Source organism: Oncorhynchus mykiss, chromosome 2, assembly GCF_057628025.1.
Source record: "Oncorhynchus mykiss isolate SJ-2025 chromosome 2, ASM5762802v1, whole genome shotgun sequence".
NCBI classification, from domain to species: Eukaryota; Metazoa; Chordata; class Actinopteri; order Salmoniformes; family Salmonidae; genus Oncorhynchus; species Oncorhynchus mykiss.
Genome location: NC_143023.1, coordinates 56,449,205 through 56,521,293, shown reverse-complemented (window position 1 = coordinate 56,521,293; position 72,089 = coordinate 56,449,205). Strand labels below are relative to the sequence as shown.

Genomic DNA, 72,089 nt, shown 5'->3' with positions numbered 1-72,089 from the left:
CAGGAGCGGTAAAGATACTCTGAATGACAGGCTATGTTAAGCCAACTGACATTTACTCCTGAGGTGCTGACCTGTTGCACCCTCAACAACCACTGTGATTATTATTATTTGACCCTGCTGGTTATCTATGAACATTTGAACATCTTGGCCATGTTCTGTTATAATCTCCACCCGGCACAGCCAGAAGAGGACTGTCCACCCCTCATAGCCTGGTTCCTCTCTAGGTTTCTTCCTAGGTTCTGGCCTTTCTAGGGAGTTTTTCCTAGCCCCCGTGCTTCTACACCTGCATTGCTTGCTGTTTGGGGTTTTAGGCTGGGTTTCTGTACAAGCACTTTGTGACATCGGCTGATGTAAGAAGGGCTTTCGTGTCGTCCGAGATTCCTAAGGATTGGAAGGCTGCTGCGGTCATCAAAGGTGGTGACACTCTAGACCCAAACTGTTACAGACCTATATCCATCCTGCCCTGCCTTTCTAATGTCTTCAAAAGCCATGTTAACAAACAGATCACTGACCATTTAGAATCCCGCTGTACCTTCTCCGCTGTGCAGTCCGGTTACCGAGCTGGTCACGGGTGCACCTCAGCCACGCTCAAGGTACTAAACGATATCATAACCGCCATCGATAAAAGACAGTACTGTGCAGCCGTCTTCATCGACCTGGCCAAGGCTTTCGACTCTGTCAATCACCGTATTCTTATCGGCAGACTCAACAGCCTTGGTTTCTCAAATGAATGCCTCACCAGGTTCACCAACTACTTCTCAGATAGAGTTCAGTGTGTCAAATCGGAGGGCTTGTTGTCCGGGCCTCTGGCAGTCTCTATGGAGGCACCACAGGGTTCAATTCTCGGGCCGACTCTTCTCTGTATATATCAATGATGATTCATCAATCAAGAAAATGTGTTTCTTGCTGCGGGTGAATCCTTGATCCACATCTACGCAGACAACACTCCTTCCGTGGCCTCCAACTGCTCTTAAATGCTAGTAAAACTAAATGCATGCTCTTCAACCGATGGCTGCCCGAACCTGCCCGCCCGCCTAGCATCACCACTCTGAACGGTTCTGAATTAGAATATGTGGACAACTACAAATACCTAGGTGTCTGGCTAGACTGTAAACTCTCTTTCCAGACTCATATTAAGCATCTCCAATCCAAAATGAATTCTAGAACCGGCTTCCTATTTCGCAACAAAGCCTCCTTCACTCACGGGGCCAAACATACCCTCGTAAAACTGACTATCCTACCAATCCTAGACTTCGGCGTTGTCATTTACAAAATAGCCTCCAACACTCTAATCAGTAATTTGGATGTAGTCTATCACAATGCAATCCGTTTTGTCACCAAAGCCCCATATACTGTACCAGCCACCACTGTGACCTGTATGCTCTCGTCGGCTGGCCCTCGCTACATATTCTTCGCCAGACCCACTGGCTCCAGGTCATCTGTAAGTCTTTGCTAGGTACAGCTCCGCCTTATCTCAGCTCACTGGTCACCATAACAACACCCACCCATAGCACGCGCTCCAGCAGGTATATCTCACTGGTCATCCCCAAAGAGAACTCCTCCTTTGGTCGCCTTTCCTTCCAGTTATCTGCTGCCAATGACTGGAACGAATTGCAAAAATCACTGAAGTTGGAAACATATATCTCCCTCACTAACTTTAAGCATCAGCTATCTGAGCAGTTTACCGATCACTGCAGCTGTACACAGCCCATCTGTAAATAGCCCATCCAACTACCTACCTCGTCCCCATATTGTTTTTATTTACTTTTTTTCTGTTTTGCACCCCAGTATTTCTACTTACACATCATCATCTGCACATCTATCACTCCAGTGTTCATTTGCTAAATTGTAATTACTTCGCCACTATGGCATATTTACTGCCTTGCCTCCTTACTCCATTTGCACACATTGTGTATAGATTTTTCTATTTTGTTATTGACTGTACTTTTGTTTATCCCACGTGTAACTCTGTGTTGTTGTTTATTGTCGCACTGCTTTGCTTTATCTTGGCCAGGTGGCAGTTGTAAATGAGAACTTGTTCTCAACTGGCCTACCTGGTTAAATAAAGGTGAAATTAAAAAAGTCCATTCTACTGCCAATGTTTGTCTATGGAGACTGCATGGCTGTGTGCTCGATTTTATACACCTGTCACCCACAGGTGTGGCTGGAATAGACAAATTCTCTACTGTGAAGGGGTGTCCACTTACTTCTGTGTATATGTAGTGTATTACTGTGACCCCTATCTAAAGGTGGGAACAAACATTGTGCTTTGATTGCTGATAATTCTGAAGACCTTCGCCTCACAAGCAACCATTAATCCTTATCTTCAGCACCTTGGACACTGGCGAGGAGAGAACGGACACTCGCGGAGGGCGAGATGAAACGGCTGTTGACAGGGACTCAACCGAACCACACCACATGGCAGGGCCTCTCCGAGGACTTGTTGAGTAGAGTGAACAGAATCATATGGCGTCACACACACTGGCAGAATGCATTAGTTCACTATTCAATGCCATGTCTTGTCCCACAGCATGGATGTTTCTAAGCACAGGCAGGCAAGACTGCTCGATCGTAAGTAAATGTATGCGTTTCGGTGTGTGGTCGGAAAGAGAAATGTCTGTGTAAGATGTCTTTTGGAAACCCTAGGTGATTGAAGGACAAGTGGAAAAAGACAGCATAGACACCTGTATGCTCCTGTCCTCGACACTCCCCCGTCTCCCTCTCCGTCTGTCCCCTCCTCCCCGTTTCACCTTCACTAATTTTCTCTCCCTGACACCCCCTCCTCTCTCTTTTCCCCTTACCTGCTGAGTCTGCTCCCAGGTTTGCTTGGACGCTCTTCTGTTTTTTTTCTTTCTCCCTCCTCTTTGTGCCTCCCAAATGGCACCCTAATCCGTATATAGTGCACTACTTTGGACCAGAGCACCAAGGGCCCATTCTCACCCCTGCCCTCCCATTCTTTCTCTCTCTTTCCCTCTTTTCCCCCTCCCTCCTTCCCTCCAGCTACCCCAGCGTTAGGACTGGGGGGGGGGGGGGCTGCTTTGAAGTAGGGAGTGTAGAATCGGCACTCAATAATTGAAGGAGATAAAAATAGCACCTGCCTTGTTTAGAAAGCTTTTTATTTTACACACCCAGATGGAGCGCCAACTCGCTCTCTCCCTCACTCACTCATCGCACACATGCTGGCTTGGCTCGACACGCACGGACACACACACACACAGGCTCACGGTGGGAGCTACAGGTCTGCATGTAGGGACGTGTGTGTGTGTGTATCTGAATCGGATGGTAGTTTCACTTCACCTCTTTATATTAATAGATTGTTTGTTTTTCAGTAAAGAGAAAGACTGCTTGCGAAAGGCAAGCAGTATCATTAATAGTCTCCTGAATAAAGACCCTTCTTGTTTCTTTTGATTGAGACCAAACTGGGCTCTCTCTGTTACATGCAGTAGCAATTTGCCTGAGGATGAGGATAAGATCAAACTCACGTGAGCAAATGACAGTGATGATGATATCAATGTGAAAGTAAACATACAGTACGTACCATACTGTTTTTAAAGTAACGTTTCTGTGTTTCCAGATTTCTATGAAATATAACCTAGAAGTAATTACAATATGAGTGATGTAAATGTACTTTTAACATTTTTTATTTCAATATTTTCAAAGCAGATTTTCTGTGTTGGAATTGTGTGCATGTACCTCAAGGGTATTCTGGTCATTAAAAATATTAATCTGACTAGACCGCTGATTGGCCAGCTCAGCCAATGAGCCAACATGACGTCATGTTCTATGAGGAAATATCAAGCATTTTTAAGTTTAAGTTTTGGCCACAAATATGAGTATAAGATGAGTAAATCACAGTATTTGGGCATGAGTTAACAGAGTATGAACTTTTAAAAGTGAGATTGTAGCTGGACAGTTAAGCTTTTGGGATTTCTAGTCTGCGGTTATTTCTCATTGAGGAATCTTTAATAGACGGGCGAGGCTGTGTTCGAAATTACGTCCGATTCCCTATTAAGTGCACTATTTTTGTCCAGGGCTCAGATCCCAAATGGCACCCTATAACCTATTTAGTGCACTACTTTTGAGTAGGTAAGTACACTATAAAGGGAATAAGGGCCCATTTGGGATGCTGGGATGCAGCAAAGAACATTCTTTAAGCAATAAGGCACGAAGGGGTGTGGTATATGGCCAATATAACTGTTCTTATGCGCAGGCCTGGATATTTTGCTAACACCTTAGCTGTGGTATTTTGGCCATATACCACAAACCCTGAGGTGCCTTATTGCTATTATAAACTGGTTGCCAATGTAATTAGAATAGTAAATAGTATTTTTTTTTTATACCCATGGTTTACGGTCTGATATACCAAGGCTGTCAGCCAATCAGAATTCAGGGCTCAAACCACCCAGTTTATAATTGAGTTTGAACAATTGGGACGATATTCATAAAGCATCTCAAAGTTGGAGTGCTGATCCAGGATCAGGTACCCCCTAATTATATCCATTATGACCTAAAATGACAAACTGATCCTAGATCAGAACTACAGTACAAACTAGTAATTTAAGCTTCGTGATGTCTTTCTGTTTCTCTTTGCGTTGCAGAACAGATTCCATCCCACTCTAAGACCGCTGTGATCTGGTAAAGAGAAGCTTTGAAACTCAGGGCGCGTTCAGTTCGTGAAACGTTTTGCTACATTTCGCAACAGTGTCAATTGAACAAAACGTTTTCCCCCAAGCTGCGTACACTGTTCTCCAACGCTGCTCCCATTTTGTGGGTGTAGCGGGTTGTGAACTGATCCATATGAGCGTGGCCTTTTGAAATCCCAAAACGTGTGCAGCAGCTCACACAAGCAGTGCAATACACAGCACACAGTCACCCTCTGAGCCACCATCATCACAACGCTCTTCAACTGGTCGTTCAGAACAACCCAATTAAATGTTGCGCAACGTTGTGCCCTGTTGAACACGGCCCTGGTAGTCTGGCAGAGAGAATCCCTGTTTGTCAAGTGGAGACAGAACATCATGACCTTCTTGGCTGACATTGTCATGCACTGGTGTAGGTGTCAGTAAATGCAGATCTATGGCGGGGGAGACTCATCCTGAAGATTCACTTAAGGGCAATATGACTATGTCATGACATGGGTTGGACCAATACAAAGAAGAGTCCTCTGATTGGATGTGTTCACTCAGTCTATTAGTCTCGGGCCGTTTGAGTTGCACAAGTTACCGCTGCCATACTCTTGGCAATACTGAGTTCACTAAATAGGGAATAGGGTGCTACTTGGGATGCAACCATTGTCTCCCGGGTTCTCTTGTCTTACAAACCACTTTGACTTCATGGATTGTTTATGTGTGCCATTCAGAGGGTGAATGGGCAAGACCAAAGATTTAAGTGCCTTTGAACTGGATATGGTAGTAGGTTCCAGGCTCATCGTTTTGTGTCAAGAACTGCAACACTGGTGAGTTTTTCACGCTCAGCAGTTTCCCATTTGTATCAGGAATGGTCCACCACCCAAAGGACGTCCAGCCAACTTGACACAACTTTGGGAAGCATTGGAGTCATCATGGGCCAGCATCTTGTGGAGTCCATAACCCAATGAACTGAAGCTGTTCTGAGGGCAAAAGGGGGTGTTTTGTATATTGTGTGTCAGTGGAGGCTGCTGAGGGGGAGGACGGCTCATTTTAATGGCTGGAACGGAGTAAATGGAATGGCACCAAACACACGGAAACCATGTGTTTGATGTATTTGATACCATTCCACTAACTCCATTCCAGTCATTACCACGAGCCCATCCTCCCCAATTAATAAGGAGTCACCAACCTCCTGCGATGTGTGTTTGCACTGTATGCACCGACAAAACTACCATCTGTGTGTGCATGCAATTCTCTTTTCCAGGCAGTAGGGGGAGACATGCTCTTAGCTAAACCTCCCCCTGATTGATCGTGACCCAGGTATTTCCCAAACCAGCCATCCGGAGCCTGGCGCGCGCACGCGCACAAACACACAGCCCGAAAATAACCAGGAGGTGGGGAAGGAGTGGGTGGCAGCAACACCAGGAGTGGAAGACAAAAGCAGAGGATGAGAAAGACTGAGCGCTGATACAGTTCCTCAGTAAGTAGTCAACATGAGGAGAGAGCAGGAGAACCAGGTGAGTCCTAAAGACGTAGAGAAACTCAATGATCATTCTCAAATGGTGACACGTATCTGGCCTCTATTGGTGGACTTGCCTGAATTGATGGTGGTAGACAATATGATGTCGAACCCCAATAGAGCTCTATTGCTCCGAAAAACTCTACGTCACGTACCTGGGGCCATATGTAAATCCAGCGTCTCAGTAGGAGTGCTGATCTAGGATCCGTTTTGTATTTTAGATCACAATGAATAAGATTAAATGGACAAGGTGGATCTGATCCTAGATCAGCAGTCCTACTCTGATAGGTTTTTATGGAAAGGACCCTGGAGGAACAACAGTACCTCCTGCCTCTAAAGCCTCAGATCATAAAGGCATTCAGTCCCAAAACGCAACTTCTTGTCGAATCCCAGTCTTTATCCTTAGAGGACCCGTGTGCAACAAGGGTACCTTGAATATCCTTATGTTTGTAGGCTGCGTGACCTGTCCAGATAAATGCATTGTTTAGCAAGATCTCGCCATAGTTTTGCAAGTTCTGAGAGGGGCCTTGTACAGTTCACCACCATGGACAGATTCTAGTGATTGATGCGGAAGTGATTAACGTAGCTATGCAGCAGTTTGCAAATGCAGACAAGACACCAGGGCAGGGACTTACCAACACGCAGAAATAAATACATCAATTGTGAACAAAAACTTTTTTTTATTCTTACCTTTCATAAAAGAACACTGCCCGCCCCGCATGTACAATGCTGGGAATAGTAACAGCACTGCTAGGCATGCTAAATATAGCAGCCAGTGAGCGCTAGCATTGTCAACTTCAGCAGGAGTGCTGCTACACGTGTGACTGTAGTGAATATACACAGCTTGCTATAAATATAAATATCAACCTCGCCATGCGTTGAACACGATTCGTGGTTATGACCCCGTAGATGTCCCATCGCATGTGAACACATCAATGTTCGAATTATAACCGAGATTGAGCACAAAACAAAAACACGCAACATTGCGTAAATACTGCGACCATATGCGTATCTAGAAGGGATTTACTCTCCTTATGTTAAGTATTTCTGACAAAGGTCTCGGTTAAATCATCAATGTTTTGTTGTAGTGTTGGTGCTCTAGCTGATCAACGATGGATATATATATATACGTATATGTGTGTGTATATATATCTCACACAAAGGATTTGTGTTTGAAAGCTCTGTGGGGGTTCTAGTATATTTTTATTACCTGACACATTGCAGAAATACAAAGCCAATAAAAATAGACTTCAGTTCTCAATCGAAGACGCTTGTGCAGTAAACCGTGACTTTATTTGTGATGGGAGGGAGACTTAAAGCCTCGTTATGTAACATAGCATGTGAACGGCGAGAGACGGAAACCGGTTGGAGGGGGTTAGGGGGAGTGATAAGAGAAGAAGCACCATGCTATGTGGTCTATGCATAAAGGGATCCAAACACTCATAACGAGGGAACACTGTGTACTTTGTGTCCTCGAAGATGCGGGTGTTTGATTTATATATATATTTTTTTTAAGCAACCAGCGCTATACTGCAAACTATACTCATCAGAAGAACAAGTGCATTCCCAAATTCATGAATCTATTCATTCGGGGAACTCGGGGGAAATTATGTGAATGACTGGGTGAAGGGATGAATGAATTAACCCAATGTGAGAGTGTGTGTGTGCATTCCCTGTCAATGAGTGCGAGTTGCAGGCAGCTAGCTAGCTACACGTTTGCGGGGGCGATATTGCACATAAAGGTTTCGGGTAAATGAAGAAAGAAACACCCACCCACTCGCAAAAACACCCACGCACTTAAAAAAAAAAACGGGTGTTGCGCAGCGGGTAAATGTGACAATGGCAGGGCACCCGTCCGTTGATAAATATCCACCGCCTCTATTCATGCAGACTCTTCTCTTGAGGTGGTTATTGTGCAGCAGCTCTGGACCACGTGATGGGGGGGGGGGATTCTATAAATAGCTCCTATAGCTCAGCTTCCATTGACATCATTTAGGCAGGAGAGATGGAAAAATAAACAGGCAGGAATCGGGGAGGGGAGGAAAGGGATCCTTAATCTGAGCTTGAAATTCAAACACCCCCCCACCCATAGTAAAAATAAAAAAAACATTGTCCGTTTCCTAGAACGACTATGCGTCTCCCAATACGAGATGGAATGGAAACCCGAAGGCAGATGGGAGGGACAGCAAACAAATGAAAAGCAGCCGTGTATACACACTGTCACATGTGGGAGACGCGGGGGCCACCCATAAGGCAAATGTTTTGGATGGCTTTTTTTAAATAATGTTAATGGAAACCATGTATTATTGACATACTTTAAAATCCAACCGTTTTTAGATGGCGGCCGTATTTACATGTATTTATCAAGTCATGCTTCCGTTATGATGGCGAGAGAGTTTAAACGGGAGGTGACTGGTTTGTTTATGTTTTCATAGAGGAGGACAGCACTCTGTTTCCATGGTCGGTGGTTCTTAGTCATCTCCTGAATCGTTCTCTCCAGACAGCCTTGGCTCTGAACCCTGAGTGCTGCTGCTGCTTGGCTCCTGATGGTTCCCGATGACGTCTTATGATCCATCTCTGCTCGTTGGCCCCCTATCACACATCAAGTCTTCCCTCGAGCTCTGGAAAGGCAAGGATGAAGACACATTTGCTTTACGCCAAAACACTCATATAGGCTTGTCACCCTTGGTAATTTGGTCTTAGATTTCATGATATAGGCCTAATGCAAGTAAATAAAAACACAGCGTATCATATCTGAAATGTGTTTTTATTACTACATGTTATTCTCCATGTTTGAGTATTGACCGTTTATCGGCCTTGGCTATATAGCCTATTAGTTCATATTTTACTTGACAATGTCATACAAGGAATCCTTTGCTTTAGGCTAAGGAAAATCTTATTCACCCCAATGATTTCATCTCAAACAAATTGGTTCCACATTAAATCGCGGAGCTATCATATCCCATTGAAGTAGGCCAAGTCTGCTCTACCCCTTAGCGTTTCAGCACCGGACCGAGTCGCTCATAGCCTTTCACCCAGACATACAGTAATGGGTGACCCATAGGCACGATTCTCTTGGCAACTCTACGAAATATGATCCTGTAGGTCACGTCTAAAGGGTGATGGGCAACATTCTGCGGGATCCGAAATGTGCTGATCTCAACTCCCTGCGGGCAGAGGATGAAATGATAAAGGGGCGAAATGAGTGACACTTGGCGGGTACCTCACACTCTCGAGGTGAGATGTATGACTGCGTCCCAGAAAGCACCCTATACCCTAGTGCACTGCTTTTAACCAGGGCCCACTTGGTGATACTTGAAAGTTTTCAGACACTCCTGAGGTGAGGCGTATGACTACGTCACAATAGCATCACATTCCCTACGTAGTGCATTAAGTTTGACCTGGGCCCATCGGGCTCTGGTTAAAAGTAGTCCTTTGTGTAGGGAATAGGATGCCTTTTGGTACAATGTGACTTTCCAATGTTCATATTTCGCTAATATCAGCCTATTTGTAATTTGGTTAGATCATAATTATTTAGAGGTTGTTGTGTAGGGTATGCTCATGTGGCGAATGGTTACGTATTAAAGTGATACAGTAGCCTTACTGGAGCCGGGATTTACCGTTTGTCTCAACACGCACAGGAGCTTAGCGTTTTAACAGCGGCACCTCGCCTTTCTAGGGCGCCACCTCAATATCGACGTTAGCGGTCGTGCAGTAAGTAGCCTGTAACAATTTGTCTGTAACAAAACTGTTAAGAACAACATAATAATGGTGCAAATTCTCACTATGATATAATTATTTTAGTTCACAAATTCCCAGGTTTTTCAGAAATCCTGTTTGGAAGATTCCTTGGAAGTTGTCGGAATTTTGCAACCCTTGGGCAAACTAAGTCAGAATCGTTGGCAGGTAGGGAGGGGGCTGTGGCTTTTTACTTGACAAACTGCAGTCTGGATGAGATTAAGAACCCTGCCTCCCCTACATGATCTGAGAGAGAATCACACAATGACGTCAAGTTGGTGAATGAATTGCAGCTAAGTAATATCTATAATGTATATCTATGGTATATAATCTCAACGAAAAGCTATATGCGAATGGATTTTGTAGTTTTCTTTTAGATTATACATCCCATCAACAAAGGCTCCCCTACTTTATATACAGATGTGACGCCCAGCTCAGCTCTCATAAAGGCAGCAGCAACCTGTAGTACGTCAGTCTTTGAGGCTACTTGTTCTTGTGTGTAGGCTGTAGTTTGTCTGGCAAACCCGCCTGCAGGCCTGCCTTGCCTACCTGTCTCCTGGGTCTGAGTTGCCTTGCAGCACGAAGGGTTAAAAAGGGTTAAATGGAAACGTAAACCACCCAACATTTACCCCATTTCTCTCCCCTTCACCCCTTGCCACCCATTTCGCCCCTCTCCCCTTGCCAGCTGAATTCATTCGATACTTTTTTTGAAAGTCACTCTTTCTCAGGGATATGCCTACCTAATGACGCAATGACGTCAATGCAGGTCAATAGCACACTGGCGAAGCGGACTGGCGGGCTGAGGCTACGGTGTGGCTGCGTGTGAACTAATGTAGTTGTCTCCCAATACACGGGAACGAGTCTCCGCGGTAAACCCGTTTGGTTGCCCATGGTATAGCCATTATAAGAAAGATTGCCTATTGATAGGCTATCATTCCCTTCACACTAAACTTCGTTATTTGACTCAATTGCTGTGAGAGCTGGTTGGACCTGGTCGTCTAACACTGTGAATGGAGCGGGAGATAAGTCGATCTGCATCACAATATCACATGTTGCACGGATCATTCATACTTCCCTGCTCCCTAGTCATTCACATTTATTGCGGTGCGCATCGCATAGCCTATGAGGATGATTAAAATTACCCCATTTTTTGGCGGGCTTCTTTCATCAGTTGGTTTTCGCGCTTAACTCGGTGTTCCCGTCCGCGCTCTGTTCCTGAATAAGAACAACACCAGATATGTTCGCCCCAGATAGATAACTGAAACGACGCGCACGGCTTGACCCCCTTTCGCCGTCCTGCTTTGGGCTCCGACCTAGAACTCTTTCCCTTTCTTTGTCTCAAAAAGTATCTCATTCAGACGAAGCCCTTTTGCAGACTACTCGAGCACAAACAGACAATACTTCTCACACAGGTAAGCGCTTTCTTTTGTACCAGAGGGAATCGTGACTACCCCAGAGGTGCGGGAAGTTGTCTCTTTTAACCCTGGCAATCAGGGTAGCCCACTACACGCAGTTATGATGAGACTTTAGTTCAGCATAATCTTGAAGCATGCTATTTTATGTAGCCTTTGCACTGATATCCTACATGGACAGATGTTTTAGCCTAGGCTACAAAGCCTTATATCTGAGGCATCTGAACACATGCATGTGCAAAACCGTTATTGTTATCGTTTAGGCTATGATAACTAACACTGGCTATATGGACAGTGGATATGTTGTTCAGAGTTACTGTGAGTTCTGCACTTTGGGAGAGATCCGCAATAAACACTGTGAGTCTAAGACCGTGCGGGCTGAGCTAATGCGTAGGCGTATTCACGTGCCGGGGTTCCTCCGCTTAGCCGGCTACTCTGCTGGGATGCCTAGTAACAGAGAGCATGGCACATAGCCTATAGCTGTCCATGGCAGCTCCACACACGGTGCATAATAGACAAAGCTGTAAAGTTGATTCAGGAGCTAAGAGGTATGCACTTTTTGTAGGCTACGCTACTACACTTTGATAATACGGTCAGTGAGCACTTGTTGTATATCCCGCTGATGCAAGTCATCCGAATTACATAGACGGGGTTATTTGACCGTTTAGTTTACCTTAGAAGTTGCGTAGATCGGTCACAGATTATTTTGTTGACCCCCTTTGCCTTGTAGCGTGTGAAAAAAAAAGTATTCGAGCAATTATTTAGCTAGACTGTATGCGTGTCCTAAAGGCAAATGAAAAGGACCTATAAGTCTTGTTATGATGACAAAGAAACAACTAACTTGCAATTGGTCAATATAGGCTATAGGTCTACTCGCTTATGGACACGCATGAGATAATGAAGAAGACATACGCAGTAAACTATATGGTGCAGGAGCTCCGTTCAACGCAAAACCTTTGCGCCGCTTAACTTCTCAGACCCATGATCAGCGTCACCTTGTTGCTAATAACCACTGTCGAGCAGTACGTTAGTGCGTCCCGTTTAACTTTTCAGAACCACGGACAGCGCTACGGTGCCGCCATTCTCACATCGGTTTTGACTAAGTGCTTTGTTTGCGCCGTTTGACCTTTTCAGCACCATGGACACCGTGCTAAGGGAGGTGAATTGAAATAGCTTTTAAAACCCGTAAAGGAACACAAACTGAAAAGTTGAACAACTTGTTATTAACTAGGCGTCATGTGGCTCCAACTGAAATTAACATTGAGTGTAGATAACTTCAGGAAGAAGGCAGATAAAAAAAACGCATGTGAAATGTCTTGGATAACAATTTTCAACATAGGGCGTTTCCAAGATTTGAAGAAGAATAGCTCAACACACAAAAATGTGAGCTTAGCTATTTTAGGCAAACGTTTGACTATACACCTGGGCTGGCGCATTGATAAGATCCTGTAAAAATAGATTTCTATGCAGTATACATCATTCAAAGAGTACAGTTCCTTAAGGGAGGAGCTAGCCTGCATAAATTGTTTTCTTTCTTCAGGGCTTTGTACCATAACTTTGGTGTCAATTGTGTGAGGAGTAGGGGTGGGAGACTGTATTCTTACAGCTGTCTCAGGTAAGAAAAATGCCCGTGTGTGTGTGTGTGTGTGTGTGTGTGTGTGTGTGTGCTGTGGTCCGTCGTCAGCTGGTTGCTTTGGATAACCAACAAGCAGGACACGTCACGCCCCCACCGTGCGTCTGGCATGTCTGGCATTTGGCGGGTGGCCGGGTCGGGCAGCGCTCAGAGTCAGGGAATCACTGGTTCTTCAAAAACAAATTCTCCAGCTGACATTTTCATTAAACGGAGAGAAAGGTCCATTGCAACTAGCAGAAGTCCATTCTCCAGAGGGGGGATTGGAAGGAGAGGTCTCGGGCTGAGTGTGGCGACATCGTGCGGCGAACTCAGTGCGCTTCACTGATAGACCCGCTCATTGATATTTGTTGCTGGTTCACTGATTGAAAGATTGCAGCTGCAGCAAAGACGGCTGAAAGACAGAGAGATGGAGGGATGGAAGAGATGAGGGAAGGGGGGAACTTCAAACAACATTACAGATGACATAGAGTACTGTTCAACAGTTTAGAGAACAAAGGATAACTGTAAGAGTCGTTTATGATCATAAGGTTTCTAATTAGGAATTGCATTTCTATAGCTATCCAAAAGCCCCATCTCACCTCACCCCTCGCCCTTAGTGTCAGGGGCTGCCCTAACTTGCACTCCACAGCGGGGTAAAACCTGCAGCATCAAGTGGACATACAGTATTGGCTTGTATTATAGTAATTCAAGCCAATACGCGATATAAATAGCATCTACCGCTGAGACAGACAGGGGCAACCCTTTTTTTAATCTGAGATGATTTTTCGATGATAACCGCCAATCTCTGGGCAGACACACACACACACTGGTCTCGTGACTTTCCACGCGGGATGCTGGCAGGACGTCAGGATGAACCTGGGAGAGGAGAGTAAGGGAAGGAATTATAGGGGATGTAGATTGTAGAGAGAGGTGGTGGGGGGGGGGGGGTGTAAGGATACGAGAGAGACTATTTAGAGCGAGAGTGACTATTTATGTCTAGGGTGTGTGTATAGGTTGTATCCGTCGTATTGGTGTGCTTGTGCTTGCGCTAACGATGCAGTGGGTGAGCGAGTCTGGCGCGTGGGTACGGGCAGCGGCGAACAGAGGAGCCAGTTCACGTAGAGATCGCATTGTTATTCTCACTAGCTCGACTAGAATGTTTGCCTAGAAAATACACGGATGGGAACCAAGCCTCAAGACTACAGTTCATACCAATCCAGTAGACGAGAAAAGCGCATGATAAACAGTGGAGGGGGAGATTGAGAGAAGGAGATTCCAGAATTGTTCATTCATACTAAGGAGCTATATGAGACGCATAGGCTGTTTCCCCTACCATTTTATTCTCCAAACCAAAAGCAGCGTCTTTAATCAGGCGCTGTAGGCCATATCTGTAAAGTGGGGAGAATCTAAACGTGACGTCAATGCCTAGTAACTGACGCAGCCCCTCACAAAAAAAAATACGGCTTTTATTCTCTCTGGTCAGCAAGCTTTTAATTATTCGTTGTTGTTTTTTTTAAGCAAAAACCACTGGGATAACGTGGGGTTATCCCTATTATGTGAAGGTACCTATTCCATTTCGTATGTAGGCTATTTTGTGAATTGCAAACCAACCAACAGCTGCGTAGTGAATTGTTCAGCGAAAGTTGCATGGATACACACGAGCGAGAAGGCTTCGAAGAGCTGAGCGAGAGCACGGCGCAGTCAAATATCGATAATAATAATATATGAAAAGAAAGAGTGAGAGGGATATTAGTGGAGTAAAGTACTGTGCTTTGAGATACGGGGAGGGGGCTCTTGTGCAGAGTTGGAGAGGCAAAATAATGTACATTACATGCACTACACGTAACGTCCCTGAGCGATGCCTTTGTGAGTGTTTTTCCCCCTTACTGCCACCTAAAAATAGCAGCAGGGTTTGATCGTGCGCCAGAAATAGACGGAGGGTATCACTTGTATAAAAAGGAAGGCGACCCTGAAAACTTGGACGTGCCATGATTTAGGCTATATTAACCATGGACTGAATATTTGGTCATATCCAATTTTATTTGCCTCTGTTTCTGTAAAACATGTTCATGTATGAATTCTAAATGCATTTGATTTTTATTTCCCTCGTTTCAGCAAGTGGTCCCTGCTACGGTAAGTGATACTTTGCACGTGCAATGTTTTTTAATTCAATGTAGTTTCTCTGTGTGTCATTTTTGCATGTTCCGGTGCGTGTCTGCTGTCGTGTCTTGTCGTGCTTCCCATCACATTTAGCTCACAGTGCAGTAACATAAAAATGCCATCATTCCTGGTCTTGACTTGGATGCATCGGCATGTTTTTGTAATTTTTTTGACAACATTCAAATTAAACCATGCACCTTTCTCTAAAGAAAGGGAATCGCCGCAATGGTAAATAAGTGAAAACTCCTTTGTTTGTTGGCGCTGTTGAGTCTCTTTTCACATCTCATTCCTCCCGCAAAAACCATATGCTTGCAAGGGAAAACCCTTCTCTAATGAGCGCTAAATGGGCACTAATTTGTCCTTATTTTTTGTATTAAAAAAAGAGGAGGCATAAAGACAGGAATGGAGAAGGAGGAGGGGAGGGGGGTTGAAGAGGAAGAAAACGAGCACCTAGGAAAGGGGGAGCAGCAGTATCCCGAAACGTTGCATGTACTTGGGGGAAACCCGGTAGCTGTCCAACAGTAATGGTGCTGAAAATACATCGAATGGCACTGGGGAGCGTTCCGTGATTCACCAAACCATAGGCAAGCGCGTTTAGAGAGAGAACTGAATATGACAAAAAAAACAATGTAATTTCAATGAATGATAGCCTGAAAACGTTTGCTCTTTCACGGAGCGTTATCGGAGGCTGAATCCTTTACTTCAGGGAAACTACCGATTTCCCGCCTGCGTCGTTTGAACAGTTTTACCAGATGATGTACAGGCACAGACAGGGAGGCTATAGGCAGATAGACTTGGATTACCCTTCTGCCCACGTCATCCATTTCTATCGTCAGTGTATTTGGCTATACCGTATGCTATGATCGATTGTATTTATTTCAATATAAAACCATAATCTGCAGCATCCCCAGTCATTTTGTTCCTTTGCATAAAGCAATGTGAAAGTTTTCATATGGCTTAACTAACTACTGCTGGCCAATACGCGTTTCATTGCTGCTTTTCGGCTATGCTGCTTTTGAATCGGATATGGATGACTTCATGACAAGTACAACCTCGTTGGGAAGAGATGGGAGGCAGCGCTATTCTCTACGTGTACAAAACATTAGGAACACCTTCCTAATATTGAGTGGCACTCCCTTTTGACCTCAGAACATCCTAAACTCTACAAGGTTTCGAAAGCGTTCCACAGGCCCATGTTGACTACAATTTTCCCCACAGTTGTGTCAAGTTGGCTGGATGTCCTTTGGGTGGTTGACCATTCTTGATACACATGGGAAACTGTTCAGCGTGAAAAACCCAGCAGCGTTGCAATTCTTGACGCACTCAAATCAGTGCGCCTGGTACCTACTTCCCACTTGGGCAAAAACTACTACTACTATACGTTGTTCAAAGGCACTTAAATATTTTGTCTTGCCCATTCACCTTTTGAATGGCACACATATACACAATCCATGTCTCAGTTGTCTCAACGCTTAATAATCATTCTTTAACCTGTCTCCTCCCCTTCATCTACACTGATTGAAGTGGATTTAACAAGTGACATCAATAAGGGATCACAGCTTTCACCTGGATTCACCTGGTCAGACTGTCATGGACTGTCATTGTGTGTGTGTGTGGTGGGGTGGGGGGTGGGGGGGTCTATATTGATGGTTCCACAACAAGATATTGGGCTGCCAAATGGGCCAGGAATCACCGATCCAATTACAACAGTGTCATCCGTCTGAGCACAGACACCAGTTCAACGTCTAGTTTTGATTTACATTTGGTTGAGTTGTCAACTAACGTGAATTCAACGTCAAATCAACAAACAATTTCATCATGACATTGGATTTAGGTTAGAAGTTGGGTGAAAAAAATACGAAATGCCCTTACATTGACGATTTATTGAAAATCCAATTACTTTTCCACGTTAATTAAACGTCATCACATAGATTGTCTGTGTTGAAATGACATGGAAACAACGTTGATTCAAACAGTTTTTGCCCAAGTGGGATGTCGAGGCAATCAGAGCCAACTTAGTGATAATGTATAAAATAAAGTAAGCGACGACTCGCATGTCAAAATGTCGAATTGAATTCAAACAACGCTCGTATCTGCCTGCAGTTTCGTTCACGCCACACAATAATCATGCTCACTCACTCATAGCTACAGTCCTCGCACGACTTTTGTCCACAAGTCTATATATAGCGTTCTTTTCGCCGCGGGAGAAGTGTTGCAGTACACGACATCCACGTTGTCATGAAAAATAAATCTTCAATGGCTGGCTCGTGTTGTGATAGACTGTGGAACCATTCACCTGCTATATTACCTCCACCTTTAAAAAAAAACTCCGCTTTTTAGCCTTCCTTTTGCCAAACGAAGCACCAGATAGGGCCAGATCCCCTTCCTTCAATAATTAAATGCCGGGGCCGTGTAATTTCAGTGGAAACAACACGGATTCTTGAGTCGTGACTGCTAAAGTGAGTAATGCGCGCGTTGGCTGCGTCAGGAGAGGCAGTCACTGTGCAGTGCAGTGCAGACTGAAGGAGGGGAGGGGTGTGTGTGTATGGGGGGGGGGGGGGGGGGGGGGGGGGGTTCGTGACTGACTGTAGAGACGGTCGCAAACGAAAAGACCACCCAATAAAAATCCACAACAGGGCGACAAATGGGGATTGGGAAACGTTTTTTTTTTTTAAATACATTTGCATTGCTGTCCCCCTGAATACTACTTCGTTCCTTTACCTTGCTTTACTGATCCTGGCACCAACTTGAATGCAGGAGAAGAGTTACAAGGATAGTGGGGGTGGAAGGAGAAGGGGGGAAAGAGGAGGAGGGGGGTGGGGTTGGTTTGGGATAAAAACGATACACATTTTGAGGTGGGAGGATCCAGATATAGCTCGTGAACCCGACCTCCTACTCGGTACAGTAACTTGTCCAGTTCCAAGGGGGGAGTAGGTATACCGGGCCTCCTGTGGTATTTCTCTCTCCAAAACAATGATGGGGTCTAAAAACACTGACTAAATAACCTCAAGGGTAAGTAGACTTCTACTATTCTGTAGCTTTTCCCCGATTCATCTTAATTAATGAAGTTTATTAAAGGTTGTTTAACTGTTGGTGTGTGCAGAGTTTGATCATTGGGCTGGGTGACTATTGTTGTCATTGACTTGTTATCACTATCACTCTAGTGTTTTGTTCCGACTCCTGCTAATGCTACTGTGTAGGTGCCTTTTAATTGTCGTTCTGCATTGCATTTATTGCAATATATTGCGCTGTAAATTCGGAATCTTTGACACGTGGCACTTTGACAACAAGTGTGTTCCGAGACCCCCCGTGTCGTCACTATTGGTGGTATCCTCCAGTGAACTCTCGCTGGTCATGCAATAGAATCGCTTCAGATGCTTGTCGTGTTGTTGTTATCGCGTGGACGAGGCACCGCGCTTTCCCACGATTGGTTTACATGCGTTCAGGGGGCCGTATTTATATTAGCGTTTCAAAATGGTTAATGTCCAGCCTATATACAATTGTATTAACATGACGGGTTGTAATGCAGTAAGGATTTAACCAGCGAACCTGTTGTCGTTTATTCTTTCGTCATTTGAATCTCAATAGAATTCATTGTGATCCGATACGTGTATCTCCCACATGCATAGCCGTAGCCAAGCTGCAATAAATGCACAACTCGAGAATCAATCAATCGATATAATAAATCCACCCAAATGTTCTGTGCACATAACCCTATTCGCTCGCATTTATCAAGTCACTTTTGCCAGCTAGAACACAATTTGGTTTCCCTTTTTTTTTTTTAAAAAAGGGGGGCCCCTATATGAGCAAGACACGGATTGGTCGATGACGAGTTTTCGTTTGCTCCAATAAGGTCCCTCGCTGCTCTATATTTATTGCTAGCAGATTACTGCTTGCTCCCGCCTTACCCAGACGGTTCGAGCGGTTAGAGCGAGCTAGTTCTCCAGGAGACTTCATGAACGAGGGGAATATGTGTTTTTTGTATATATGTATACATATCTATAGAACCATAATAACAACTAAAACAGTACTGCTTTCCGATGCTCGGAGCCTAAATGACCACACTATCTTAAACATGTGTGCATTTAGACCAAATTATATTTGAAAGAGAGGGAGTGAGAGGGAGTAGGAAGAATTTCGAGGGGAGGTCGGGGAGAAATTCAACTACAGGGAAGCAATGCGATTTAGGACCATGGACAGCGGTAGAAAGCAGTAGCGTTGGCATTCGTATGTAGCTTCGCTTGGAAACCCTATTTCTCGCCTCGCAGTGTGTGATTGAGTTGGAGACACACAATTGCCTCGGGTTGCCGATGGCTGAATGGACCCAATCCGGGATTGGCGATGGAAGCGGTCTTTCTTGATGTCACTTTCTTAAACCTCATGGACTCTCGACAGGACGTAGAGGCAGAAGCCGATCAGTCCTTCGCGAATCTTTTTGCGGTCTGGGCTTGCTGTACATAACTAACAAGCTGGGAAGCCCTTACCCCAAAAAGCATTTGCGGAGGGCGCATTCGTCGAGTCACATCGCAAGACGTCTTGCAAGCACGCTTCGTGGATTAAAAAAAAAAATATTTTTCCTCTTGCCTTTTCACATGATAATTTTACTACAATTATTATTCATACTATTTTCATACTTATTTTTATTCAGATTTTAGTATTGATATAATTGTTAAGTGCTAATTGTAATTTATTTTGTATGTGTTTGTATCGTTAGGCTTAGGTCCCATTTCTAAACTTTGGTATGTCTCCCACCCCCGGGGATACTTAAAAGATTTCTCAGCTCCAGAGTTTCCGAAATTGTTTTGGACTCAACTTGGAGTAATGTGATACCAATCAGTCCATATAGCAACCCACCCCCCAAATCCACAAGATCGGTGCATAGTCCCCTCAGCATTACACAGAACGCCCTGCTGATGAATAAATCTGGGACCCAAATGGTACCCTATTCCCTATATAGTGTACTATTATTGCATTATATAGGTAATAGGATATCATTTGAGACGCAGAATAAGTCTAAACAAAGGGACACCCTCGGAATGAACAAGTTGCACGTGGGGAAACAGAGTGATTCCATTCAGAGACGGTGGGAGGATGGAAGGGGAGAATGAGGAGGAGGGGTGTGGGAACTTGGACCTCTCTGCCCTGCGTGCACTTGGGAAATACAACATTTATTTAAATGTTCCAATCTCCAAATAGTTAAGTGTGGCGGGAATTGAACATGCACACACACACTTGAATAGGTGAGACATGACCATGCAGCGAGAGCGTGTGAATGTGTGAGAGAGAGAACGAGCCGTGCTGTGTGTGCGGCCGTTCTCTAAGACAAGCAGAGAGACTGAAATGCTTTATTCAGCCTGCTGTCTCTTTCTCTTTCTTCCTTTCTCTTTATCGCTCTTCCTTTCTCTTTCTCTCTCTCTCACGCGCACACACGCACACCTTTTTCCCCTTAATGTCATGATATAGCCTATTCACCCTCGAGCATCGCCCACCATTACCCCTTTCATCAAACTTAAAGCATAGAGCACGTCCTTCTATATTTGGCCCACGTAAGAGAGAGAAAAAAGTTGATTGGGAACACTCATCTGATCAGTTGACGAACTCCGACCTATTCCTCGAGTTTGTTTCCAAAAGCATGGAGTGTCGTTCGTGTCCATCACGCTTGTAAGCAAAACCATGAAAACAGAACTCCCAGTGTTTGACTCCTTGTCCAGTTCGATAGAATAAAATAGTGCAGTGATGACACAATTAGATTTACACCCTAAAAGCAAAGTTAAAAAGCATAGCTATACCGGTAGCTTAATGATACGATGTTGCCCTATACTACAGTCAGTGAACAGTGGGACAGTGAAGCATTTTGTATTCTTCTGGCTATGAACTCTAGCACTCTTTATTTGAAGTGGTACAATGACTATAAGGATGAAGTATCAGCTATGATTTGAGGGAATTTCTATCCATAAAGGGTGAACCGTTTAGAAATTACAGCACTTTTTGTGCATAGTCCCCCCATTTTAGGGGACCAAAAGTATTTGGACAAATTCACTTAGGCCTACATGTGTATTAAATAATTCAAAAGTTTCGTATTTGGTCCAATATTCCTAGGACGCAATGATTACATCAAGCTGTCACTCTACCAATTTGTTGGATGCATTTGCAGTTTTTTTGGCGTTTCAGATTATGTTGTGCCCAATAGAAATGAATGGTAAATAATGTATTGTGACATTTTGCATTCATTTTTATTACAAATAAGAATGGAATATGTTTGTAAACACTATGATGCTACTATGATTACTGATAGTCCCGAATGAATAAAAGTGACTGCAAAATGACACAATACATTATTTACCATTCATTTCTATTGGGCACAACATAATCTGAAACACCACCAAAACAAACAGCAAATGCATTCAACAAGTGTGTAGAGTCACAAGCTTGGTGTAATCATTACGTGCTAGGAATAAGGGACCAAATACTAAACGTTTGACTACCTTAATACACATATAAGTGAATTTGTCCTAATACTTTTGGTGCCCTATAATGGGGGGCTATGAAAAAAAGTACTATAATTTCGAACCTAAAATACCTTCAAATTAAAGCTGACAGTCTGCACTGTTTGATTTCAAATACAAACTTTTGGAGTATAGAGACAAAATAAGAAAAATGCTTCACTGTCCCAATAATTACGGAGACTACTGTATAATGTCCCTGAGTTTAGGATATACCCGGCCATTAGCATCAGTGCAACCGTTTCAGGGGCATTTACATGAATGTGGGAATAGTATTTGCTTCTTTAATTAAATAAATTTGGCTACTAATCCCTACAGTCAGGTGTTTGCTATAGCATTGCAATCCTGGGCATAACTGCTCACTTACGGTGACCGCTGGCGTAAATGTTGGTCACGTGGACATAGTTGCTATTCAAAGTGAGAAAAATCGATAATCAAATAAAAACAAACGATTAAAACCACGATGAGGGCCCTGTTATAGGCTGCCCATAGAAATATAACGTATCAGTGATTTTGCCAGGAAAGAAAATATAAATATATGTATGTGTGTGTGTTTTATTGTCACATACACGAATGTAAAGTGACTGTGGTAAAAACAGTGCGTGCAGTTCGCTTAGGCTACAGAAGTCATTGCGGTCTACTTCTCCTCTCGAGGTGAATGACATATCTCCTTGGCTTTATCAATTGACAAGCATCTCTGACCTATAGCGACATGCATACAAACTCAGCTGAAGCTTAGAGTGTAACATTCCAATATATAAGATGTGGGATTTCCACCCTGTGATTATCTCTGGAGGTCAAAGGTTGTTTTAACTCAAAATAATGATAAAGACAGCAGAATTGTTTCGTGTAGGGGAGTCCCAACTTGCGTAACCTTTACACCCGCGTAATTTTTAAGCACCATGGACAGTGCCATTTCGCTGCGATGTTAGCACAGTGCACTCCACTTCAGGACCATGGACAGCGTCATATTTTCACCAATCTGACCACGGTCTTGCGTCCCTTCAATATTTCAGCACCACGGACAGCGTCACGGGCCTTCAGCCCGATTTCAGTGGCGTCACACTCGGTCACTCTGCAGCTCAAGTTAGTCAAGTCTCTAAATAATCATCATCAATTAAGGTTCATGTCACCTTTTGGCACTCAGGTTGAGGAGACAGCTGACAATTCACTAATGCTGTAAAAACCCTCAACACCCCGTGACTAAAGAGTAACAAGTAGTCATAGGCCTATAGTAGAAAGCAGCATACAATGGTTAAAACTTGACAGTGGAGACAAAACCACTGTTTTGCATGGTATTGTATGGGTGCATTTCCGATAAGTAAAGCCACCTATTGCTTGTTTTTGTATTTGTACAACTGCATGCAATAAATGCCAATGCCCAAATATAGATGTCTTGTTTTGTAGTTGTTTTGTTGTTGCGTGGTGCAGTATGGATGGACAAAGCCTATGCCTAACTATGCATACTTTTATTCTCTAACAATTGTTAAAAGGTGTCTCGGAAGAGATTCGAACTAGATGTGGGCAAACGACAAGGCTACGTTTACATGTTTTAAAACCTTTCGAGTCAGTCATTTGAATTAGTGCGATTTGAGGATGTTTCAGTGGGCGTCGGTGACGTAGGGCCTTCATTCCCGCTCCACATCTTTTCGAAGACTCTGTATTTGTGCGCACGGGACGCCCCTCTTCCACCCAATTATGTAGTACACTTTTAATGGCAATGCTCTATCAATCTTACAGACATAATGATACCTCTGTCTTTTTGTTTTCTGCAGGTGAGGGAAGAAGTAGGCACGACCGTGAAGGGCTCGAGCGCCATGTGACATCCTGGCCAGAAACGTCAACTCGATTGGGATTTCATCATCTCCATTGAGAAAGGGAGCCGGCCTATCACCCGTGGACCACTAAAATCACCACCTCTTGGTCCTTCCTCTCTCGTGTTCAGCGCAAGGTAATTGTTAACCCGAGAGTGTTAACAGAGGCAACTGGAAAGATGACGTCAAACAAAAATCACTTCCCTTTGAAATTGCATTTTTTTTTGGTCGGGCATTTTCACCGCTGCGCACGTGAGCAGAAGTTGACCGCCCATTAATTTGGCATCAAGATGGCCAATCATTGCAGTCCTTTGTGAGAAACATACTTTATAGATTTAACAGACGTCAATGCAACAAAGACACTTGTATTTGTCGAGGTTTGACCTATTCCATTGCATGTGTGAGGGGTAGGCAATATATGCCTCATTTTACTGGTCTGTAGGCATGTGTAGGCCTATTTATAGTTCCCATATAGGCCTGTCTGACCCTACTTAAAAAAATATATAATAGTGTTTTGGTGGGTAATGTGTGTTAGCACTGTGTTCTACATCATGGAAACAAAACAAAACATATATTCTATATATCTCTCTGTCTACCACACAACGTTTATGGGCCAATTGCATTACATGTTTATTCAGTTAGTGAATATCACTGAAAATAAGAAGGACATGTATTGAGTCATGAGAAGGAGGGCCAATGAGGGGATGCATGAGAGGTGCAGGGTGAAGTTGCTCCTAGACACTGGTCTTGGGTCAGTCGTGCATTTCCTAGATCTTCACCGAGGGGAAACGTCAGTCTCGAAATGATATCTTGGACCTACACACTTGATTGACATGTATGAAAACTGTATTTCTGAAGAGTTTGCTTTGCAATGTTTTTTAAGTGCGTTTCTCTGACGGCTTGCACCATGCCATTAGCAGTGTAGGATGTCTGAACCCAGAGATAACGCGAAGGAGAGGAGAGGTGGAGCTGTGGGCTTTGTTAAGGAATAGCAAGTCTATAGTGGAGCAACAGTTGCGCCAAAATAATAGTTGTGGGTTTGCCTCCCAAATACCACCATATTCCCTATTACTTTTTGACCAGGGCCCATAGGGCTCTATGGGGAATTGTGCACCATTTGGGATACACAATTTGATAACTGGTTATGATCATAAATCCAGTTTGAAATCTGATCAAAATGTTGGTCAATCAAGCACTTCTAGAGTCAGACTTATTGACCTGCATGGAGGACTAAATTCAGTAGAATACAGTGTAGTTCACCAAATACAGTGCACATGTAGTTACGTGTAAAGGTGTGCAAAATGGTGTCCATGCAACTCCTGTCTTTGTTCAGAGCGTGACAAGCAGAACTCTTCAATGTTCAGACTTCTTTGGGGAATTCGCTTCATTTTGAACACTTGTCTCCAGATGTTTCCCAGAAAGCAAAACTGTTGCTATGACGTCTTTTACGGTCAGATTCTATGCTGGTTGTAAAATCATTTTGTAAGTGTATTTTTAGCAACCAGAAAAATACGCCTTTTGACTAGATATCAACCAACATATGAAGTCTTTCCCATGAAGCCTTGATTTTGTCATGAAAAGTCTTTACCTGTTTGTAACAGAGACCTGTTTGTCTTCAGTTTACGACAAGAAAACAACGTTATCAAGACGTCATGTGTCAAATTATGCCCACTGGGTTTGTTCATTTATGACTACTAAGGTTTAGGTCTCAAAGACTGTGAGTTTGTGGTAAAACCTCTGGGCTGGGCTTATCAAGGTGTGTCCCTCAAAATATACCGGTTAATAGTGAGATTTGTATGACTAGTACAGTATTTGTTATTCAGGATGCATTTTCCTATTGTCTCTGTGAGAGATATGTGACGTTAGGAAGCAGTATGTATGGGTTTAGGAAACAGTCAGGTTGAGCAATGCCTTCTTGAGCTTCCTGTTATTACGAAAAGCACAAACCATTCAAGGATATTTAGAACGTTCAACCTTTCTCACTGATTCAGTGTGTTCATTGTGCAAGAGAGATGAATAGGGCCTATCAAATGCAAAAATAAAAAAATGAAATGAGCACACAATCAAAAACTTCCACTCACAAAAATGATGCCTCCATTTTGTTTTAGCCTAAACTACAATAGACCAGAACTTGTAACAAAACCAATTGCTAAAAATACTCTTGAATGAATCAGTCATTTGATATAGTGTTGCATTTTCCATCTAGGACATAAAGGACCTCTTTCTATGTTCAATACAACCGTATAGGTCACAACATCTAGAAATACCTGTTTTTGTCCTCCAGATGCCTGATTTGTTAGCCAAAAGGGGTGAGGCGACTGTCTAGCCATCTAAACAGAGATAAGAATGGGGACCTCTCCTCTTGAATGGAAGAACGTCATCACTCAGTTCTGTCGTGACTCGTATCATTACAAAGCTTCTTCTTCTTCTTTTTCCCTCATTCCAAATGTCTTTGTTTATTTTTAGGGGAAACGTGTTCTGCTCACATGAACATAAGGTATGCATACGTACATGTAGGTGCGCACTCACTCACTCACTCACTCACTCACTCACTCACTCACTCACTCACTCACTCACTCACTCACACACACACACACACACACACACACACACACACACACACTGTAGCTGGGTTTTAATACACAAAGGACTACACAGCCTCTGTGCTGTGGGCCACACAGATATTTAGTAGAGTCAAAGGCTTTAGGTCCTGTTCTTTGTGGTTGTAATTATTGTAGTTTAATACCAGTCTCATTAATGAGAAGAACTCAACCCTTGTAAGATGATAGTCACTTGTGTCCATTTATTTGTAAAGGATGTTGTATTGTGTGTGTGTGTGTGTGTGTGGGTGGGTGGGTGGGTGGGGAGGGGGGGGGGGGGGGGTGTTCAGAGGCCTATTAATGTCTAGCATTCAGGAGATGGTTACATATTGCATACTTGTGAAGCCAATCAGCGTTTGAATGGAATGGACCACTTTTGGACAGGAGAGAACAGTGGGGATTCCTCTTAACACACGATGGAGACCTGTTAACTTCTCAGTTAAGCTATAGTTAAAGTTCCCTTGAATACAAAAGAGCACCGTGGGTTATAGACTGGACAGGAGGGTATTCTACCTCTGAACAGGTACAATCAACAGGTAGTGCCAAGACAAAATTGTCCTCAAACTAGTTTTCTTTCCAAGCCGCAGGACCCTGAATGGACATCCATCTACTCATTGATTGTGATTTGGCCAAGGCTTCAAGACGTGATTTCTTTTTAATGTCCATATTAGTCAATGACCCATCTCTTTTGACTTGAGTGGTGTTGAACCTCAAATAGTTCCTCACTTCCTCTTTAGGCCTTCCTGGCTGCACCTGAGACAGTCGGTGTCCATCGTCATGTGGCGCTGAACTTTGGGATGCCGATTCCGTCGCTGTCTGCTCGAGCGGTGCTGAATCTTTAATACCCCCTGTTTGCGTGTCATTTTTGTTGTTGTTGTTGCCATCAGACCTTTTACTTAGTCACAACAGATCGTGGCCCTAGAGACATAATGAACTTTTTATGATATACGTACTATGACTGGTGATGAGGGCTGTCTTCTAGTCAGAAGTTCATGCTCCTTTCCATGTCTGTCTTATGCTGAGCTGAGGCAATGGCCTCTCTATTTTGCAAACTGTTCCTCTTTAAGGTTGTGTGTAGGGGTCGTTCATATTCACTGTTAACGTTCATATTCATGTGCATGTTCACGCTCGGTTCACGCGCTGTTCACTCATGATTATAGCTAGTGTCATGACGATGTTCATTGTACTGTGAGTGTGTACATTGACACAGTAATGAACCAACACTATTCTGTCATGAGCCTGGTGTTATATCTTACAGGCAGAATTAGAGCTGGCCACAACTTGTTTCTCTTGGTCTTTCTCTGACTGTTTTCTCTCACTTTTCTTACTTTGCACAAAAAGGGCTTCACAGGCAAGGATATTACTGCCAGTAAGATTGCACCTAAATCAACCATTTATCGGATCATCAAGAACTTCAAGGAGAGCGGTTCAATTGTTGTGAAGAAGGCTTCAGGGCACCCAAGAAAGTCCAGCAAGCGCTAGGACCGTCTCCTAAAGTTGATTCAGCTGTGGGATCAGGGCACCACCACTACAGAGCTTGCTCAGGAATGGCAGCAGGCATGCGTGAGTGCATCTGCACGCACAGTGAGGCGAAGACTTTTGGAGGAAGGCCTGGTGTCAAGAAGGGCAGCAAAGAAGCCACTTCTCTCCAGGAAAAACATCAGGGACAGACTGAAATTCTGCTAAAGGTACAGGGTTTGGACTGCTGAGGACTGGGGTAAAGTCATTTTCTCAGATGAATCCCCTTTTCGATTGTTTGGGGCATCCGGAAAAAAGTCCTGTGTCATGCCAACAGTAAAGCATCCTGAGGCCATTCATGTGCACCCCGCTGCTTCTCAGCCAAGGGAATGGGCTCACTCACAATTTTGCCTAAGAACACAGCCATGAATAAAGAATGGTACCAACACATCCTCCGAGAGGAACTTCTCCCAACCATCCAGGAACAGTTTGGTGACAAACAATGCCTTTTCCAGCATGATGGAGCACCTTGCCATAAGGCAAAAGTGATAACTAAGTGGCTTGGGGAACAAAACATCGATATTTTGGGTCCATGGCCAGGAAACGTTCCAGACCTTAATCCCATTAAGAACTTGTGGTCAATCCTCAAGAGGTGGGTGGACAAACAAAACCCCACAAATTCTGACAAACTCCAAGCATTGATCATGCAAGAATGGGCTGCAATCAGTCAGAATGTGGCCCAGAAGTTAATTAACAGCACGCCAGGGCGGATTGCATAGGTCTTGAAAAAGAAGGGTCAACACTGCAAATATTGACTCTTTGCATCAACTTCATGTAATTGTCAATAAAAGCCTTTGACACTTATGAAATGCTTGTAATTATACTTCACTATTCCACTGACAGAAATATCTAAAGACACTGAAGCAGCAAACTTTCTGGAAATTAATATTTGTGTCATTCTTCATAAATCTTTTGGCCACGACTATACAGGATACACATGGTGTACACCGTCCAACGGAATGCTTACATGCAGGTTCCTTTTCAACAATGCAACAATAATAATAAATAATAAAAGATAAGAATTCTAACATAAAGTAAATGGCTCAGTAGAATATAATAAACATTTTAGCATACGTATAATACAGGAAGAAACCATTTATAGTCCAATATTTACACATGTATCAGGGAAGGGGGGATTGAGGGGCAAGTGTTTAAATTGTGCAGTATTAGCAATAGTAGATAAGAGTCTTGTAGCGGCAGTTGTGATGTTTGTGTGTGTAGCATGAATGTGTGTGTGTGTGTGTGTCCGTGTGGGCGTGAGTGAATGAGTGAGCGCATGTGTGCTAAGGTGTGGAGAACCAGAGCAGGTGGTCAGTCCAGTTCAAGTGTTCAGCAGTCTGATGGCTTGTAGGTAGAAACCGTCTCTGAGCCTGCTGTTATTCTGTCTTCTTTTCTTCCCCTCTCTCCCCCTTTCTTTCTCCTTCTCATTCTGTCTTCATCTTTCACACTTTCCACCTCTTTCTCTTTTTATTTCCTATTGCCAGGGCCTTCCTGACTGTGTGACAGAGAGAGTCCTGAGTGACGCCGTGAATCACTCTACGATGCCTTACCGCCCCCCCCCCCCCCCCCCCCCCCACACACACACACACACATCTTCCCGGCTGCTTCTTATTAAGGTATGATCACTATAGCTGCACAAACATTTCAAAGACTTACAAAAAGTCCCCCAAAAAATGAAGCACTTTCCCTCAAATGTTGCTGTTCTGAAACGGACCAATAGGAGGGATGTATTTTGCAGAAGGAGCGTTATTTGTACTGTTCCATACCTTGGAACTTAACGTATCTTAGACGATGCCCCAGTGTAGGTTCCAATCGTTTTGCAATGCAACTATGCTCGCTGCTATCAGTGAAAAGGTTCCACCCCAAAAAAGATCCCTGTTTCTAGTACTCTTACAATGCAGCACGGCGGCTCGGACTATTACTGTTACACTTGCGGTGTTGGCCAAGCTACTGTGAAAATGCCGTTTACCAAGCTACCGTTTACTTCACACTGACAGAAGTTAAGCTACACTGAAGCCACATTTAAGAAAATATATATTTTACTTAACTCAAGTTACTTTGGGAAAATAGTTCACGACATCCACACTGCTTCTTGAAAAATGATCATATTTGAGTACAAATTGCAAGGGCAGATCACTTTGAGGTCATACGTTAACAGAATGTGCCTATTAAACACAAAAACTATGTTTCAAGGGAGAGTTGGGAAGGTCGGATGCTGAAAAAGAAAGGAAATTCTTGCCTACTTCAGTCCTATTTTCTTTTCTTTTTGCAAAAAAAGTAGTGTGTAGTTCCAGTAGTTCGCTACACTGCTACGTGGCAATTTAAAAAAAATTAACTACTGAAAACGATACCAAAAGTTGAATTTAGTTAATAAACTACCACCAAGCTACTGCAAAATGCAGTTAAATTAGTAGTTCACTACTCCTCCACACTGTACACTTGTCACCTGGTTGAGTGAGTGTGAAAGCACTCAATCATGATCCACTTCCTGTGTGTGCCCAGCCTATACTGAACCTGTGTTCATTTGGCACCAAAGGGAAGACAATAGACTGACAGATGGGAGGGACTACCTGAGGTGTATTAATTAGTCCTACACCGTAGCAAAACATTTTTTTCAACGGGAACATTTTGCAATAAAAACAAACGTTTTCAGCTTAGGTTCCATTTGGTTCCTTGTGAATACACCCTTGGATTCTTCCAAATAGCAAAAGCTCATTTTTGTTTTCTGTCGCAGGCAGTTAGGAGCTAAAAGGAAGACGTCACGTCGTTTCACATTATCCATGCATATGCTAGGGTGGTTGATAGTTGGTTTAGTGGAAAGTGAGTTCTAGGTCAAACTAAAACACGGGGCACTTTTCTGTACCAGGCTGGCAGCTGCCATTCACCCGGCCTTCCCCTCCATCTCTCCCTTTCTCTCTCACATCTCTGACGGAAGGAGAGGTGCCTGTCATTGTAAGGCGGTTGTGGAAAATGGGGCAGGCTGAGGGATGACTCAGCCTCCTGGAGGGAGGGGGGGGGGGGGGGGGGGCGGCGGTACTTTGGGAGGGGGGTTAGGGGTTAACTCTAACCCTCTATGGAGCCTCTGACATAGATGGATCTGACACACACTCACACGTGGACACATAAGTGAACGTCTTTCACACACACACACACACACACACGCAGGCTCAGAAACATACATATGCCGTGCATACACACATTCATTTGTAAGTTCTCAGTTATGACGACGCCCCTTATGTTCGCACACGATGACTCACTCTATCACTCACACACTTTCTCTCTCTTGGACACACACACACACACACACACACACACACACACACACACACAATGAGTTTCAAAACAGAACGTATTTATCCATTCTGATTTGAGTATAGTTGAAGTATTCATTGCTGCAGATGTACATTTTTAGCAAAACAAATCACTAAATGATATCTAATCTATAGAGTCATATTTCTAAGAAGACGACTGCATTGAAAATAACCATTTAAGAGAGTGCCTAATTGAAAGAATGACATTGTTCTGTCACCTTTTTGGGGGAAATTTCACTTCAACATAAACAATGTTAGTTATGAATTTGACCAGTGCTACAGAAGATGTTGCCCAAATACTTTGAAAGTATCTTGATTTATACTGTAGGTGTGTAATTACTTTTCGAGTTTGCAGTGTTATGTTTTCATTTTCCAAAACAGAAAGAAAAATACTCATGCCAGTTGATTTACTTGTATTACTAAAGGGTTTTGTGGTATTAAAATACAGCTACAGTGCCTTGCGAAAGTATTCGGCCCCCTTGAACTTTGCGACCTTTTGCCACATTTCAGGCTTCAAACATAAAGATATAAAACTGTATTTTTTTGTGAAGAATCAACAACAAGTGGGACACAATCATGAAGTGGAACGACATTTATTGGATATTTCAAACTTTTTTAACAAATCAAAAACGGAAAAATTGGGCGTGCAAAATTATTCAGCCCCTTTACTTTCAGTGCAGCAAACTCTCTCCAGAAGTTCAGTGAGGATCTCTGAATGATCCAATGTTGACCTAAATGACTAATGATGATAAATACAATCCACCTGTGTGTAATCAAGTCTCCGTATAAATGCACCTGCACTGTGATAGTCTCAGAGGTCCGTTAAAAGCGCAGAGAGCATCATGAAGAACAAGGAACACACCAGGCAGGTCCGAGATACTGTTGTGAAGAAGTTTAAAGCCGGATTTGGATACAAAAAGATTTCCCAAACTTTAAACATCCCAAGGAGCACTGTGCAAGTGATAATATTGAAATGGAAGGAGTATCAGACCACTGCAAATCTACCAAGACCTGGCCGTCCCTCTAAACTTTCAGCTCATACAAGGAGAAGACTGATCAGAGATGCAGCCAAGAGGCCCATGATCACTCTGGATGAACTGCAGAGATCTACAGCTGAGGTGGGAGACTCTGTCCATAGGACAACAATCAGTCGTATATTGCACAAATCTGGCCTTTATGGAAGAGTGGCAAGAAGAAAGACATTTCTTAAAGATAGCCAGAAAAAGTGTTGTTTAAAGTTTGCCACAAGCCACCTGGGAGACACACCAAACATGTGGAAGAAAGTGCTCTGGTCAGATGAAACCAAAATGTAACTTTTTGGCAACAATGCAAAACGTTATGTTTGGTGTAAAAGCAACACAGCTGAACACACCATCCCCACTGTCAAACATGGTGGTGGCAGCATCATGGTTTGGGCCTGCTTTTCTTCAGCAGGGACAGGGAAGATGGAGTCTGCAAAAGACCTGAGACTGGGACAGAGATTTGTCTTCCAACAAGACAATGATCCAAAACATAAAGCAAAATCTACAATGGAATGGTTCAAAAATAAACATATCCAGGTGTTAGAATGGCCAAGTCAAAGTCCAGACCTGAATCCAATCGAGAATCTGTGGAAAGATCTGAAAACTGCTGTTCACAAATGCTCTCCATCCAACCTCACTGAGCTCGAGCTGTTTTGCAAGGAGCAATGGGAAAACATTTCAGTCTCTCGATGTGCAAAACTGATAGAGACATACCCCAAGCGACTTACAGCTGAAATCACAGCAAAAGGTGGCGCTACAAAGTATTAACTTAAGGGGGCTGAATAATTTTGCACGCCCAATTTTTCAGTTTTTGATTTGTTAAAAAAGTTTGAAATATCCAATAAATGTCGTTCCACGTCATGATTGTGTCCCACTTGTTGTTGATTCTTCACAAAAAAATACAGTTTTATATATTTATGTTTGAAGCCTGAAATGTGGCAAAAGTTCGCAAAGTTCAAGGGGGCCGAATACTTTCGCAAGGCACTGTATGTAGCGTCAGTTGAGAAGTACTATGTATCACATCACAGTAAATTGAGACGACAAAAATGTGTGTGATATGGACTCGTTCAAATCACAAGAAAATGAGCGACCAGCTGTTTCTCGTGCTCTTATAAGGAAATATGTCATAATAAAAAGCGACCTGAAAATGACCAATTATTTCTAAAAGGTTTGAGAGCTTTTATTTAAGGACATCATTTCATTGGATACAATAAATGTACAATTGAATCACAGATTAAATCCTTTTTTTGTGTATTTTATTTTATTTTATTTGGAAACAGGATCAAATTCAAGACTGACCATTGACGCTGAAATTAGAAGTATATCTAATATCTATCGAAGACAATTGTTCTGACAGAAAAAAATACGTTGTAGACGTTTAGAAGGGTTTTTAACCATTGCAGTGGTTGTTGAAATTGGTTTCCATTGTATCTTTGTGCTCAACCAATATCAAGAGTGTATTTATTTATTGCTAGTCTGTATATACAGCATGATAACACAAAGAAATGTGGTCAACATTGTTGCAGTAATAGTCATGTGCAAAACACTGTAGATTACAGCATTATTCAACCTGCAATTAGTCCATAGCTGAAGCTAACAAAGCAAACTGTCCGTTTCCAAAATAAACTGCATTAACCTTTTCTCTCGCCCACCAAAGAAAACATGTTACTCTTTCTGTTTCATTGAGCTTGACAAGTTCTGTTGCAGCCATAGGAAGAATCGTTTTTACTGGGCAGGTTTGTACACTTGTCCAAACAAGTCGTCTTACTTGCTCCTGGATCCTGTGTGTGTATTAGGCCTGTACAGAACGCATGACACCCCAACAGATGCATCCTTTAGAGTGAGTGTATGTGTCTGTCTGTGAAGGTGGTGTCAAAGCAGTATGTCGATGCTCTTACCATTCCACAGCGAACGGATCAACGTAGTTTTGTTCAAACGTCAAGTAAAGCGTCTGTTTCTACAAAACCAGCATGTACAGAGGTGCGACGAGATGCAAATAAATGAGATGAGAATAGAGGCAAATATAGAGAGGGCAAAACACAACGGAAAAGCAAGCGAAAGGAGAAACAAATGAGTTGGGGAAGATTTTAGATTCCGAGAGGCGAGGGAAGAAAAGACAATTGGATGCGAAGGAAGGTTTGTTAAAAAAAATAAAAAAAACAGTTCCTTGGGATCTATTTGAACAATTTTGAACCATTCCAAATCATGTATTTGTCTACACGTTTTGAAAAGGGTTTCTATATTTTATCCATTGTTAGTAATTGCTGTGCCTGCTGGCTTTCTACTGGTTTTCAACTATTTGAACCACTTTCGTTAATCGGGTTGTAAAGATAAGATTACTTTATTGTCCGTGCGGGGACATTTTGGTTGTGGCTCTGTGCATACACGAAAACACGGGATTGTCATTTTGAGTTTGCGTCCCTTTTACAAAATCCCTGTAACTCGTTCAAGTGGAACCATTGACTTATATGATTCTGGTTGTACTGTAGATGTATGCAGTTAGAGGTTAGTTATTGTGGCCTTCTTACACAGAATCAAGCGTAGACAAGGACATACACGCAGTGGTTAGAGCGTTGGATTAGTAACCGGAAGGTTGCAAGTTCAAACCCCTGAGCTGACAAGGTACAAATCTGTCGTTCTGCCCCTGAACAGGCAGTTAACCCACTGTTCCTAGGCCGTCATTGAAAATAAGAATTTGTTCGTAACTGACTTGCCTAGTTAAATAAAGATAAAATAAATATATGCACTAAACACAACAGTGCACTCTCTTAATTACAATGTCGACTGTATATAACTTTCCCACAGATTTTCAGGTATTTGAACCTTTTCAAATAGTTACTCTGTAGGTCTGCACCAGATCGCTATAAGGTTTTTAACTATTTGAACTATTCTAATGATTGACAGTTCATGCTGGGTTGATGAAGGTTTTAAATGCGAACACGTTCTCCAGCAGCAACGACTTGGGGAAGAGTTACAGGGGGGTAGGGGTGGGGGAGGATAAATATTTGACTAAGGTAAACTACCAATGAAGCAAATGATCGCCGTTAGTTTTGTTTTCCCTTATATAAAAGATAACTCTATAGATGCAAACTCTTATGGCCGGTTTCCCGGACAGATTAAGCCAAGTCCTGGACTAAACGATATCAATGGCGATTCTTCTAAGAATATTTTTTTGCTTTTAATTATCCAGGAATAGGCTTAATCTCAGTCTGGGAAATAGTACATTTGCCTTTTAGTCTCCAGAAACAGAGAAAGAAACGCTGAATGTCAAAGTCCTGTTTTTTTTTTTTTTTTGTACTTTTTTTTAACAAAGACACAGACATGAGTGACAGGTATTCTGACTGGAAGCTGTTTCTGGAAAGTAGCTTGTAAACTAAAAACAAAAGGGGACGTACATTTTTTAGGAGGCCAAAGGTAAATTGGAGCTGTAAACAATTTCAATGAACGGTGTGTGTGATGAGTGTGTGATGAGTGTGTGTGTGATGAGTGTGTGTGTGTGATGTGCGTGTGTGTGTGTTGTGTGTGTGTGTGTGTGTGTGATGAGTGTGTGTGCGTGATGAGTATGTGTGTGATGAGTGTGTGTGCGGGGACTGGCCCGAAGGTCTCTGCTCTCACCAGATGGATGTGGTCACCCGTAAACAATACCAGAGTGCGTCTGTGCAGTCACCGGGTTATTCTACACTTGCGAACTTGTTAGAGGAACTAATCACGGCAATGATTTCGCTGATATAGAACGTTTTATCCAGCCTCACTGTACCTTATATTGTGGCATGGGGACTCCTTTCAACAGCACCCTTCTTGATGGAACATGGCAGCCATTTTGTGTGTTTGTGTGTGTATATGCTTGTGTTTATGCATTTGAGTGTGTGTGTGTCCTCCCCACCGAAGTAACAAAGCCGATCTTGCCAACACATTCAGGAACAGTAAACAGCCTGTCCAGAGATGTCTGGGGGCTGTTAAGACTGTGACATCCACAGTCAGAGTCCTGCCCCGAAGAGGAGCACCACTCTCCCTACCTGGACACGAACAGAATGGTGCTCCGTTAATTACTGTACCCCCATGTAACATGTGCTCCGCTTGGGGCGATGACGCAGTTCCTTGTAAGTAATGTCAAACGGAGTGTGACACAGCACCACACGTGCTGCCTTTCTAGGGATGCAAAACTCTGCTAACTTTCCTGTTACTTTCCTGGTAACTTTCCTGTTTTTCCTTGAATTTAGGCAACCATCCTCATTACTCTAAAGTATCTCCGTTTCACAGGGTATTTTGACTGAAAATGTAACGTCAAGGCACAGAAGAGTGCTTTAAGACAGCATGTCATGCCCAAATGGTTCAGGAGAAATAGTGTTCACCAATCTGGAACTTGTGTGTGTATATCAGTTTCTTGAAATAGGAGACGTTAAAAAAATGCTTGGAGGGCCAGACGGCACACGCTTGTGTCTGGATTGTTTTGACACGTGTGTGTGTGTGTGTGTGTGTGTGTGTCCTTTGCACTGTATTTGTCCACAAAAAAAGGAGCATTACTCGCATTGTTATGAGCAGAGTCTTATGCTCTCTGTCTTTTTCTCTTGTGTTTTCGTAGGAGATTTGTAAAATACATGATTTCGTAAAGGGGGGGGGGGGGGGAGTGGTGATACAGAGGGATGTGTCTGTCCTGAGAGAAGAAAAGGACGAAAGTAGCCGGAGGATCGAATAGAAGGAGAAGAGTTCTGAAAGTTACAGAGAGGGGGTATAAGTAGGTAACGACCGCCACCCTCTCTCTCTCTCTCTCTCTCTCTCTCTCTCTCTCTCTCTCTCTCTCTCTCTCTCTCTCTCTCTCTATATATATATATATATATATATATATATATATATATATATATATATATATATATATATATATATAGGTGGTAAGGGTGGTGACTGATTTGGGGTAGGGTTGGAGAGTGGGGTGACACAGTATGGTTTCGGTGTATGCTGAAGAGGACAGTTTGTACGGAGAGACGGGTAGAAGGGTGTTAGAATGAGGTTCATACACACACACACACACAAACACACAGGTCTGGCAGAGAGCATTCATCTCAGGGGTGTCGTCAGTGCACGGATCAGTGTGTTCATGATTGTGGAGTGTGTGTGTGTGTTTCCTAGTGCTGAAAGTGACGCACGCATACGCCTGAAAAACAGGGAAGGGATTCTTATGATATGTGAACTTTCATTATATATTTACATAAACAGTAAATGTTTCTTTTATCACCGAGTTGATGTGATAAAATCTTCCCTTTTTTACCTTATATGCTGGGTGTGTGTCGGTGTCAACCAGGGTGGTATAAAACATGGCAAAAAGGAGCATCTTTCCCAACATGCATTGCGATGAAACGGACTAAAAGGAACATGGTTAAAATAACGGTTCTAATGTGGTCCAGGGAGACAGGTGTATGTGCCACCTTTTGATTTGGACACAGCATCCCGTGACGGTACGACGCACATTTCTACCATTGTGCAGACATTTTGCCATCAGGTTCCGTCATTTCCTGCTGCTCCAGTTCTCATAAAACGATGCTGTGTGTGAACAAGCAAATCACGCATGTATTGTGGTGGTCCTGACTTTACGTCGGGAAAAACGGTTTATATTTCAAATGCTTCGTTTGATAAGTTACTGTAAGTACAGATATAAGTTACTGTAAGTACAGATATAAGTTACTGTAAGTACAGATATAAGTTACTGTAAGTACAGATATAAATTACTGTAAGTCCAGATATAAGTTACTGTAAGTCCAGATATAAGTTACTGCAAGTACAGATATAAGTTACTGTAAGTACAGATATAAGTTACTGGAAGTCCAGATATAAGTTACTGTAAGTAGAGATATAAGTTACTGAAAGTACAGATATAAGTTTGTGTAAGTCCAGATAGGAAGCCACACATGTACAACTATACATCATATATGTTCTTAACAGAAAATGCACAAATTCGTCCAAATACTGTATTACAGTAGGTAGCTATAGTGAATTGTTAATTGATTTAAAGCTCTTGTCCTCCATGTCCCTCTAAAACATATCAAGTTTGGTAAAGAGGTTATAACAGAAAGCATTCTTAGAACAGGAAAAAAATAACGAATAGTCGTCAAGCTTCCTGTCCCATTTGTGGGCTCTGGTTAAAAGTCGTTCACAAATAAAGGGAATAGGGGGCCGTTTGGGACACGACCCTTGTCTATGCTATAACCACGGGATGAAACACAATTGTACAATTTGATTGTCCGTAAACGTACAGACAACATTCCGAATGTTAATACTGTAACTCCATATGTCTTTTGACATATGATTATACTTAAAAAAAATAAATAAATACAGTACCAGTCAAACGTTTGGACACGGCTACTCATTCAAGGGTTTTTCTTTGTTTCGACTATTTTATACATTGTAGAATAATAGTGAAGACATCAAAGCTATGAAATAACACATATGGAATCATGTAGTAACCAAAAAAGTGTTAAACGAATAAAAATATATGTTATATTTGAGATTCTTCAAAGTACCCACCCTTGATGACAGCGTTGCACACTCCTTGCATTCTCTCAACCAGATTCATGAGGTAGTCACCTGGAATGCATTTCAATGAACAGGTGTGCCTTGTTAAAAGTGGAATTTCTTTCCTTCTTAATGTGTTTGAGACAATCAGTTGTGTTGTGACAAGGTAGGGGTGGTATACAGAAGATAGCCCTATTTGGTAAAAGACCAAGTCCATATTATGACAAGAACAGCTCAAATAAGCAAAGAGAAACGACAGTCCATCGTTACTTTAGGACATGAAGGTCAGTCAATGCGGAAAATTTCAAGAACTGTTGGAAAAACATTCCAGGTGAAGCTGGTTGAGAGAATGCCAAGAGTGTGCAAAGCTGTCATCAAGGCAAATGGTGGCTTCTTTGAAGAATCTAAAATATTAAATATATTTAGATTTGTTTAACACTTTTTTGGTTATTGCATGATTCCATATGTGTTATTTCATAGTTTTCACATCTTCACTATTATTCTACAATGTGGAAAATAGTAGAAATAAAGAAAACCCTTCAATGAGTAGGTGTGTCCATACTTTTGACTGGTAGTGTATATTAGGCTATTAATATATAGGCTATGTCCAGCACATATTAGGAAGTCAATTTTGATGCAGATAATTTATGATTTGATTGCTAGAATACACAAATGTCCTTTGAACTCTCAAATAATATTCAGTGTGAGAGAAAAGTGTGTGTGTGTGTTTGTTTGAAGAGTGTGTGTGTGAGAGTATACAGTGTGTAAGAGGAGTCTGTGAAAGGGAGTGTGTGTGTTTGAAGAGAGTGTGTGTGTGTTTGAAGAGTGTGTGTGTGACAGTATACAGTGTGTAAGAGGAGTCTGTGAAAGGGAGTGTGTGTGTTTGAAGAGAGTGTGTGTGTGAGAGTATACAATGTGTAAGTGGAGTCTGTGAAAGGGAGCGTGTGTGTTTGAAGAGAGTGTGTGTGTGAGAGTATACAGTGTGTAAGAGGAGTCTGTGAAAGGGAGCATGTGTGTTTGAAGAGAGTGTGTGTGTGACAGTATACAGTGTGTAAGAGGAGTCTGTGAAAGGGTGCGTGTGTGTTTGAAGAGAGTGTGTGTGTGTGACAGTATACAGTGTGTAAGAGGAGTCTGTGAAAGGGAGTGTGTGTGTTTGAAGAGTGTGTGTGTGACAGTATACAGTGTGTAAGAGGAGTCTGTGAAAGGGAGCGTGTGTGTTTGAAGAGAGTGTGTGTGTGAGAGTATACAGTGTGTAAGAGGAGTCTGTGAAAGGGAGCATGTGTGTTTGAAGAGAGTGTGTGTGTGACAGTATACAGTGTGTAAGAGGAGTCTGTGAAAGGGTGCGTGTGTGTTTGAAGAGAGTGTGTGTGTGTGACAGTATACAGTGTGTAAGAGGAGTCTGTGAAAGGGTGTGTGTGTGTTTGAAGAGAGTGTATGTGTGACAGTGTGTAAGAGGAGTCTGTGAAAGGGACTGTGCTTGTAAAAGGGTGTGCATGAATATCTTGCTAGAAAAATATTTGAAGAAATGGAATCGATTTTAGCAATAGACAGTTAGACTTTTTTTTGCTAGCAAAATCATGTGGCCTTTATGTACGGCCTTGTGTAGTGATTTGATTTGACCACACAAATATGATCATTGTACTGTCATTTTTCAGATTGACTTAAATTATGTAGTAAAACTAAAACAATAGAAAATGGCTAGTTTGTTTAGGATTGTTTTATAAAGTTAGAACTGCAATTATTCTCTCTCTGTGTGTGTGTGTGTGTGTGTGTATCATCACCATACTGTAATTTTTAAGAGAATAAAAATAAGTTAATTTCACATAAAATGCCATTTGTTCTGTGCAGTAATAGTATGAGAATAGTACATTGCTTCCCACTTGGCACAGACGTCTATTCCACTTCATTTAATTGAAATGACGTGAAAACGACGTTGATTCAACCAGTGTGTGCCCAGTAGATTGTTAGTTTCAAAAGTGTTTGATAAAGTTAGAACTGAAATGATTGATACACACAGCAACCTACATGGCAAGAAGACTATGCTTGGGATCTGTAGAGTATTGCTATTCTTCTCAGTTAGAACGCGGTTTACTCGTTTGTGAAGGAGCAGGCGGTTTTGTGGTAGCCTATTTGAAAACCCTGCGTGTGTGGTACTGTGACAGATGTTGCAGACGTTTGTCAGGACACCAGTCTTTTGTTCATTACCCCTACACAAAGGATGGTGTACAACTACCACTTTAATATTTTGTAAGCCTGTTTCAAAAGTTGTGAAATATTAGAGCAATTCGGTAGCCTAAACATGGCAGTTTCATTGTGTGACCAGGTTAGAATTGATCCGATACTTGAAGTGCAGGTCTGTAAATTCAAATATAATTTTAAAGCACGTGCAGCACGTGGTAGCAGTGAAGAGCTCGAAAAAAATGCAGGCCCTGTGCATATTTTGTTCATACCGGTCTTTGGAACCCCAAAAAAGTTACAGATTTTTTTTTATAAACAACTGCATTGATATCGAGGAAACGTTTCGAAGTCTGGGAACTTGTGAGTGGCAGAGGTGGGGACTGTTGACGAGTTTCGCTGTCCAATGAACGGTGGTGCTGAAATGTAGCGCTCTTCGTATGACGGTTGGAAGCCATTTTAAACACATACACATCAAGGAAATTATTAATTGGCATATAACAAATGTCAAATGTGGACTTTTAGTGCAGAACAGAGATAAACATGCACATGTGATTTAAATAAAAAAAATGGGTGCAAAGTTATATGCACTGGACATAAATGAGGGAAAGTTGCAGCCTAGTTTTCACTGTCAGGCACCTCGTCAGCAATTATGTGGATGGGCTATGGGCACACTTGAATGTATCGATACTAGGGGAGTGGCTGTGTGTTTCAGTGGAAATGTATGCAACACCCAGGAGTTTCAGAATATTGTCAAGATGAGAGTCCATATATTTTCTATAATTCTGAGTGAGTTTGTCCCATTCCAACTACACAAGACTCTTTTGTTTATATTTCCCCTCAAAGGAGATATTGCAATTTCAGTAACTTCCATATGTTGTATGTGATACTGGGAACACTTTCTGTTGATGTATAATCGATGTATGTGTTTGCCTATAGGCATGTGTGAATACATGCTTGTCTCTAATTTCGGACGTGATGATCCATTGAAAAATTACATGTTGCCAACATGTTCTCCAAAAGAGAATATGTTTTTTTTTGCAGTATAAAATTGTATCAAAAGAAGAATCTTTACAATTTGCTGCTGTTTTTATTTGATTTACAAATTGTCATATTTGAAATCATGGCTGATAATGACAGCTGTGAGTTATGTTGTGTTATAGCTGGGTAAATATGTATACTTCTTTGCTGGAGATTGAGAAGCTGTCGCATATTTTCAGCATTGAGGTTGTTGCTGTTTTAAATAATTCAGAATATGCGTGTGTGAATGGGGTGATGAATTGTTGATTTCACTTCTATTTTTATTTATTTATTTTTAAATCCTCTATTTTTGGCTGCGGTGTCATTAAGTATTACTTTGAATGACTGTTTTTCAGATGTTCGTGGTGGGATCTGAGAGCAATGTGAACAACTACAGGTGCAACCCGTACAGATGGACGTAACGTATGAAATGTGCTGAATATATCCATGTATTTAGATCCTAATATGTACACATGGAATTGCTGTATTAATTTGATGCTTTTAGAACGTCTCTTCATAAAATCTCAAATGCTGAAAGATCCTGTCAAAATACATGCTTGGTGTGTTTATTTGGCTCTTTGCTGTCTTTCATTTATAGATGAATTCTGAAGGACCTTTATAAGATAACACTGTAGTTGGCCACGTTAAATTACATCCTATTCATACGCCTGGTCATCTAAGCAGGATGAAAAGAATAGGCTACGTTTTAATGAACTACCAATTTTGGATTAATAGCCTGTCATGTTAAGAGATATGCATGTAAAAAATATATGTTTGGTGATATGTCAGATAGGCTACAAAAGGGATTTCGTTGTAAACTGCTGAAAAGCCAGTTCACCCAATCCCATCGGCCCAATCCCATCGGCTCCACAAGCCTCCGGGTATATTCACTTCTGTAAAAGAATGCAAATGACGACATGACGATTTCTACAAGTCAATTGATTTTTCCAACAAGCACATTTTGATGAGTACACTACACCTGTCAGTTATACTCAGGCAGTTCTGGTTGGTCCATACTTTATGTTTAGTTACATTACGGTGTACGCATACAGCTAGTATGGCGATAGTGTGTGTGTGTGTGGGCGGGGGGGTCTTGAAGACAAAAGCAGCCTAGGCTACACTGTTGTGAGACTTTCCGTCTGGATTACAAGCTAATGCATTTAACATAAAAAATGGCCAACTCTCCCGAGTCGTGACATCCCTCCAAGGAGACGCATATTCTCTCAACAATCCTGTTCGAGTCGTGTGGTTCACAAATGTACAGTGCGATGGAATAAAGTGTTAAGACATCCACTGACTGTCTCTGTGTTTATGTAAGGGGAAACACTTTTTTCACCCCGTTAATCACACAGCCTCCCATCTCTTCCGTGTTTGGGAAATGTACTATGGCAAAGAATTTCTATTATATTGACAAGATAATCGAGTGACCGCACTAACAATGGAGATACATGTCCTGAAAGATGGAAGGCAAGCTGGAGGCGAGATCATGTGGGACTATTCTATCCATTGAGAGGGCAGATATCGCTTGTGAACAACAGGTACTACTCCGATATAAAGGCTTTCCCCAAAGTTGCCGAAATGCCACGCGTGTCCACTTATATCAGTGCATTCATAACAACCTGACAATTACAAAACTTATATTCAATCAAATAAGCCTCATGCAGCAAATTAGCAGATATATTGTTTGTTGACCAAATTCGGCACTCTCTCATTGACCTCCATACAAATGTTCCTCACTTCGTGGTCTTATTTTCGTGTACAGATTTTGGATGGAGTAAACAATCTCGCTTCGTTTCGTCTTCTCTGACTAGGGTAAACGGTCTCGCGAATCGTGAGAATAGAATTAAATGGCCATATGGGGTTTGTAGTTTTTTGGGGGGACAGGTGCTCTTGTGCTCATAAAATGTAAGCAAAAAAAAAAAACGGGCGCATGTGTTTGTTCTGTTTTAGGGCGCATATAAGCGTTAATCAGTGTGGTGTGTCCCATCACTTGTTGTAATTGTCAATATAATGGTACCAGGGTGCTTAAAATGGGTGAATGAGTCATGTTTAGAAGGGTGCGAACTGATTTCGTAATCGAATGACGTCTTTCCCAAAACTCTCCGGGAGGCGGGTGGATAGATTATTGTTCCACCAATCGGAGCATCCTTCCATTCATAAAGTGGTGTGGGCAGTTTTTTTTGGAACGCGTGGGTTTGGAGGGTTTCATAATCCTGACTAAACCTGAAAAACCTGTTACAACAGGAACCAATGAAAGGCTCGGAAGAGAAGTTTCCGTATTGTACGCCCAATCGCTCCTCACCTAGGACCACATTTGAGCCACCCTGCTTCATAAAGAACACTGGGCACATTTGTTTTGCATGGCCCTGTGCCTCGGGGGAATGGAGACCATTGGAGACCAGTGGAATGGTCTATAATGTACATACTACGTTTACCCGGAGCACCGGGACATGGAAAACGAATGCGCCCAATGCATGAATGGGAATGGAGTCTTGCGGATTGGCATGTAAATTCACCAAAGGGTGGGCAGTTTCTATTGTTAGACAGTTGTTGTAACCAATCACGAGCAGAGGTGGGTTTGCAGGCAGGCTATAGAGTAGGTGGTGGGTGTGTGTTTAAATCAGGATAGACTAGTGTTGTGGGAGTGTGATGCTACAACCTCCTTATAAAGGGATTCGCACGTTGTGCCTTGAAATTAGAGCACATTGCCTAAATTTGAGGTCTCCACAGAAAAACAGCTGTCATGTATTCGTTGAACGTGGAGGACATGCTTCCTGTGGCCGAGACGCCACTCTTCTGGGTCGGAGCATTCACCGTGGCCTCACTGTCTTTGTGGGTGCTCCACCGACTCCTCCAAGGTTTTCGGATTTGGGTCTGGGGAAATGGCCAGTTGCTCTCGCCGAAACTGGGCAAATGGGCAGGTGAGTTGGTCACATGGATTCCTTACGACAAAAAGTCACGAAGGCTGCTCAAGAAGCCTTGAGCTCGACAAGAACATTTTAAAAAATTAGGATATTTACTCCAACTTTATTATACATCAACGAAAATACTGCATTCTCATCATATTTGACGTATCGCCGACTTTAGAAAGTTAAGTTGTGTATCAGGACTATCGCGTAAACGCCCTAACATGTTAACAAGATCACGCTTATTGGCTTTCCAGTGTGCAACAGCCGCACTTCAGCACCCATGACTGAAGTTCCAGAACCCGAACCAGCATTGTTTTTCGCCGTCCATTCGAAAGGATGATGTCCAGTACAGATAAACCACAAACCAAATTCCGCAGGTTGTGCGCTCATTTAGAGATAGGTAATATGTGGGTGAAAATTCATCCAGCGGCACAGTGAACGACATTAGCCCATCCACCTGATATGCCCAATTAAGACGTGACCTATATTTGGATTTACCCCAAATATAGATTCCTCTCTGTAATGTTAACATTTTCATAGTTTATTCAACAGTTTATAATAAACCCCAGGCTATATTTTGGTCATGCGTGCATTGTTGCCATATGTTTTTTGTTTACGCAATTAATAGGCTACCTAAAATGGGTTATCAAATGGATTGATCTTAATTTTTCGATATTCTTATCTGATTAGCTTGAAATTGATTTGAGTTTCCCACATTCTAAGCAGCCAGCTGTATTTGGTCAAACTCGTATCCTGTGTTTTTCAAGTTTATTTTTGTTCAAACTAGGGGCTTCTGTCGCCGTCCTGGTCAAATAAGAGTATATTCGCTGTTAAGACATTTTAGGATCGTGCCTTTGCATAATGTGGAGCCTAGTCTCGTTGAAATAGCCTTGGCCTATCTTGACCCAGTTATCCAGTCTTGTCTTTCGAGAATACTGCTGCGTCTAGAGCAAAAGCTCGTTCTCGTCTTGCTGCGCAATTTGCCGAGCGCCCCCCATACCATCCTCTACGTTCTCTTATCCAAAACGATGACAGTGTATTGTTTTTAAAGCTACGCTTTTATCTCTGCATCATGACCTACGTTTGTCTAAAGTTGTTTCTGGGTTTGGATGGCTTTGTTTATTTGGTTTAAAATGAATGTCATGTGCGTTAGATGAAGGATTCCAACATGTGTCGCATTGGTGGAATGCTTATTGAATGCGTAATGGCATAGTTTGATGTTCTCTTGGTTTATATGCGTCGGGATACCAGTGTACATCGGCGCTCTAGCTATGTGATCGGTCATTGCCTTGTCATAGATTGCGACACGTTCCCAAAATCATGTCTTGGCGCTCACGTTGAATGGTCGCTTGAATGTAACCATTTATATAACCCTTGCAGCCCATATCCGAATTTATTGTTGCATATTCTGAGGTTCGGCATGCTGCTAGCCCACTTCGGCATGCTGCTAGCCCACATCACTATATACAAATGTTATAATTCATAATTTCTGACTGATAATTGGATTTCATGTTTTTTGTGGGATGCTATTTTTGTTTAAAGTGCTACCGTGGTATTTTTTGTTCTTGTGAAATATGCATGCCTCACCCTGAAACCAACAGTCATAGGAATACCAGTCTGACTTGTCTCTTCTCACATTAATTTCCAATGTCAGTCCCTAGAGTATGCACAGCGGTTGGAGGTGACAATGCCCCAGGGTATGGGGAAACTGGTTCCTGATCCTGAAGCACAGGTCTGGCAGCCAGGTTGCACCACGCATGCATGCTCGCTCACTCTCAAGTCACTTTACAGCCTCTTCTCTTATAGCCTGATCCCACATCTGTTTGTGCTCTCTTGCCAACTCATATGGTCATTGTTTAAACCACACCAACAGATCTTGGACCAGGTTTCTCAGACATAAGTCCTGGACTAAAAAGGTGTATGCATACACTTTTGTAAATTATGTATTCACACTTAGGTTAATTATGTGGACACCCCTTCAAATGAGTGGATTTGGCTATTTCAGCCACACCCTCTTCTGACAGGTGTATAAAATTGAGCACACAGCCATGCAATCTCCATAGACAAACATTGACAGTAGAATAGCCTTACTGAAGAGCTCAGTGACTTTAACATAGCACTGTCTTAGGATGCCACCTTTCCAACAAGTCAGTTTGTCACATTTCTGCCCTGCTAGAGCTACCCCGGTCAAACTGTAAGTGCTGTTATTGTGAAGTGGAAACGTCTAGGAGCAACAACGGCTCAGTTGCGACGTGGTAGGCCACAAGCTCACAGAACGGGACCGTCACATTTTGGATATGCCATGTCTTGCAATATGCAGACAGCTGGCTTAAAAGTACATTTACAAAAACACGATTTTCAATTGCACACTTGTTGTCCAGGACTAGGCTTAATCTGGTTCTGGGATACAGGCCCGAGCGTATTACTAAAAGGTCACCAGTGAAGAAATTCATTAAAGAAAGGAGACGTTCTCAAATCTCCATTCTGTTTTATGCCCCCTTTTTCAACCTTCATATGTGTCGTGCTGTAGCCTGCCAGTACATTGGCTACATCTCTTGTGCACATACTTGATTTACGAGCTACGCAAGAATTTCACTGGCGTTCCTTTGGATGCTCCAGTGAGGCTGTCGTGTTCCCTGAGTGGAGGGGACTCCTGGTGGTAGGTTTGGAGTCATACACCCTGCCTGACTCAAGGAGGCATCCCCTCTTGTTCTCCTGCCTTATCCATCGTCTGTAAAAGACTAAAGCTCTTGCTTAACGATAACCTCTTATGTGGTATGCAGTGTCCTCCAATAGTTACACAATTCAAGTGATCTACGCATATATAAGTAACAGATTTATATCCAAAAATGTGATGTTGTGGTTCGGGGAAAAATGAATAGTTGAGGCTGTTTTAGAAATGACCAACATATTCTGTAGGATGAATATACTTTTCATAGAGCTCAGCGATCCCTACTTTATTTTATTTTATGTGAAACATAAAGAAGTTATTTCTAGACTCGACTGGTCTGTCTTGTAGAAATTCTCCGCACCTCTTCATTAGTTCACAGAGCAGCACATCTTGCTTAAGGATACCAGTGTGTTGCAGATGATATACAGAAGCTTCTAATTCCTTTTTTAGAGGCATGGATCAAACCAACGAGTAAGATTTTAGGGGGGGGGGGGGGGGGGGTTTGCCTCTGTAAATCTAACTGAACGGATGACGCTACGGTGTAGGAGACTTTGAAAGGTTATTCTTAGGATGTGGCTCCTGAAAAGGTCATTGCCATTGGATTCAACATTAGGGCCACTAGGTTCTCTGTGGTGTGTTTCATCCGTTGATAGGCAGAGACTTCCCACAGGGCATATGACATGGAACTTGTCACAACCTCTAGCTCGTCTTTTCCCTTTTTCTTATCCCTTATCGCTGAATTAGTTTATTCAGCGATTGGAACTGTTGCATATTATGAGGGATGGGTGTAGCCATTCAGGAGTTAGTGTCAGCGTGACATGGAAGACTGGTCAGTTGTTCCGAAATGTAAAGGACCCTTTTTACTTTGGTTATGACTGTTATGGCAACAGCCTAAGGATGTGTGGAAATTCGTATTTTGATAAAGGGGAAAGTTGTTGGCAAGTGACATGTCAAAAGGTTTTCAGTTGGTGTACTTGTCATGAATAGGCGCTGTGTTTCATTCATTGTAAGGAACATGCACATCCAGTCAAGTTTGGACACCTACTCATTCAAGGGTTTTTGTTCTCTAAATTGTAGAATAATAGCGGAGACATCAACTATGAAATACTACATGATTCCATGCGCTAACTAAAAAAAGTGTTAAACAAATCAAAATATATTTTAGATTCTTCAATGTAGCCACCCTTTGCCTTTGACAGCTTTACACACTCTTGGCATACTCTCAACCAGCTTCACCTGGAATGCTTTTCCAACAGTCTTGATGGAGTTCCCACATGCTGAGCCCTTATTGGCTGCTTTTTCTTTACGCTGCAGTCCAACTCATCCCAAACCATCTCAATTGGGTTGAGGTCGGGGGATTGTGGAGGCCAGGTCATCTGATAAAGCACTCCATCACTCTCCTTCTTGGTCAAATAGCCCTTAAACAGCCTGGAGTTGTTGGGTCATTGTCCTATAGTCCCACTAGGCGTAAACCAGATTGGATGGCGTATCACTGCAGAATGCTGTGGTAGCCATGCTGGTTAAGTGTCTTGAGTTCTAAATAAATCACAGACCGTGTCACCAGCAAAGCACCATCACACCAGCAAAGCTCTAGGCTTCACAGTGGGAACCACACATGTGGATATCATCTGTTCACCTACTCTGCGTCTCACAAAGCCATGGCAGTTGGAACCAAAAATCTCAAATTTAGACTACTCAGACCAAAGGATGCATTTCCACCAGTCTTATGTCCATTGCTTGCATTTCTTGGCCCAAGCAAGTCTCCTTCTTGGTGTCTTGTCGCAGTGGGTTCTTTGCAGAAATGTGACCATTTGGGGGCGGCACACTAGTGGTTAGTGTTGGACTAGTAAACAAAAGGTTGCAAGATCAAATCCCCGAGCTGACAAGGTAAAAATCTGTCTTGCTGCCCCTGAACAAGACAGTTAATGATGGCCTAGGAACCCTCTGTTCCTAGGCCATCATTGTAAATAAGAATTTGTCCTTAACTGACTTGCCTAGTTAAATAAAGGTTTAAAAAAATAAATGAAGGCCTGATTCATGCCTCTTAACAGTTTGTCTGTTACTTGAACTCTGTAAAGCATTTATTTGGGCTGCAATTTCTGAGGCTGGTAACTAATGAACTTATCCTCCCGCAGCAGAGGTAACTGTGTTCCTTTCCTGTGGCGGTCCTCATGAGAGCCAGTTTCATCAAAGCGCTTGCTTATTTTTGCGCCTGCACTTGAAGAAACGTTCAAAATTCTTAATTTTCCTAATTTTCTGGATTGACTAACTTTAATGTCTTGACGTAATGATGGATTGTCGTTTCTCTTTGCTTATTTGAGCTGTTCTTGCCATAATATGGACTTGGTCTTTAACCAAATAGGGCTATCTTCTGTATACCACCCCTACCTTGTCACAACACAACTGATTGGCTGAAATGCGTTAAGAAGGAAAAATTCAAGGGTGCAAAGCTGTCGTCAAGGCAAAGGGTGGCTACTTTTGAAGAATATAAAATATATTTTTGTCTTACACTTGTTCCATATGTTTTGATGTGCTCACTATTCTACAATGTAAAAAAAAAAAAAAAAAAACTTATTGAGCAGGTGTCAACTTTTGGCTGGTAATGTATGTGAATGAAATGTGCCGGTCACTGAGGAAGGGTCAGCAGCTCCATCTATGCTTGTGAATGTGCTTCCCCCTAGTGTTATAAATGCGAGGGGTGGATGGTTGGAGACTGAGGGAGAGCAGCGTTGCGTTTCATGTGACGAACACGCGCTGAGACACGTGCTGCAGCCGGGGCTGCTGGGTAGAGAAAGCTGTAGCTCTTAATTTCAAGCCCCTGTCACTCCTTCCCTAGCCAGCCTTTCTCATCTCCTCTTGTTCTATCCCTCTCTTCCCATCAATTTCGCATTCATTTCTTGCCCTCTGCGAGCCCCCCACTTCTCGCTCCACTGTCACGACTCGTGTTACTTTATTTGTTAGAAAAGGAAGTTCATCGGTTTCTTTATAAAATATATTTTTATATATCCCATGTTTGCACTTAATCTCAAAAAGAAATGCTATCAAACACATACTGCTATTCCAGTCCACTTGCTCAGACCAGTCGGTATGTGTATGAATGAGGCTGGTGTAAACCTGCTGTTTTCAAATTCCTTTTGTTTAATGCCAGTTTTTTTTTTTTTTTTTTTTCTCCCGGCAGGTAGCCTAGTGGTTAGAGCGTTGGACTAGTAACTGGAAGGTTGCAAAATCGAATCCCCGAGCTGACAAGGTTCAGGGGCAGAACGAGAGATTTTTACAAGGCAGTTAACCCACTTCCTAGGCCATCATTGAAAATAAGAATTTGTTAACTGACTTGCCTAGTTAAATTGGGCTAAAATAAATTCCACCTTTTTTATTTTAGTAATGGGTGGTGTTGGTGCTTAGGGGCACAGGTGCATGAAATACATTTCATAAAGTTAGAGCCCACCTTAGCAGTATAGTTGTAATGGGGTGAATTGAATACTATTCACTGCATAGAACTGCACAAGGTTCTTGTTGATTTTGGTAGTGCAACATGCCCAGAACTAGAGTCCATCAGTGCATTTGCATGCACAACACAATGTGATACCACCTGTGATTGTATTGCATCATAAATTAACTTCGTTAAAGCCTAGGCTCTTTCAGTTGAGTTCTTGGGTTTTGTAATAGGTACATCTCTAGGCAGTAACTCTGAACCCTAACCCAATTCTCCTCTTGCAAAGACTTCCTATGATGTCTTGGTTGTCTGAGAAACTTGTGTAGATTTGCTCAGCGTTGACGGAAAGATTTAAATACCTGCATTGACGTTGTGAAGCTCTACAGTTGAGTTTGGGTTATTGATTACCTTTTTGGCAAAAGTGCTAACTGCAGAGCTTTACACACTGTTGACGAGGAGTATTGTCTCCACTATGTTTGATAACCAAGACCTTATTGGAAGAGTATGTAAGATGGGAATTGGGTTAGGGTTCAAGTGAAGCAAGGGTTGTGTCCCAAATGGCACTACATGGGCTCTGATCTCTCGGACTCTGTCTGAGCAGCATAACGCTGTCCTACTGGGTTTTCCTGCTGTCTCCTGTTGAGGCGTCTGAAATCTCTCTAGTGCACTCTGGAACCCCTCTGCAGAAAAACCTGCTAAATCTAGACTTTTTAAAGTTGTAGTTTGTCTTGCAGATAAGGTTAGGTAACATTAACATACGTTCATCTAAATCTAGACAACTACAATTTCAAGTGTAGACTTTCATGCAATGTGCCGCCGTAGTTATTTACAATTGTAGTGCTCTACAGTTGTATTACTGCACTGTTGGAGCTACGAACGCAAGCATTTTGCTACACCCGCAATAACATATGCTAAATATGTGTATGTGACCAATACAATTTTATTTGTATGATTGGCAGGTGCCACAGGAGGTAATGTGACATTGTAATGGACAACTGTTGCAGATGACAGGGATTCATCATGGAGGCTCCTCAGGGGAGGACCATCCTCAGTGAATTTCATAAAAATGGAAACACATTGAAGTGAATATATTTAGAATAGTTTTATCTAAAGGATAACATATGACCAAATTGATTAAAGCACACTGTTTTGCAATGGAGGTCTACAGTAGCCTCAACAGCACTCTGTAGGGTAGCACCATGGTGTAGCCGGAGGACAGCTAGCATCCGTCCTCTGGGTACATTGACTAAAATACAAAACGTAGGAGGCTCTTGCGCCTCACCCCCCTTCCGTAGACTTACACAGTAATTATGACAGGATGGGGGATGTCCTCCGGAAGTTCAGAGCTCTTGCAGCATGACCTGACATGTCCTCCACCCAATCAAAGGATCAGTGAATTAATCTACTACTGAAAGCGTAAGCTACAGCTAGCTAGCATTGCATAAAATGTGATAAGTAGTTGACTCAAAGACAATAGTTCAACAGTTTCAACAAATAGGTTTCTTAAATAGAAATGCAAGTTTCTTTTATTTTTTCAGTTTCACTTAGCTAGCAAATGAATGCAACTGGCTAGTTTAGTGGCTCAAATAGAGGGATGCTATATTAGCTAGCTGACTATCCAACACAATACTGGAACTCTTCCAAGTCAAGGTAAGCTTTTGGTTGTATTAATTTGTTGCCACCTGGGCGTGCTAGTAACTGCATGATTGTAGCGTGTTTACTAACGCTTTAGTTCTACAAGCTATGTTGACTAGGACGTTACTTTAGCTAATATGGTGACAACGATCTAGGCTGTGTAGCGGTTATTTGGTTTTGATTGGAAAGGCTTTTTTGCCTGGTCACATACAGCTGATGTGTTGTACATTGAAGTCCACAAACAAAGGGAAAATGTGAGGCTAGAATGAATACAACGTGGCTGCTATGATCAAGGGTGTGTTCATTCTACTGATTCTGTTTTTTTTTTTTTTTTTTTTTTTCCTTAAATGTAAAATGAAACGGATAAAAAAAATAGAATATCTTGTTTGCCACTGGACTAATGATTACAAGCTAGCTAGCTGTCAGTCTCGCACAAGGTTAATCTAGACCTGTGTGCACCTACGTTGCAAATGTTCATTAATAGGCTAGGTTATCGCAACCTTATGATGGGTATAGGGAACATTTTGAGTATCATGTAGTAGCCTAAACCTATCGATGTTACATTGAACTGGGTGACTGGAATATGAATGAGTCATCCAACATGCTGTAATGGACATAAGGCCATGCTCATGAGAAAAATAATCGTCCTATCGCTCATCCTAAACTCCACTGACCGCCACTGGGATTCATAGTTACACTGTTGTAAAGGAAAGCCTGTTCTGGTCATCAAATTCATATCTGCGACAGTTTATTACCCATTGAGATGGAAGGAATTAATTTCTTTATTTTTTTTTTAGTAAGTTATCTCAACTTTTTCTTCATATGAAGAAAAATAACAAGCCTGTGACTGGGAGGCAATTTTTACACTGTACTCAAATATAGACGCTATATTTGGTCGTGGGCGGCTCGAAGTAGACTTATTTTTGCTCTCGGCTCATAAAGCAGTAGCTGTCGACTTTTTTTTTTGCCCACGTGACTTGCTGCTTTTCTTGCTATTTAAAGCAACTTGTTTTGAGGTGGGTGAAGGCAGGGATGGCGGTCGCGTTGGGTTTTCTACTGCAGCCCGCCTCCCTACCACACACCTTTCTCTGACAGGGAAGGGCTGGCTCGTTGATAGGAGGGACAGGGGTACGACAAATGACTTAACCGCTCCCGAGGAAAGGAGGGGCAACACGAGGACCGCATCCTCTCCACGAATGTTAATTGGGGCTTTAGTGAGGGATAGAGATCCACTTTTAGTTTGGCAACCATTTTGATTTGCGCAGTTTTTCTGGAGCTACAGCGCTATATTATATACAGCCATTAACGGTGCTGCAATAGGATGCTGAAATAAGCATGATTGCTCCAATGCCGTTCTGTATTTTCTTTTGGGATGCATTGCAGAGTAGACCCCGTTTTTAGCCATAACGGGTGTGTTTCCCCCCTCCCCTGTCCATTCCTTCCTTGTTGGTATTCAGGTGCTGCGGCAGGCAGGCGAGAACCAGACGAGGCTGCGCTCGGCTCCTCGCTGCTATTTTTAACTCGTGCTCCTTTTTTTAGCCCTCAATATGAATATTGAGCAGGCGACAGGCAGGGGCAGCTCCACTGTGCCTCTGAGGTGGGAACGTCGATATGCAGCAACTACGTGATGTGTAGCGCCGAGTGCAATTTAAGCCCCCCCTCCACCAGGGGATAACTTAACCAAAATGGCATTGAAAATGTGTTATTGTCGTAAATGTTTAGAGATGTGAGTGACACATTTGAGCCTCTGAGACGTTCTACACTGAACACAATATCAACGCAACATGTTTAGTGTTGGTTCCATGTTTTTAATGAGCTGAAAAAAAAGAAGCATGATCATTACCTTGTGCTGGGGAAAATAAAAGGCCACTCTAAAATGTGTCATTTTGTCACAAAGTGTGCAATTGGTATGCTGACTGCAGGGATGTCCACCATAACTTTTGCCAGAGGATTTAATGGTTAATTATCTACCATAAGTTGCCTTCAACCTCGTTTTTAAAGAATTTGGCAGCATGTCCAACCGGCCTCCACTACAGACCAAGTGTAACCAGGGGGTGCTGAGGACTTTCTGTCTGTAATAAAGCCCTTTTGTGGGTAGAAATTAAAATTCTGATTTGCTGTGCCTGGCTCCCAAGTGGTCTGCAGCCCTGCCCCAGTCATGTGAAATCCATAGATTAGTGCCTAATTTTAAGTTGCCTGAGTTCATATAAAAAGGAAAATAACTCGGTCAACTTTTAGAATTGGAATAAAACAAATTCAACAGTAAAAAGGTGCCCATGGACAAAGACCCCCCCCCCCCCCCCACATCTTTTGTTAGGTACGTCAGTCGCTGTGGTGTCACTTGTGTGCCTGCTCGCGTAGCTCCTTCCTGTGTGCAGCCGTCACTGACCGTAATGCTCCACTCACGTGAGGGTAATTTTAAAATCCTGCTCTGTGTGAATTTAACAATGGGGAAATTTGGACACTATGTTCCTTTCTGGGTCTAATGTGTGGAAATGTTGACTGAATGGGTGATGTGTTTTAATATTTATTTTAAAATATATATATATATATATATACATACATACATGCATACATACAGTGCCTTGCGAAAGTATTCGGCCCCCTTAAGTTAATACTTTGTAGCGCCACCTTTTGCTGCGATTACAGCTGTAAGTCGCTTGGGGTATGTCTATCAGTTTTGCACATCGAGAGACTGAAATGTTTTCCCATTCCTCCTTGCAAAACAGCTCGAGCTCAGTGAGGTTGGATGGAGAGCATTTGTGAACAGCAGTTTTCAGTTCTTTCCACAGATTCGATTGGATTCAGGTCTGGACTTTGACTTGGCCATTCTAACACCTGGATATGTTTATTTTTGAACCATTCCATTGTAGATTTTGCTTTGTTTTGGATCATTGTCTTGTTGGAAGACAAATCTCCGTCCCAGTCTCAGGTCTTTTGCAGACTCCATCAGGATTTCTTCCAGAATGGTCCTGTATTTGGCTCCATCCATCTTCCCATCAATTTTAACCATCTTCCCTGTCCCTGCTGAAGAAAAGCAGGCCCAAACCATGATGCTGCCACCACCATGTTTGACAGTGGGGATGGTGTGTTCAGGGTGATGAGCTGTGTTGCTTTTACGCCAAACATAACGTTTTGCATTGTTGCCAAAAAGTTCAATTTTGGTTTCATCTGACCAGAGCACCTTCTTCCACATGTTTGGCGCTACAAAGTATTAACTTAAGGGGGCTGAATAATTTTGCACGCCCAATTTTTCAGTTTTTGATTTGTTAAAAAAGTTTGAAATATCCAATAAATGTCGTTCCACTTCATGATTGTGTCCCACTTGTTGTTGATTCTTCACAAAAAAAAATACAGTTTTATATCTTTGTTTGAAGCCTGAAATGTGGCAAAAGGTCGCAAAGTTCAAGGGGGCCGAATACTTTCGCAAGGCACTGTGTATATATATATATGTTTATATAATTTAAAAAAAAAATTTTCCAGGATCTTAACAGATTTGAGTTGAATCTATTTAATTTAGTTTCTGTTACATAGAGTATTTTGGTTGGCATGAGTAAATGCAAGTCTTAACATTGGTTGTCCATTGTAGATGTAGCGCACAACACAATGGGGGTGACGGGGATGTCAAGTCTGTGGCTGCATATGATATATTCCCTATATAGTAAACTACGTTTGAGTCCTATTTTGGGCCCTGGTCGAAAAGTAGTGCACTTCATATGGAATAATGATCCTGACGTGCCACCTATACACTGCGGGTGCCATGAATTACGATATCCACTTGCCCAAAAAATGTTATTTGTCCTTCTCTCATCCTTGCCAAAATGAGTTTGAGGGTACATGGTTCTCTTCTGATATGAGGGAGCGGTGTAGCCCTTCAGGAGTTACAGAAGGGAGGCGTGAAGCGGCTACATTTCATTCTGAGCTGCAAAACCATCGGACTAACTTGAATCAGCAATGGTCTTTTACATTATTCTTTTTTTTTTGTGGAGGTGGAATCGGGGTTCAAAACCCAATTCATATTCCCATCGTCTCCTCTCTCCTCTTCACTGTTCTTGTAGGCAGATGGCGTGGTATGCGACCAATGGCACTTCCTCCTCCCTCCCACTCACCCTGTGTCTTCTAGTCCCACATGAAGGCACTACATTCCGGCGACCATGAAAACCCGCAGTGGCGAAAGTGCAAGCGGTAATGCACTTGAGTGTACATACACTACTCATCCCCTGACAGGTGGAGAGAGAAACATGTGCCCTACAGTTCCTGTGGGATTCCATAGGCATTTAACTTCTAGTGCGTTGCATACCCTTTGTTCCACATGTTAATATCTCTGTGGAATGTGGTCGGTGCAGATTCAGAACCGCTCCTACCCCCCCCCCCCCCCCATTCCGTTCTCTTTTTCTGTCCATCTGGTTTTGTTGGTTCATCCAAACAATTCATGGGACTGTATGGTCGTTGTTCCCCGAAAGAGAATGTGTTGCGGAGTTGGGTGTATGTGCTCTGAACTTTGGGTCAAGTCTCAGGTGAAGCAGGGCGGGGGAGGAAGTTCAAGGAGTCCTTGAGTGCAGGAACTTCCAGTCCTGACAACACTGCCCTTGTCATAATGAACCTAATGCGGTTGCGTTCACAAAACGATGTGCGACCATTTAACAAACCGCAGATGAAATTACATGTGCAATTTGTGTAGGCATCATGCACTCTCCTGGTGTATTCCTAATCTGGCATAGATCTCACGACCAACTGCGTGGTTCACTATCTAGCATACAGCTCCTCTGTTGCTCATGTACAGAAGCTCACTATGGCATATCTCTTGAGAGATGTTGGTATACTGTCATCTTTAGCCTGGCCATACTCTGCATGTAGCCCCTTGTACAGGGGAGTGTACCGTCTCAGCCTGATGCGACAGTCAGTTGCCCATTGAGGCTTTTCTGCCAAGAAGCGTTTCATTCTTAAGATGGGCGGGGGGAAAAAACAATCTGCTTCTCTCTCCACTTTTGACTGCGCTCTCTTTCTTCTCCCTCCTTTCACTCGTTATTTTCCTCTCTGTTTCTATTTTTAGCCACCCCCAGGATCCCTGTCCTCCCTCCCCTCCTTTCTCTTGTGCTCCTTGTTCGTCATCATTCCTCCCCTCCCTCTCCTTGTTTCCCCCTCCAGCTTTGTGCCAGAGAATGGCTACTACCTGTCTGAATCTTTTCATCAACCCTGGGTTGGTTCCTCTGTGCTATTTCATAGTGCACAATGGTTTGTGCTGGGGGTATAGTACGTATTGGTGCCCACTTAGCTTCCCACCCTAAAAATCCTGTATTTGGGTGCTTTGGTTAGTGTTAGCAAGAGGGGTGTGTGTGAGACTGACGATTGTTCAGGCATGGAATAGGGGTGATGGGCAGAAGGCTGGCTAAAAATAGCTGTATGTCTTGACAAAGTGAGCTGAGAATGACAGGGACATCTGTCCGGACTCCTTGTACCTCCACTGTCTAGTCTCTTGCAACCACTTTGAATGGAACTCTCTTCAGCCAACTGTAAAAGAGCATTGTCGAGAGGCCTTGTTTTAAAAATGTAGTTTTAGCTTAATGGTTACATTTAGACTTATGTTTTTATTCGGTACCACATGATAATGGACGAACAAGGTTGTTGGGTGCGTCTCAGCTGGTTTTTGTCATTTATTTTTTACTGTTTGCTATCCGGTCACCCGTGAAGGCTACAGTACTATGTAAACTGTTGCTGTTTGCATCCCCCAAAGAAGCAGTCTGACCAGAAATGAAGGCGTGTCATAATTTCGGTTAAGACAAGAATTTTCTCTGCAATTAGTTTCTTTGAAAGCCTTGACACTTGTGTGTTTATGTTGGACCCCCAATATATTGTATATTCCCCACTACATGTTAGCGTTATACACTGTTATATAGTGACTTGGAGCTAGGCTGCAATTTTTTTAAAAACGGAACCTATTCATAGGTTGCACGTCTGTCACTTTGTTGCGTTATGAAATTTCTCAAGCTGCCCTCGATGGCACCAAAGTGGTGATCGCCTCTGTCCAGAATAACTGTCTGAATTCCACTATAGTGCCTGGAAATACGATGACATTGCCAAAGTAGTCATATATTTAGTAGGAAACGACTTTGCCAGCAGCATGTGAACTCTACTTGAGACTGATGGAAATGTTGTCACTAGCTAGCAAAGTTTGTCAAAAATAGCTAGCAATGCTAACATTGGTTAGCTAAAATCTGGTGGCCTCCCCTCAATCTTAGCTAGCTAACGTCATCTGGTGACATCAATTTGTTTTCCTCTTTTTTGAATGGCATTGTATTTCCAAACCACTGTAATGCACTTTGGACCATCTTCATCAGCTCTCATTGACGATGTATGTTGACTGCTCAGTCGAGGCATCGGTCCAAAACGACTGTACGAAACATGCAACCATGAGTACTGATTATTATTATTTTTTTTTTCTTCAGTTGTGACGGGAGCCACAGACGGCATCGGTAAAGTCTATGCGGAGGAGGTGAGTTTCCTGCATGACCCCTTTATTTAATTTCCTCCATTGGAAAATCTTTGTGACGCACAGGCCATGGTAGGGAGGGCTCTTCCAGGTCTATTGTTTTAAAATGATTTTTGCACCACCCACACTTGTTTTTTCTGTCCTTGTGGGGACCTAAAATTTCCAGTCCAAATCCTATTTTCCCTTACACCTGACCTTAATTGTAACCCTCACACTAAACCTAACCCCTAAGCTAAAAATAGCCTTTGTCCTTCTGGGAAATGTTCCCACCCGGGAATAATTTCTTGTTTTACTATCCTTGTGGGGACGTTGAGGGATTTCCCGTCTCCACGAGGATGGAAGAACAAGAGCGGTGGTAACAAGGCTACCACTGAGCTCCTCACGCCGTTCCTTGTTGAGTTGGAGCAGCCTTGTCAATGGGCCATGCATGTGTTCAGAGCAGTAGTGAAGGCTCGGTCAAGAACGTAGTTGGCCGAGGCAACTGTGACATGGTTCAATAGGAATCAAATTAGTCTCCATTTTAAAAAAAAAGAATCGTAGAGTTCCCTGGTTCAATATCGTCTTCAGTGATTTGTGGTGTACTGTTCGTCTAATCATCCCATCTTTTTTGCTCCCCTTTCTCAGCTCGCTCGTAAAGGGTTCGCCATGATTCTCATCAGTCGCTCCCAGGACAAGCTGGATGATGTCGCCAGGCAGCTTGGTAAGTGGGCAGCAGGTAGCCTAGTGGTTAGTGCGTGGGACTCGTAAACGAAAGGTTGCAAGTTCAAACCCCCGAGCTGACAAGGTAAAAATCTGTATTTCTGCCCCTGAACTAGGCAGTTAACCTACTGTTCCTAGGCCGATATATATTTTTTCTTAACGGACTTGCCTAGTTAAATAAAGGTGTTAAAAGCAAAAGGTGTGACCCTTTCTGTCTGTCGGACATGCTAATTGATGGAGTATAGTGTGTGCCTCGTCAGCCAACTCTCTACGTCTGCTGATGTACCAAATATGGCCACTGTAAAAAGCTTCCCCAGCCCTCTCTAAAAGGCAAGCCTGTGTATGTCATTACAGGACACTGGGATGTGCACACGCACCTCCGTGAAAGCCTGGAAGTTGAGGATGTCCATATGGGCAGGCCTGCCTTGACTCATGTCTGTCCCCATTCCCTTAGCCCTTCACTCATCCATCAATCAAATGTATTTATAAAGCCCTTCTTACATCAGCTGATATCTCAAAGTGCTGTACAGAAACCCAGCCTAAAACCCCAAACAGCAAGCAATGCAGGTGTAGAAGCACGGCGGCTCGGAAAAACTCCCTAGAAAGGCAGGAACCTAGGAAGAAACCTAGAGCGGAACCAGGCTATGAGGGGTGGCCAGTCCTCTTTTGGTTGTGCTGGGTGGAGCCCTTATCTTCCCTTTTGGGGTGTGAAGTTGGCTGTATATTTAGTTGATCTGAAGACCCTCAAATTCTCAGTGCTGTGCAATTTTGTTTCTCAGGTGCCGTATATTAACTGTATAAAGGATACCGGCACACTGACTAAAGGCGAGATTTCATTTTAAATGACCAAAATTGTTTGGTTGCGTAAGTCAGTGGTCTCGTTTCCTCACTGCGTTTGAATGAATGCTCCTTTTATTTTGGAAAATGGCACCCTAATCTTAGACATTCTGGCCTTACGATAATGCAACCGTAAAAGCGACTGGATTCTGGTCCCCTAAGCCTTCACCTTGGGTGCAATGTCCCCTGTCGTGCTGACGATTCAGAGTGGGCTGATGGGTTGTCACGTGCAGGGTTCAAGGTTCCAAACCGCTGGCACTCCTCCCCCTCAATCAGCAATCAGCCTGGCAACTTAACCCCACCCCCCCAAATCTGGCATCCCCAATCACTGTGCCAACAAACGATCCCTTTTCTGTACCTCTAGTCACCTTTTTTTCTTCAATTGGCTCACAATGAACCTGGTAACCCAAACCTATTTAATCTGGCAGTCTCAATCCCCATAACAAACCCTGTGACTAATTCCAACTCTTTTCCCCCTTAGTCCAGGATATGAAAAAAAAGAATGTTACGCGCTAAATATAGCTTCATGAATAGGGTGTGTCGGTTCATGGGGACATTCCAGCCCAGCCTTGTATCTCTCCACTAGACTTCTCTACTCTCTTGTGGAAATTTCAACCCTATCCAGCAGTGGTAACGCTTGCCTGCGTATCCCTCCGAGTGGCACATCCTGGGATTTCTTTTCCCCTCTTGGAACTTACCGGGTTGCCCATCAGACAAACAAGTTTTATACATGCTAATTGCAGCAGGCATATCGATGGAAGGAGAGCGTCGGGCGTTTTCAGGTTTTATTAGTGGGTACGCGGCGCCCTCTCCTGTTTGAGAAGTTGTCTTTTTACTGCTCATTTTTCAATGGAATTTTTGGTGTTGAAAAGGGTACCATCTGTTTTTTATGGGGTGACTGCTGAGTGTGATTATCTTTTTATTTGCCTCCTGTCCACAGAGACGCAGTACAAGGTGGAGACCAAGACAATCGCCGTGGACTTTGGCCTATCGGACATCTACCCCAAGATCGAGGCTGGACTGGCTGGACTGGAGATCGGAGTCCTGGGTAGGTGTTCCTTTGGTCTGGCCTTCGTCGCCGTGTGGCTGTGTATACCCCTTGTCCCCACACTACACTATCCTCTCTTTACACTGAGTGTACAAAACATTAGGAACACCTTCCTAATATTGAGTTGCACTTCCCTTTTGCCCTCGGAACAGCCTCAATTTGTCCGGGTATGGACTCTACAAGGTGTCTCAAGCTTTCCGTAGGTATGCTGGCCCATGTTGACTCCAATGCTTCCAACAGTTGGGTGGTGGTCCGTTCTTGACACACAGGAAACTGAGCGTACCATACCCCAACTGAGCGTACCATACCCCGTTCAAAGGCAATAAAATATTTTGTCATGCACATTCACCCTCTGAATGGCAGACATGCACAATCCATGTCTCAAGGCTTTGAAATCCTTATTTAGCCTGTCTCCTCCCCTTTATCTACACTGAAGTGGATTTAACAGGTGACATCAATTAGGGATCATGGCTTTCACCTGGTCAGTCTGTCATGGAAAGAGCAGGTGTTCCTAATGTTTTGTACATTTCACCCACAAACAAATGATTTATTTAACTAGTCAAGTCTGTTAAGAACATTCTTATTTACAATGACATCCTTCCCCTGCCAAGGCCATACTGTCATCGGTCTCAACAATGAGAAACTACACTTGCTTGTACACACTATTGCCATTGAGCTTTTATTTGTCCATAATCGTGCAGAAGTGTGTAAAATTCTGTCAGTTTTTTTTTTTTTAAAGTACATTTCCAGAACACTGACAACGTGTTGTGGAATGCATGTTAGCGTTTTGCTTGACACCTCAACACATGCCATAGTCAGTCTTGAGTTCTAACCCTGGAGTTACCTAGGAGACATGAAGCCAAAGCAGTATGAGTGGTATGCAATTGGGGCAGTGTCGTCATTTACAATTAGCCGCCTACTACTGTCATTTTAATTACCTCAGGCGTTTTTATTAGGATGTGTTCGTACAGAAAGTGATGCCTGTCCACATTCTTGGTGTGTGACTCACATTCAGGTAATTCTTTGAGGGCATATAAGTTCATGTGCTGCTTGGCTTGCTCTTCCAGTTTTTAAGGTGTGGTTATATGCCCCGTTAAAAAAAAAATGTATATTTCTTTAAATGAAATGCCTGGCTCTCCGAGGTCCTGTTGCCACCTGGTGGTTCGGAAGTGTAACGTCATCAGTTAGAATTCTTATTTGCAGTAACAATGGCCTCGTTGGCTTCTATTTTTTTTATTCTGCAGTGAATAATGTGGGGATATCCTATCCCTACCCTGAGTACTTCCTGCATATTCCTGACCTGGACAATGTGAGTTTTTCTGGAGTTAATTCTGTGTAGTTGAGGGACATGTTACTTGAGACTTCTTCGAAACCAATTGAGTGTCAATTAGGCTGTGTTTTACACAGGCAGCCAAATTCAGTAATTAATACAATTACTAATTGTTCTTTTGAACAATTAGATCATCGTTTTACTTTTAACCAGTAATTGGGCAAAATATCAATATTAAACAGGGCTGCCTGTTTAACATTGCTAAAGTTCCTAGCTGTACTTTATGTGTAGCAAGCACTTGCATTTGGAGTTAAGAGGGGAAGAGTAGGTGTCAAAGATCCTTGTTCTTTTTCTTCTAGTTCATCACCAACATGATCAATGTCAACATGACCTCCGTTTGCCAGGTAAGAGTTCTCTTGCTTCTGTAGCAGTTCTGTGTGTATAAATCTATACCACGGGGCAGCTATGCATGTCTATACCATAGATATTCATCTAGTTTTTCAGCTATTTTATTTTTAGTGCACAGGTTGTGTGCACCTTGTCAGTCTGCGGCAAAGTTCAGGGAGTTTAGTGTTACAATGTGTCAACCGTACAGTGGCGCAGGTGGCATGTCGATGGGCGTCCATCTTTCACGCTTCCTCTTCATCCTCTTTCCTCTCTGCCACTGTTGCTGCCGTGCTACCTGTGGTTCCCAGAGCAACGGTGAACTACACCAACACTGTCTGTGTTCACCACCCACGCACCACCACTTCTTCCCCCGATTTCTCTCGTTCCTTCTCTCGCTCGCCCTTGCTTCCTACGCGGCTGAAATGTACCAGTGTGCTATACATCTCCCATAATGCCGCTGGGTGGAATCTGTAGCGGTAATGTGAACTTCCTCGCTGGTCCTGTGTGACTTCATTCCCTTGCCATTTCAGTATTTTATTTTAAAAAATGAAACAATGTATAGGTTGTGTTAGCATCTATCGAAATGGAAATTTGTCTTGAAGTTGAATATTTACATATAATGGTGTCCTGTTTGACTTATTTCATGTGTGATTCCTGACCATGCTGTTTTGTCAGGTAATCGAACTGTTTGCTCAGGAGTTCACCTTTCTTTCCCTGCTCCCTTTTCAGATGACTCGTCTAGTTCTACCCAGAATGGTGGAGAGGTGAGTTTGTTTTTCTTTAAGTGCTATTGCCACATTATAAATGAACAATAACTTTTTATTCATTTTGATGCTATTGATAGTCTGTTCAAGTGTGTCTGACTGGTCGAAAAAGGTTGTCTCGGATGTAAATCATAAAAAAAGGGGTTTACACGCTCATCCACATGACAAAGCTGTGCTGCACTGTAAAACTACAAACACTAAATCAAATCCTTTGTAGACAATTTTATTTTGGGTACCAGTCTGTTCAGCTATCATCCCACTGCTTGCTGTTCCTTTTCCATAAAGGAACAGGCCGGCACCAAGGCTGTCCTAACGCTGGAACTTACATCAGAAAAGCCTAAATGTTCTCCATTTTTATTTTTTAGAATGACCATGAAATGAAGACATGGGCTTCAAATGTTCAGGACATGAGTTCAACAGTGTTATACAGAGGATGCCTTTCTACCCTGCTTCTTTCTATCCCTTTGTTCCCCGATCTGACCAGCTGCTTTTCAATTCACACAAAGTGCACCCTCTTCCGATTGGCTCTGACGAATCACATGGGCTCTCTGCGCCAATGGGAAGGCGGGGCACATTTGGTGCCGTGAGGGGCAAACCAACCCCTTTTTCACTACATCACTGCAGCAACCGGAGTGCTAAATGCGTAAGCAAGCCGCTGCCATGGCAACCCGCACAGCGACTATGATTAGTGTGTATGGCAGTCTACAGTGGCACTAGGCTGCTTGTACTCTTGTGATGGACAGGAGGCTCTTTTGGCACTCCATGGCAGGAAAAAACAACTTCTAATTCCCTTTTGGTTTTTGTGGTTTCAGGTCCAAAGGTGTGGTCCTCAACATCTCCTCTGCCAGTGGCATGTACCCTGTCCCTCTTCTGACTGTGTACTCCTCTTCCAAGGCAAGTGCCAGTCTTAGACCTCCACACACGTTTACACCTTAAATGCACACACTTTGTATACATTGCATCCTTTAACTGCACAACTGCTAGTCAATGTCTGAGTATGCCTTTCTGTCCCCTACCACTGATTTCAGTTTGTCTTCACACTGATTTGGTGGAACAGCTTCAGTAACATGTCTGCTGACTTCAGACTCTGTGGCAGCAGATATGGTACAGCACTGATGAAGGCAAAGCTGAAACTTATGCTTTAAAAATTTTATTTTTTATTTTTTACATAGCACTTCGCTCTTTCGAGGATGGATTCAGTTCCTGTTTTTGCATCTTGGGCCTCCTTAGGTTATTCCTTTTTTTTTAAATGGTTTTGAGTGCCAGTACTTTTTGAACTCTACAGATTCTCTCTCCCATGCGCCGGCTGCCTTCCTCTCTAGCCTGACCTCAAACTCTAATACTAGCTATCTAGGCACCAGATATAACCCCCCACCCCCCAAAAATTGTCTCCCTGTGGCTCACCCTGGTTAAATGGCCACGCTCGTGCTTTAAAAAGTAACTCAGAAACGCTGAATGTAAATGGAAGACCTGCTAACTTCCAAGTATTCTGAGCTAATTAAGGATCTGAGAAGTTACGTTGTTGCTGTTGAAGAGGCAAGGGTGAACTACTTCGCTGCCCTGCTCTGAGTACTTCCAAAATCCAATTCTGTGGAAGACGATTGTGTCTTACACACAACAATGACATGCCTGCATCCCCGGATCTCTTCAAACTGTTTTTGAGTCTTTACAGAAAAGATAAGATCCTATATTGACAGTAGCTGGGCCCCATAGTGTTTCTGGTCAGGAGGCACTTGAGACAACTACCCTGACTGTCTACTGCTTCCTTTGTGCTCCTTTGCGCATATCCGTTGAGTCCCTCCTTGATACTGAAGACCTGCCCCTTGGGTGTGATCACTACTAGACCACTAGAGGTTATGACTTTTGTCCCCAGCATTCTGTCTATTGTAAATAGCTCCCTGACCTCTGGCTCCTTTCCAGACTATTTTAGAACTGCTCTGGTCCGACCTCTCCTTAATTAAAATGCCCAGTTTCCCCCCCCACCCTCTTCCATGAATAATTATAGACTCCTCTCTTAGCTTCCTTATTTATCCAAGATGTTAGTTGTTTTTCAAGCAATTTGAGTATGAAGTCAGGCTTCCGCTCACGTCCTAGCACGGAAACGGCTTTATTGGAAGTCCGTAATAATGACCCGTCTCTGCCGGTAGATGCTCTCTTCTAGTTCTTTCGGATCTCTGTGCTGTGTTTGACATTATTGATCATAACGTCCTTGTTGACCAGCTGGAGAGGTGGGTGTGACTCTCTCGTGTTGCTCTAGACTGGTCCGGGTCCTGCTTTTTAACCTCTAAGAAATATAGGTAAAGTCTGACTGATTTGGAGGAAGTTATGCATGTTTTTATTTCCTCACGCCTAGATTACTGTAAATCTTTGTGTACCCATCTGTCAGAAATCCCTCCACCCAGTTATTTCACAATGCTGCAGTACTGCTTTCATCTGGCACCAGGAAATGTGACATCACACTTAAAAAAAATAATAACATTTTTTTTAGCTGCTTTACACTGGCTGCCAGTCACTTTCTCTTTTTTTTGTGTTGTATAAAAATGAAGTTTAAGGCTAGATTTGGTTTAGCCCCAACCTACATTGCTGAACTTCTCTCCCGTAGGAGCCAAAACGTAGCCTGAGGTCCCCTGGTAAAAGCACTGACCGTTCCAAAGTCTAGGTTAAAAACAAAAAGGAGACCGGGCATTTTCCATTTGGGTCCCTAGACTTTGGAATGGTCTCCCAGAGGTGGTCAGGCTTGCACATTTTAGTGCAAATCCGCCCTGGAAACACCCTGTTTTCTATAGATTTTAATTGGTACTACTCCTTTTGTTTTTTCTCTCTTTTGTTATTTTTTTATTTAATGATGTGAAGCACTTTGTTACTTGTATAGAAAAGCACAATACAAATGGTGTTATTGGTGCCCATCACAGGAGGCTGCTGAGGGGAGGACGGCTTATAATGTCCAGAACTGAGCGAATGGCATCAATCACGGGAGCAATGTGTTTTGACGTATTTGATACTATTCCGCTCCAGCTGTTACCACAAGCCTGTCCTCCCCAATTAAGGTGCCACCAACCTCCTGTGGTGCCCATCCTCATACTGCAGGCCTATTTTCCATAGTAGGATTTGTTACATATAGAAACGATGGCAAAGCTGTGTTAACCAAAAAAAAAATATATATATATATATTTTTTTTAATCCCAGTCTTAGTTACAGTAGGGGAAGCACTTTCTCTCGTAGGTGGTAATGGTCAGTATTTCTTGTTCGCTCCTTTTTAGGCTTTTGTGGACTTCTTCTCCCGGGGACTTCAGGAGGAGTATAAGGCAAAGGGAATCATTGTCCAGGTGAGTACTTATCCTGTTCACCTGGGCCACACTCAGCAGGACACAATGTTGGCCACCATTCTGATACTTGTATTATGTAAATAAAATTTTAAAAACGAACCTGCTTCTCTGGCATTTTATCTGCGAAGTTCAGCAATGTTTTGTGTGCTGAACACGGTCCTGTTCGCTACTAGTTGCTTTCCAGTTCGTGTGACACGTGACAGTTCCACAAAGGTCAGCTAGTATGGCTTCTTCCTGACTGCTCTTCAGCACAGAACCGTACTGTCATGCCTCTATTTTTGTGGCTTACGCTACAAGGCTGTTCTTTGTTTACACCGGTGTCACTCGTCTCTTTAACGTGGCTACATTTGCTGTGGTTTTTATACATAGCTTAAAAATTAAACAAACTTCTGTTCTCCAGAGCGTGCTGCCCTTCTTTGTGGCGACCAAGATGACCCGTATCAGGAAGCCCACCTTGGACAAGCCCACCCCGGAGCGCTATGTGGCTGCTGAGCTGACAACCATCGGACTGCAGGACCAGACCAACGGCTACTTCCCCCACGCAGTCATGGTACGGCTCCACCGCTCATCTCCCGGTTTTTGTTTGATAACTTTGAAAACAAAAATGTCTTGTTGGACAAATCCAGGGGTGTATTCACTAGGAAGTAAATGGTAAACCAAATGGAACAAAACCTGGAGGGACTTACCTGAATTTGTCCAATAAGTTACAGAACGTTTTGCCACTGTTTGCGATGGTCTTCATCTCCTAAGGGCGTTTTCACACAATTCAAATCCAAGCTAGACTTCAAACAGGGGGGGGGGGGGGGGGGGGGGAGAAATGCGTAATCAAAACCACGTGTCGATGCAGGTCATTTGTTTATTGGACAAATGTTATCAAGTTAAAAATCGGTTTACAGTAGGATCACTTGTGTCCTAAACTTCATATATTCGCTTTGGTCTTCCAGCGACATGCAGGAGAAACCGGCGCAATAGCCGTTAAAACTGCGACGTGTCCCCGTCTCCCCTAATCTGCATCGGATGCGCTCATAAATGTTCTGCTACGCACAATGTTTCAGAGATCCCGAGTTATGACGCTGCATGCATTTCATCAAATGCTTGCCGTCAAAACAACCAATGGTAAATGTGCAACTCGGGGAAAATAACCAATGTTTGGTCCGGACTGTGTTCTCACCTGCAGCGAACTGCATACCCAAGGGGGTAACCGCACCAGAGTTCTGGAAAAACCACATCAAACCAATTTGGTGTGTAAGACCCCTAACTGAGTACACCCCACGTAGCCCCTCCCTTTTCAGTCGTTGTTCCTCCGTTTGGTGCCGAACTTTCCGTTTTAGAAATGTGGTGTGTAGACTTGACCTATTTTATATATTTTTGTTTGTCATGTAGAAGCGACCAGTTCCGCATCACTGAATAGTGAATAACCTCTGACCTTTTTGTCCATGTGTCCTCAGGGCTGGTTGACCACTGTCCTGGTGCCCATTAACCTGGTCATTTACTTTGGGGCAAGGATGAACCGAGCCCAGCGTACTGGCTACCTGAAGAGGAGAAAGCTGAGGGAGCTGGCCAACCAGAGTAACGGGAAGAGTGACAGGCTGAAGAGCGAATAAGAACCCCCCCCCCCCCCCCCATATAACAGAACGGAAGCTGACCATAGAACTACCATACAACCACTCTGACTAGCCCTGACTCTGTCCATTAGTTAGTAATGTCGAATGATTCACGGGTGTGTTTTTGAGGATCTTTTTGTATGTTGACGCTAACGGATTTCTTCCTTGGAGCCCATATTGCCGCCACATGACACGTCCTTTTGAATGAAGTGGTTCAGCGACAACGTCTCTAACCAAAACGGCAGCTCTAACAGTGGCTGCGACAAAAATACATACTCTGCTCTCAGCACAGGGAATAGTTATTTTTCTATGTGACAAAAAATGATTGTAGAGAAGAACCTTGAAAGGCCAAGTGCAGTCAAATGTGTTTTTTTTGTGGGTTTTTTTCTTGTTTTATATTCGTTTCCACACTGAGGATGGAATAATACTGTGAAATTGTGTTAATGAAAATGCCCTTTTAGTGTAAATGCTGTTTGAAAAGACCGCCTGAACTTCAGCATCATTTGGTGGTATGGAGTTGTGGTCTTCTATGTCACCATGCAGTAAATTAGTTAATAGACCAATAAGAAAGCATCCCAAACCTTTCTGCCAATAACCGCTAATTTTCAGTCCCTTCCTCGCTCTGACTACTCCCAGACAGTCCTAGCAAAATCCTTGCTTGAGCAATTGCCCTATACTATTTTTGGTTATTTTTGACCATTTTTTAATTAACAATCACAATTTACTTGTTACCCAAAACATATTTGATATTGAGAAACATCTTCATTGGACCTTTAAACAGGGTGATTTTCGTTGACTCTGCTGTTGTAAGCAGAATGGTGGCGGGCCAAATTTAGTTTTTTTTTATATATATATATTTTTATACATGTACGTAAAACCAAGCCGCAGGCACATCTTCAGGTACTTCGCACAGTGAAGTGCAGTTTACGCATTGGCTGTGCCTGAAGTTTACAAGCGATCACTCTATTTACGTTTTTTGTGTATTTAAAAAAAAAAAAAAAAAATGGGGATTTGTTGCACTGATCTATTTCTCTTTTTTCCAGTTGTCTGAACTTTAAGTTTTTTTTTCTTCTGTTTTTCTCAATGTCATTCTTATCCACATGCCTTCCAGCTCATGCTGGCATTGATCACGTCCAATGAGAGGGAGTCTTGCACATTGAAGGCTTTATATGGAGCTGTGAATGCGCTAAATGATAGTAGTTCTATTGCAAGCTAATGCTATACAATTGCCGTACAGGCTCAGACTACTGCCAAAGATTGTATACTATATATTGTGCACAATAGCCTTTGCAGTGGTGAGGGACTTCAACAACATGCACAACTGTTTTCTGTTTGTCTAGGTGGTGTTCTATGTTTGACTTGGATCTCTGTATGACTTGTTCTGACCAATGTCCAGACTTTAACCATGGTGCCTTATGAAGATTTCTCAGGTGTGAAACTAGACCAGTTTATCAGGAATTTTGGAATTGCAATGTACTGTTACTCTTGCTGCTTTGCACCTGTACGAGTTAATCTGAACTTTCTACTTGAGAAATTCTGTACAATAAAGAATGCGGTCTGTTTTATTTCCTCTCTGACTTGCTTTCTGAATATTAATGAACAAGAACTATGCTGTTTAAAAAAAATTAAATAAAGAGAATTCAATGTCAGCTGTTCCTTAATGGTGTCATGACGTTGGCCTGGGGGTAGGTTTGACAGTCAAAAACCCACCCCTTTTCCTCTCTACCCTACTGATGTTACATTTGCAAAAACCTTGGTTAACATAGAGATTCTGGGAACATCAGAAGGTGGGGGGAAATGAACTATATTCTGGTAATCCAACCAATTGAACATATGCGGTGGTACTTAATGAATATGATGTCATCTGAGACATTCATCAATGAAAAAAAACTAGAGTGGAAAGTCTACACATTGGATTCACATGGAATTGTTCAATTTAAATGTTTGAATATGAAATTATTCGTGATGGTATGAAATGTGATTTTTAGCTTCTAAAATGTGAGATTTGGGTTTTCTTAAGTTAGGGCTCTGCTTAGTGGCCTGCCCCTGTGAAGGGACATGGGCTATAAAAAACTGTTCAAACATGCCCTCTCCCTTCCTATATAAAGCCTTGACGACAATGTAACCTCCTGTTCCGAGGATGTGGGGACGACGGTCCGTTGTCAGAATGGTTCAGAACTACAGAACGACGCCAACATCAGTGTGAGCTTTGGTTGCGAATGGTATGAACGTTGAACTCTTATTCACTACAGAAGTGATACCTACTAGCCGTTGAGATAGCAACAGTCGCTGCAAACGAGGGTTAGGAAGGAACAGACAGAGTATTCCGTCTATCACACAGCAATGTTACTACAACGTATCCAAATGACAACCAGAGACATTCTTCAAAGGACCAGGGTTGGGCAACACGGCCTTCCATCTACCACCAACCTACTGAAGCGCAGCTCAGAGTAAATATTTATTGCATTTTCCTTTTCCAAATGGGTGGTAATTTTGAATGCATAAGATACTGTATTTACGATAGCACAGCTTCGCCCTTTGTTCCTCAATCTTCCAGCTCTTTCACTTAAACCCGGACCCTTTTCTTTTGTGTAACAAGCTGTCATATCTGTTCCGCCCGCTAGGGACGTTTTCCTTTATGGCGTAATTTGTAATCAACTTGATTAATTATGTGTATATGTTATTCTGTGTGATTAGTTAGGTATTTAGTAAATAAATAATTAAACCCAATTTTGTATTGCTGATTCAACTTGTTAGCCAGGGTTCGTGCAGATAACCAAGAATTTACAACTTTCAGATGAGACTGAATTAAGATGACGATTAATATTGATTGCTATTGGTGTAAAATATTACTAGGTCTTTAAGAGTTTATTCTGAAGATAACAGCTCTATAAATATTATTTTGTGGTGCCCCGACTCTAGTTAATTACATTTACATGATTAGCTCAATCATGTAATATTAATTGCGGATAAATTATTTATAGAATAGCGTGTTTTATCACTTAATCCGGCATAGCCAAAGACAATGGTAAGATTTATCCCAACAGGGTGCTATTTCAGACCCCCACCCAAGTTTTATTAATTGTCTGCATGGGATTAATCGTCCAAAGAAATGCTTACCTGCAGGTTCCTTCTCAAAGCAACAAATAAATTATATGACTGACGTAAATGGCGGTGGAATAGACCGAGGTAAAACAGTTTCAGGTTGGATATTTGACGGATATTCGCCTGTAGTCTTCCTTACGTTCACCAACAGCAATTGGGGACCGTCAACATGGTGACAAATCAAAAGGATCGAATTTCAATAGCTATCTAACCATTACTCCTAAAATTTTCAAAACTGGTTCTAGCTAACCAGATGGTATAGACACATTGCGCACTTATTTTTGGTCGATTTACATCTCACACTATTAAATTATTTATTTACATTTTTACATTTCAATAGCTCCGTGGTCATGTGACCTAGTGACTTCAAAC

At 42.7% G+C, this 72,089-nt stretch overlaps 1 protein-coding gene and 1 long non-coding RNA gene across 3 annotated transcripts; both read left to right on the top strand.

Moving 5' to 3' along the window:
- The first annotated feature begins 14,888 nt into the window (after positions 1-14,888).
- LOC110492101 (uncharacterized) lies at positions 14,889-42,083 on the top strand. Its single transcript, XR_002468953.3, has 3 exons — positions 14,889-15,042; positions 23,348-23,523; positions 41,896-42,083. It is a non-coding gene; the product is annotated as an uncharacterized LOC110492101 (long non-coding RNA).
- Positions 42,084-43,872: 1,789 nt separating this feature from the next.
- On the top strand, positions 43,873-70,177 carry hsd17b12a (hydroxysteroid 17-beta dehydrogenase 12a). 2 transcript variants are annotated; one of them, XM_021566111.3, is made up of 11 exons: positions 43,873-44,460; positions 58,634-58,680; positions 59,302-59,377; positions 61,154-61,261; positions 62,506-62,570; positions 62,891-62,935; positions 63,648-63,682; positions 64,495-64,576; positions 66,943-67,008; positions 67,409-67,558; positions 68,457-70,177. In XM_021566111.3, the coding sequence occupies exons 1-11, from the start codon at positions 44,283-44,285 to the stop codon at positions 68,610-68,612; spliced, it is 1,008 nt and encodes a 335-aa protein (XP_021421786.1). In that variant the 5' UTR covers positions 43,873-44,282; the 3' UTR covers positions 68,613-70,177. The 2 variants fall into 2 exon arrangements, with proteins under 2 accessions (XP_021421786.1, XP_090058915.1); XM_090202789.1 differs by lacking the exon at positions 43,873-44,460 and adding an exon at positions 51,871-52,202.
- Positions 70,178-72,089: the final 1,912 nt, after the last annotated feature.

Bases quoted from the DNA above. Each gene is read 5' to 3' on its own strand.
- hsd17b12a (XM_021566111.3), top strand. From the start codon at position 44,283: ATGTATTCGTTGAACGTGGAGGACATGCTTCCTGTGGCCGAGACGCCA. The intron at 62,936-63,647 runs GTAAGAGTTCTC...CTCCCTTTTCAG, and splicing joins ACATGACCTCCGTTTGCCAG to ATGACTCGTCTAGTTCTACC. The intron at 67,559-68,456 runs GTACGGCTCCAC...ATGTGTCCTCAG, and splicing joins ACTTCCCCCACGCAGTCATG to GGCTGGTTGACCACTGTCCT.